Source organism: Cajanus cajan, chromosome 11 (assembly GCF_000230855.2).
Source record: "Cajanus cajan strain Asha chromosome 11, NIPB_CcT2T_4, whole genome shotgun sequence".
NCBI lineage: Eukaryota > Viridiplantae > Streptophyta > Magnoliopsida > Fabales > Fabaceae > Cajanus > Cajanus cajan.
In genome coordinates this window covers 43,787,595-43,848,542 of record NC_138527.1, presented here as the reverse complement: position 1 = coordinate 43,848,542, position 60,948 = coordinate 43,787,595, and the positions used below count along the sequence as shown (strand labels likewise).

The 60,948-nt window shown below is 32.4% G+C and overlaps 7 protein-coding genes across 18 annotated transcripts; 5 read left to right on the top strand and 2 right to left on the bottom strand.

Moving 5' to 3' along the window:
- The first annotated feature begins 3,179 nt into the window (after positions 1-3,179).
- Positions 3,180-4,107, top strand: LOC109789996 (protein LURP-one-related 17). Its single transcript, XM_020349080.3, has 2 exons — positions 3,180-3,532; positions 3,661-4,107. The coding sequence occupies exons 1-2, from the start codon at positions 3,272-3,274 to the stop codon at positions 4,042-4,044; spliced, it is 645 nt and encodes a 214-aa protein (XP_020204669.1). The 5' UTR covers positions 3,180-3,271; the 3' UTR covers positions 4,045-4,107.
- A 166-nt stretch (positions 4,108-4,273) lies between these two features.
- On the bottom strand, positions 4,274-14,070 carry LOC109792135 (uncharacterized). 4 transcript variants are annotated; one of them, XM_083067224.1, is made up of 7 exons: positions 13,770-14,070; positions 12,950-13,255; positions 12,697-12,852; positions 11,814-12,154; positions 11,041-11,548; positions 10,507-10,629; positions 4,274-9,823 (listed from the first exon to the last, which is right to left on the bottom strand). In XM_083067224.1, exons 2-7 carry the CDS (start codon positions 13,224-13,226, stop codon positions 7,476-7,478), a joined length of 3,753 nt encoding a protein of 1,250 aa, XP_082923350.1. In that variant the 5' UTR covers positions 13,227-13,255; positions 13,770-14,070; the 3' UTR covers positions 4,274-7,475. The 4 variants fall into 4 exon arrangements, with proteins under 4 accessions (XP_082923350.1, XP_082923349.1, XP_082923351.1 ...); XM_083067223.1 differs by lacking the exon at positions 13,770-14,070 and adding an exon at positions 13,352-13,746; XM_083067225.1 differs by lacking the exons at positions 12,950-13,255; positions 13,770-14,070 and adding an exon at positions 12,261-12,330 and having other exon boundaries at positions 12,697-12,851.
- LOC145953562 (uncharacterized) lies at positions 5,179-7,456 on the top strand. The gene is made up of 2 exons (XM_083067539.1): positions 5,179-7,359; positions 7,433-7,456. The coding sequence occupies exons 1-2, from the start codon at positions 5,179-5,181 to the stop codon at positions 7,454-7,456; spliced, it is 2,205 nt and encodes a 734-aa protein (XP_082923665.1).
- Positions 14,071-19,602: 5,532 nt separating the features above from the next.
- LOC109800146 (uncharacterized) lies at positions 19,603-32,670 on the top strand. Of its 3 annotated transcripts, none has more exons than XM_020360873.3 (16): positions 19,603-19,833; positions 20,423-20,495; positions 20,620-20,685; positions 21,132-21,197; positions 21,281-21,363; positions 21,573-21,624; positions 21,702-21,767; positions 22,553-22,620; positions 22,703-22,751; positions 22,849-22,933; positions 23,032-23,133; positions 23,292-23,343; positions 25,044-25,095; positions 29,161-29,277; positions 29,540-30,355; positions 31,461-32,670. In XM_020360873.3, exons 1-16 carry the CDS (start codon positions 19,670-19,672, stop codon positions 32,271-32,273), a joined length of 2,724 nt encoding a protein of 907 aa, XP_020216462.2. In that variant the 5' UTR covers positions 19,603-19,669; the 3' UTR covers positions 32,274-32,670. The 3 variants fall into 3 exon arrangements, with proteins under 3 accessions (XP_020216462.2, XP_020216461.2, XP_082922205.1); XM_020360872.3 differs by having other exon boundaries at positions 31,416-32,670; XM_083066079.1 differs by lacking the exon at positions 19,603-19,833 and adding an exon at positions 19,977-19,995 and having other exon boundaries at positions 31,416-32,670.
- A 2,579-nt stretch (positions 32,671-35,249) lies between these two features.
- Positions 35,250-39,232, bottom strand: LOC109801179 (protein SGT1 homolog A). The gene is made up of 9 exons (XM_020362185.3): positions 38,878-39,232; positions 38,674-38,798; positions 38,166-38,337; positions 37,538-37,634; positions 37,371-37,436; positions 36,613-36,748; positions 36,402-36,484; positions 35,701-35,805; positions 35,250-35,600 (listed from the first exon to the last, which is right to left on the bottom strand). Exons 1-9 carry the CDS (start codon positions 39,105-39,107, stop codon positions 35,496-35,498), a joined length of 1,119 nt encoding a protein of 372 aa, XP_020217774.1. The 5' UTR covers positions 39,108-39,232; the 3' UTR covers positions 35,250-35,495.
- A 12,757-nt stretch (positions 39,233-51,989) lies between these two features.
- LOC109800611 (endoglucanase) lies at positions 51,990-55,802 on the top strand. Its single transcript, XM_020361396.3, has 8 exons — positions 51,990-52,372; positions 52,497-52,709; positions 53,265-53,465; positions 53,642-53,719; positions 53,825-53,977; positions 54,114-54,222; positions 54,393-54,559; positions 55,204-55,802. Exons 1-8 carry the CDS (start codon positions 52,157-52,159, stop codon positions 55,519-55,521), a joined length of 1,455 nt encoding a protein of 484 aa, XP_020216985.2. The 5' UTR covers positions 51,990-52,156; the 3' UTR covers positions 55,522-55,802.
- A 213-nt stretch (positions 55,803-56,015) lies between these two features.
- Positions 56,016-60,059, top strand: SPO11-2 (sporulation 11-2). Of its 7 annotated transcripts, none has more exons than XM_029271926.2 (11): positions 56,016-57,047; positions 57,124-57,207; positions 57,386-57,515; positions 57,596-57,733; positions 57,811-57,899; positions 58,059-58,187; positions 58,343-58,437; positions 58,614-58,676; positions 58,810-58,886; positions 58,998-59,104; positions 59,463-60,059. In XM_029271926.2, exons 1-11 carry the CDS (start codon positions 56,967-56,969, stop codon positions 59,595-59,597), a joined length of 1,128 nt encoding a protein of 375 aa, XP_029127759.1. In that variant the 5' UTR covers positions 56,016-56,966; the 3' UTR covers positions 59,598-60,059. The 7 variants fall into 7 exon arrangements, with proteins under 7 accessions (XP_029127759.1, XP_020216133.1, XP_029127760.1 ...); XM_020360544.3 differs by having other exon boundaries at positions 58,977-59,104; positions 59,463-60,057; XM_029271927.2 differs by lacking the exon at positions 59,463-60,059 and adding an exon at positions 59,216-59,447 and having other exon boundaries at positions 58,977-59,104.
- The last annotated feature ends 889 nt before the right edge of the window (positions 60,060-60,948 follow it).

The following is a 60,948-nucleotide window of genomic DNA, read 5'->3' as shown; positions in this document are numbered from 1 at the left end:
ATTGAGATCGCAGGAGGGATGATTTTGCGAAGGTATGCATGTGCAGTGATAGAGAAGTAATAGATATTTGATTTGGTAGAGTGAAATCTGGAAGTATCTAATCCTTTTGGGGTAGAGTAGAGAGACTAGGCATAAAAGTGTAATGCACCAAATTAATAGAAAGCAAGCGTAACCAAATGCGGCACGGGTCGGTTGGAAAGCTTTGGCTCTTGTTCTATTTAACCACAAATTAAAAGAGGAAAGACGTGTTTGAAGAAACCTTCCACAAGACAAGTCCACACATGGCATGGCTGTTCATGATGTGTGCTACAGAACATTAGATTTCCTATCCCCATCACATCACTTCTTCTCTATATTTAATCACAACAACAAACTATTATTCTATATTTCTTACTTCTTACATTATATATTTTATTACCATGGATACTCATGTTGGCCACCACCCTTAGCTTCCATGCTACTGGCTTCCAATGTCAAGGAAATCTTATACCATCTTTTTATCTGCTTCCCACTACAAGAAGATATATACAATCTCATCACAGCTATTCCACTTCAACTATTAAATAAATAAATAAAAACCGGTTGATTAATTTAATCAAAAAACTTAGCAATTGTTCCATTTTAATTTGGTGTATATCTATAATATGTCAATAAGAAAATGGTATTTTTTATTATTATTTTTATTTGACTCCCCTTTAAACGTATCTTTACCTCTCCCCGTGACGCGTGTCATAACATAATTAACCCAAAAGTTTATTTTTCAATTACATTTTTTTTTATTATTTAACTTCCTCTTTCTATCTCTTTTTTCATGTTTTATTTTAAAGAAAATATAGAAAGACACAAAAATCTTCTCTTTTCCATAGTCATTATTAATTTTATTGGTTTAATACCATGATTAATTTCTTTAGTTTACACATAGTATAAGATTTTCAATTAATGTAAGACAAAATTAGAATAGACATATGGTTTTAATTAAGTAAGTGAAAGTTCCTTAATAAAAAGTAAATGAATGTTCCTAGTGAAACTAAATTTGTTTATTTTTTTTTAAATAAATAAGCTAGCTTAATTAACTTAAAAAATTGGTGTAAAAAAACTTAAAAAAATCAAAATCATACACACCTAAAACTAACAAAAGTTAAAAGGTATAATTAAACATAATATTATTTATCAATGAGGTCCCCTCATTGTTTTTGGTCAAACCTATTGGTGCGATGCTCTTAAGTATTTGAATTGCAGCACACACCGTATGACCACATATGCAAGTTTCAGCTGTTTGACCAATTGAAAGACTACACCATTGGCTCAGCTGGTACTGGTAGCCCATTTCTACTTTCTCAACTGTTTTTACCCATTTCATTATTCTCCCTCTTTATTCGGCGATTGTTATAAAACTAACCCGCATTTAATATATTTGTTAAATTTGTGTAATTATTTAAAATATAAGAAACATTAGTGTTTGTATTTATAATATAATTATTATTATAGTATTTTCATTATTATTTATAAATACTTTTTTTTATATAAATGAATATTATATATAAATTATAATATAATTAAAATTCATGATAAATATATTTGAGTATATAAATTATATATTGAATTTACTCCTCAGTAGTCAGTCCTCCCTCTAGAATGTGGATTATTACTTCTTGTTCGTATTTCCTTCTCTTTCTCAATAAAGAATTTCTACCTATGCACGTAACTAGGAAATACGAATAATTGGGCCACGTGTCACCTTTCCAACACCACTTGAAGAATTTCAACGTCAATACTTTTCTTCTTCGATCTCGAAATATCTCTTCAATCCGTCTTAGCAAAACTAAATATTGATACTAGATACGCACATGTAGCTGATGAAAACGAAAGAGAAGACTGCTTTTTAAAGAAATCTCACACGTTAAAAAGGACTATTTTTTTTAAGCAATAAATGATATACATATATATAACACTACCAAATAAACAAACTGCATGAAGATGCCATTAATTCCCATTTCAAGAAGATTAACGTTTTTGTACTTTACATTATTTTTAAATATATGCAGCCACACATAATATTAATTTTTAAAAATTAAATAAAATCTGTTAATTTTATTCTATAGTATAACCTTGTGAACTATACCGATCATCTTCAATGAACTAATAACAAATATCGGATAAGTTAGACAAGTCACAGAATGTTAGTAATAGTATAAAGCCCCAAAAAGAAAGAACTAATAATAGTCTGGCTTTAAAATGACATGTCAACATCCTGGACCTATACAATAACACGTGTTCCTCCCAGAAAGAGTCTGTATGCTTATAAGGGTGGGTATTGTCTACATGTCATATTGTCACCCATGTTGGTAGCAGCAGAATTGGAAAAGGAAAACCAACAAAACCATTTTTTATTTTCTTTTTAACGTCGTCCTTGTTACCACGAATAATAATAATAATAATAATAATAATAATAATAATAATAATAATAATAATAATAATAATAATAATAATAATAATAATAATAATAATAATAATAGTAATAATAATAATAATAATGTACTTACACGAATCAGGTTGGATCCCTAACTCGGATAAGTCGTCTTCCTTGTTCGATTCAGTCAAGGTCAGATGAGATCGGTCACTGGGGTGAATTCCTTCTCTCCGGTCTTCCTGCCCAAGCGTCTCGGATGTACCTTCAAAAAGGACCCTGAAGATCAAGTTAGTTATCTCTCATATCTCATGTATTGCATATATTATTACCTGTGGCCGTTCTTGAGTAACCGTGTAACTGTTGTTTAGTTAGTTTTTGAGGGTTATCGGCGGTTGAGTCATATTCAATGTCATTGATATGCTGAGGTGTATTACCAATCTTTCTTCTCCGATGTCACACCTCAGCATTTCATATATTTACTTTAATTTGACTAAATGGTCATCTCGGTCAAAGTTGTCTAATGAACTCGGTTGAGCTCGGCCTTAAGCCAGGTTTATACAAAAAATAATAATAATAATAATAATAATAATTTAAAGAGAGCAAATATGTTGTATCATTATTTTTTTTATAATAGGAAAATGATTATAATAAATTGTACAAATTTTGTTTAACACCATCTCATGCATTATTTATTAATGATAAAAAAGAGATAGATATTGTAGATGTTATTTGTCGTACAATTGGTTCCACGAGTATCATTTGCTTATAAATATGTCCCTTGGCCACGTTCAAACTTAAGGCAGAGAATCTAGCAAGGTAGAAAGTAAGAGAGTGTGGATTTGAAAGAAGAGAGATAAGATCATGAAGGTGTTTCCTAGGCTAAAATCCGTGTCAAGAGCAGTGCACGAGGAACAAGAACGTGAGCATGATGATGAGGTAAAAAGCTTGTGCACATCCCTAACAGTTTGGAGAAAATCCTTGGTCATGAGTTGCAAAGGGTTCACGGTGATTGATTCTTATGGGAATCTTGTGTATCGTGTCGACAATTATATAGGTCGACCCAACGAAGTCACTCTCATGGATGCTTCAGGAAAATCTATTCTCACCATGTGCCGCCGCAGGGTATCTCTTAATTATTCTTTATGTCATATTTTAATTATCACTCCTTCACTTTCTCTTATTTCTTTTCATTTCTTTATATATAACGAAAAGTAATAGTTTAATTATACTTTTTCTTCTTTATTTTGCAGAAGCTTGGATTGTTAGATAGTTGGTTTGTGTATGAAGGGGAAGTGGGGAACCAGCGTAGAAGTAAGTTAGAGAGTCCAATTTGTTGTGTACGGAAGCATGTGAATATTTTACATGGCAACACCAACGTTAAGGCCTACGTGTACCGCGGAGCCTCACTTTCAGATAAGCGTTGTGCTGCGTTTACTATAGAGGGTTCCTACGCACATCGTACGTGTAAGGTGTTGGATGAGTGCAGAAGAGTGGTGGCTGAAATTAGGAGGAAGGAAGCTAACACCAAAAACGTCTCTTTTGGGATTGAGATTTTTCAGTTAATTGTGCACCCAGGCTTTGATTCTGCCTTTGCCATGGCACTCGTCTTACTACTCGATCAAATGTTTTCGTGACCCTTGTACTTTTCTACTTCGTCTATTTTAATATTTTCAGATGAGACAATACATTTTAGGCCATCGTGGTTATGAGAGAGATAACAGACTACTTTATTGGTTTATTGGTGGATTTTACCAAAGTTTAATTTCTCAAATTATATCTTTCGCATTGATAGTATTTCAACTCGTTTTTACTGAATTCCACTTTTCATCTAGAATGAAATTCAGTGTGTCTTTCTCAAATAAATAAATAAATAAAATGAAATGAAATTCATTATTTTCCTGTGCTTTAATAAGCTCAATAGTCAATAGCAAACACTTCAAATTACCAGACTACATGTTTGTGGCAAACTACAGCGGGAAAATGTTTTTAACGACCCATGCATTATCCATGAATTGAAAAATTTAGGTCACATCCATCAGATCAATACATAAGCACCAAATTAATGAATTGAAAAGTTTAGGTCACATCCATCATATCAAGGACGGAGCCAAGGGGGGACCTACGGGTGCCACGGCCCCCCCAACAATTTTAATTTTTTTTTATATACATATATATTACTATATGGCACCCCCTATTTTTAATATAAACTCATATGTATAATTAAATGAATAACCCAAATTTATTTTTTTATTCAACTTTTGGACTTCTGGTACGGCCTGCTATGTGGTATCACTTTGGAATTTTTTTTTTTTTTAAAAATGTAGCGCCTCATTTGATCATTCCAATTCTTGCCTTCTCAATTCTCAAGTAACACTGGCAATAGGAATAGGATTGGGTAGTGACTATTGACTAGTTAGCATCACAATTCACAGCTTGCACCACGTCAATCAATAATCATCAATTCGTCATTGATTCTTATTTCATAACAACACCTGCACCGCATCATTGGTTCTTCAATCTCTCCTTGGCTCCTTGCGTCTTCAATCTCTCTTTTTATTTTAGTTCTTCAAAAGGTAAATTAACACTTCTTTTTTGTTACTAATATTTTAATGAATGTTTTCTTTTAATTGTTTTAATATTTTCCCCTTTGCTATTATGCTGAAAACCTTTTTCCCCTCAATTTAATTAGAATTTGTTAAGAGTGTTACTGTGTTAGTGTTGTTGCCTATTTCGTATGATTTTTATAGTTTTAAATTCTTTTAGGTTCAATGAAGATGAGGAAGACAACTATTGAATCATTTTTCAAAAGAAAAGAGAGAGATGATGAAGAAACACTGTCTAATACACCAATTTCAAATTTAGATACAAATGTTGATGATGTTGCTGAAGTTGATGAGCAACAGCCACCTCCTCCCAAAGCTTTGAGGACTGAACAAGAAACAATTGAGAGTGGTACCTTGATTCGCGATCCTGGAAAACGTTTACAAATTTGGAACTATCCTATTAATCAACAAGATGATATTCGTAGGGCGTATGTGAAGTTTGGACCATATCAATTTTTAATGGATTTGTATCCACTTTCAGGTCTTGAAGATCATCCTCGCCGATTTCAAGCTCATTGGTTTAGAATGTTTTCTTGGTTAGAATATTCACCGGAAAAAGATGCTGCCTATTGTTTTCCATGTTTTTTATTTTCTAAAAAACCAAGTCCATTCACTTCGGCAGGATTTAGAAATTGGAAGAAAGTGAATAATGGAAAAGATTGTGCATTTTTATCTCACATGGGGAAAAATATTAATTCTGTTCACAATGCTGCTCTTAGATGTTTAGAAGATTTCAAGAATCAATCATGCCACATTGATAAAGTGTTGAACAAGCAAACTTCACAGCAAATTCTAAGCAATCGGTTGCGTCTTAAAGTATCCATCGATGTGGTTAAATGGTTGACATTTCAAGCTTGTGCTTTTAGAGGACGTGATGAGAGTTTGTGGTCAACAAATCGAGGTAACTTTCTTGAAATGATTAAACTCTTAGCTTCTTATAATAACGAAGTAGATCAAGTTGTCTTGGAGAATGCTCCTCAAAATGCAAAATACACTTCACCTACTATTCAAAAAGAAATTTTAAATGTTTTTGCTAGAAGGGTGCAAAATGAAATTCGAGAAGAGATTGGTGATGCAAAATTTTGTTTGATTATTGATGAAGCTCGAGATGAATCTAAGAGAGAACAAATGGCTATTGTTATTAGATTTGTTGATAAGAATGGATTTGTTAAAGAGCGCTTCTTGGATTTAGTACATGTGAAAGATACTACATCATCCACTCTTAAGCAAGAAATCTGTTTAGTATTGTCTAATCATAATCTCAACATTGAAAATATTAGAGGCCAAGGATATGATGGAGCTAGTAATATGCGTGGAGAGTGGAATGGTTTGCAAGCTCTTATTCTTCAAGAATGTCCTTATGCATATTATGTACATTGTTTGGCTCATCAGTTACAATTAGCTCTTGTTGCTGCATCTAAAGATTCAAGTGATGTTCATGCTTTTTTTCAAAACTTGAGTAGGATTGTTAATGTTGTGTGTTCTTCTTGCAAACGCAATGATGAGTTACATGATGCTTATGAGACTGAAATTGCACGTTTGGTTGCAAATGATGAGATTGAAACTGGGAGGGGAGCTAATCAAATTGGCACACTACAAAGACCTGGAGATACTAGATGGAGTTCTCATTTCAATTCAATATGTAGCCTTCTACGCATGTTTAATGCAACTACTTCAGTTCTTGAAGATTTGGTGGTTAATGGAACTGGCTCTCAACGAGGTGATGCTACTTATGCTTTCAGAGTATTGATGTCTTTTGAATTTGTTTTCATTTTACATGTTATGAAAGAAATTATGGGAATCACAGACAAGCTTTGTCAAGCTTTGCAGCAAAAGAATCAAGACATTGTGAATGCTATGTGTTTGGTTTCTAGCACAAAGTCACTAATTCAAAAGTTAAGGGATTTTGGTTGGGATTCTCTTTTAGAAAATGTTAACTCTTTTTGCAATAGCCGAGGTGTACCAATTCCTGATATGAGTGCTACTTACTCTGACATAATTCGAACTCGGCTTAAAAAGGATTCTGTGACAGTTGAGCATCATTATCGTGTAGATATATTTACTGCAGCGATAGATTATCAATTGAAAGAATTGAATAGTAGATTCAGCGAGCAATCAACTGAACTTCTTATGTTGAGTGTAGCTTTGGATCCTAAAGATGCATTCAAATCATTTAATGCTTGTGATATTTGTAGTCTAGCTAAGAAATTTTACTCTTCAGATTTTTCTGACCAAGAAATGATTCATATGGAATATGAATTGCAACATTATGAGTTTGATGTGCCAAAGGATCCCAAATTTCATAATTTGTCAACTCTTGGTGAATTATGTCAAAAACTAGTAGAGGTTGGCAAATCAAATGTTTATCCTTTAATTGATCGATTGATACGACTTGTTCTTACTCTGCCCGTGTCAACAGCAACTACAGAACGTGCTTCTTTAATGAGAAATATTCTTTATTTTTAGTAGAAAAATTCTAAAAAACACTCAACCTTGTTGCGCAAACTTGTTTTTATAATCTTCATAGCTGAAAAAGCACGTTCTGTAGTTGCTGTTGACACGGGCAGAGTAAGAACAAGTCGTATCAATCGATCAATTAAAGGATAAACATTTGATTTGCCAACCTCTACTAGTTTTTGACATAATTCACCAAGAGTTGACAAATTATGAAATTTGGGATCCTTTGGCACATCAAACTCATAATGTTGCAATTCATATTCCATATGAATCATTTCTTGGTCAGAAAAATCTGAAGAGTAAAATTTCTTAGCTAGACTACAAATATCACAAGCATTAAATGATTTGAATGCATCTTTAGGATCCAAAGCTACACTCAACATAAGAAGTTCAGTTGATTGCTCGCTGAATCTACTATTCAATTCTTTCAATTGATAATCTATCGCTGCAGTAAATATATCTACACGATAATGATGCTCAACTGTCACAGAATCCTTTTTAAGCCGAGTTCGAATTATGTCAGAGTAAGTAGCACTCATATCAGGAATTGGTACACCTCGGCTATTGCAAAAAGAGTTAACATTTTCTAAAAGAGAATCCCAACCAAAATCCCTTAACTTTTGAATTAGTGACTTTGTGCTAGAAACCAAACACATAGCATTCACAATGTCTTGATTCTTTTGCTGCAAAGCTTGACAAAGCTTGTCTGTGATTCCCATAATTTCTTTCATAACATGTAAAATGAAAACAAATTCAAAAGACATCAATACTCTGAAAGCATAAGTAGCATCACCTCGTTGAGAGCCAGTTCCATTAACCACCAAATCTTCAAGAACTGAAGTAGTTGCATTAAACATGCGTAGAAGGCTACATATTGAATTGAAATGAGAACTCCATCTAGTATCTCCAGGTCTTTGTAGTGTGCCAATTTGATTAGCTCCCCTCCCAGTTTCAATCTCATCATTTGCAACCAAACGTGCAATTTCAGTCTCATAAGCATCATGTAACTCATCATTGCGTTTGCAAGAAGAACACACAACATTAACAATCCTACTCAAGTTTTGAAAAAAAGCATGAACATCACTTGAATCTTTAGATGCAGCAACAAGAGCTAATTGTAACTGATGAGCCAAACAATGTACATAATATGCATAAGGACATTCTTGAAGAATAAGAGCTTGCAAACCATTCCACTCTCCACGCATATTACTAGCTCCATCATATCCTTGGCCTCTAATATTTTCAATGTTGAGATTATGATTAGACAATACTAAACAGATTTCTTGCTTAAGAGTGGATGATGTAGTATCTTTCACATGTACTAAATCCAAGAAGCGCTCTTTAACAAATCCATTCTTATCAACAAATCTAATAACAATAGCCATTTGTTCTCTCTTAGATTCATCTCGAGCTTCATCAATAATCAAACAAAATTTTGCATCACCAATCTCTTCTCGAATTTCATTTTGCACCCTTCTAGCAAAAACATTTAAAATTTCTTTTTGAATAGTAGGTGAAGTGTATTTTGCATTTTGAGGAGCATTCTCCAAGACAACTTGATCTACTTCGTTATTATAAGAAGCTAAGAGTTTAATCATTTCAAGAAAGTTACCTCGATTTGTTGACCACAAACTCTCATCACGTCCTCTAAAAGCACAAGCTTGAAATGTCAACCATTTAACCACATCGATGGATACTTTAAGACGCAACCGATTGCTTAGAATTTGCTGTGAAGTTTGCTTGTTCAACACTTTATCAATGTGGCATGATTGATTCTTGAAATCTTCTAAACATCTAAGAGCAGCATTGTGAACAGAATTAATATTTTTCCCCATGTGAGATAAAAATGCACAATCTTTTCCATTATTCACTTTCTTCCAATTTCTAAATCCTGCCGAAGTGAATGGACTTGGTTTTTTAGAAAATAAAAAACATGGAAAACAATAGGCAGCATCTTTTTCCGGTGAATATTCTAACCAAGAAAACATTCTAAACCAATGAGCTTGAAATCGGCGAGGATGATCTTCAAGACCTGAAAGTGGATACAAATCCATTAAAAATTGATATGGTCCAAACTTCACATACGCCCTACGAATATCATCTTGTTGATTAATAGGATAGTTCCAAATTTGTAAACGTTTTCCAGGATCGCGAATCAAGGTACCACTCTCAATTGTTTCTTGTTCAGTCCTCAAAGCTTTGGGAGGAGGTGGCTGTTGCTCATCAACTTCAGCAACATCATCAACATTTGTATCTAAATTTGAAATTGGTGTATTAGACAGTGTTTCTTCATCATCTCTCTCTTTTCTTTTGAAAAATGATTCAATAGTTGTCTTCCTCATCTTCATTGAACCTAAAAGAATTTAAAACTATAAAAATCATACGAAATAGGCAACAACACTAACACAGTAACACTCTTAACAAATTCTAATTAAATTGAGGGGAAAAGGGTTTTCAGCATAATAGCAAAGGGGAAAATATTAAAACAATTAAAAGAAAACATTCATTAAAATATTAGTAACAAAAAAGAAGTGTTAATTTACCTTTTGAAGAACTAAAATAAAAAGAGAGATTGAAGACGCAAGGAGCCAAGGAGAGATTGAAGAACCAATGATGCGGTGCAGGTGTTGTTATGAAATAAGAATCAATGACGAATTGATGATTATTGATTGACGTGGTGCAAGCTGTGAATTGTGATGCTAACTAGTCAATAGTCACTACCCAATCCTATTCCTATTGCCAGTGTTACTTGAGAATTGAGAAGGCAAGAATTGGAATGATCAAATGAGGCGCTACATTTTTTTAATAAAAAAAAAATTCCAAAGTGATACCACATAGCAGGCCGTACCAGAAGTCCAAAAGTTGAATAAAAAAATAAATTTGGGTTATTCATTTAATTATACATATGAGTTTATATTAAAAATAGGGGGTGCCATATAGTAATATATATGTATATAAAAAAAAATTAAAATTGTTGGGGGGGCCGTGGCACCCGTAGGTCCCCCCTTGGCTCCGTCCTTGGCTTTAAGTTTTTACCTTTCATGGCCTTATGTGAAGTCTTCTGCAACCTTATAGTTCCATATGAATTCCATCTTGGTGAGTAACTTGCAATTTCATACAGGGTCTGTGCAGCTTCTAATAACCTTGGACAGTGCGCACCTGCCACAGACTAAAATATTAAGCAGGGGCAAAGACAGAGACACCTAACACCACTTGCAACTTCAGCAAATTATTTATGTAAAAATGTTAAACAGGTCAGGCCTAAAATCTGAGTCCTCACTGTTCACGGTCGCTAGATTATAAGATTTAAAATACAATTTGTGACAAACATAGTTCATGATGGAAATAACGTGAAGGGAAATTTTGACTGATTTTTCCTGAAGGTGCACGTTGCCCAACCAAGGAAAAGATCGTACAAAAGAAGGAAAACTGTATAGAGATATAGTTAGACACGTGTGCACATATGCAAATGATTTGTTTTACTGAATAACATCATATAGTGATGGAGAGGGAAAATAAGTTAGATATATACAGGAACAGAAATTCAGGTAGCTGAAGAAAAAATTGTACCTGCAGTAGCCTTGGAATCTTTAGAATGTGTTTCAGGAGATGAGGAATTCCACTGACAGAGAGAAACGTTAGCAAATGAAGATGGGCAAACTTTATTGTTTGAACTACCAGTTGAAGGAACAAGGCTCTGATCATAACTGAATGAATCAAGGTTTGTGAAACAACCACGACCAATATCAGTAGAGCTAGAAATTACACCTATCCTTGCCCATTTACCTTGGCATGTGCTTCTATTTGTTGATAACTTAACAGTGTCTGAATTAATTCTAGAATGGGTTCCAAAAGCATGTGACCATGGAAAGGCTGGCAAGCTAGGTTGACGAGATACCTGCTTGCCTGGAAGTAGATTCTTACTATTCTTTGCAGGAACACCAAGCTTGGACACGTCAAGAAGCAAAGATTCCAAGTCCTGGGATGGAGGGAGTGCAATCCGTTCCAAGACATTCTTAGGTTGATATAATGGAAAGTCTAGTGGACTAGAGGGACATTCGTTTTCAGCACAAAGATCCTGGATGTCAAGTGCTACAGAGTATAAATCACATTACCATTATATATATAGTTGTACATTTACTATCACTGAAGGTAAATTTGCGTTGGAACTAAAGAACAAGCACAAGCAAAAGGTTATCTTAGTGACCAAAGAATTTGAGCGCTCCAGTGCAGCTTTTATGCTGCACATGAGGTGGTTCATCATGATTTGAATACCACAGTGCTGTTGAGCTAAAACTTTTTACAAACATGAATCTATTTAATATTAACTATGAAATACTAACCTTGTGACATGCAGACATATCTGATGTGAAAGACTGCTCTTTATCCCCATTGCTAATACTTTCTACAACACAAACTGAACTCATTTGACTAGTGGATATTTTCTTGTAAAAGGAGCTATCAATCTCCGCCATATTTTGGGATTGGACAGACTTTGGGAGCTGCAGGAGAGAGCAAGCCTTTCTAACTGAATTAAAAAAAAATCCACTGGTATTTGACGTCAACTTCCTTTTATCTTTGCTCAAACTGGGGCAGTCAAAAGTGTCTCTAAGCAGTTCATCCAATGATGGCACATCCATAAGCTTTGTGACATCTTGAATATCGTGCTTCAGACCATAGTTAACTGACAACAATATCCAAAACTTCCAGTTGAGAAGTATGTAATCTCCATTCAGTACTGGCAACTACAAATCATAAAAACCACAAAGCATTCTGGTGGAAAAGCTTACAACAACAACAAGCATGACAACTTGATAAGTGATAGCAGACACGTGTTAGATCAGTTTGAAGCTGACAAGTCTAGAAGCAAAATAGATCAGTTTTTGGCTTCAATAGTATTACCATCACAACACTAAGAGCAAAGCCCCAGACATGTTACGTACTTAATTAGTTCTTCATAGAGAATATGCAAGCATGTCAGTATTTAGCACAATAGTTAACTAGGCGGCTACAGATGGGCTTTCTTTCCCCAATGTATTAAATAGAATGGTTGGAATTTCCATATAACTTAATGACACCGATACCTATATCAAATTCCTAACATGATACAAGAGCCGATGACCCTCAGTCCCTCAGCAATATGCATACAGTGAATCATTCAAACACAATGAACTATGGGAGATATATCATTTTCAGAAGAGTACAACAGGCCTAATAATTACATACCAAATAAATTGTTCCCTTCATAAGCAGAACCAAAGATTGAGGCACCCAATTTCAAACAACGTGAATCATATTTAGCCATAGAAGAAGGCACTTTAAAGTTCCTTTTCTCTCCGCGCTTGGTAGAATGACACTTTTGCCTCGGAAATTGACTTTTCTCTATACCAAAAGAAAATCAAGGAAAAAGGGCTATGAGCATATTATTATAAAGAAAATTACACATGTTTTTCGGGGAAGAAAATACTAGGAGAAATACTCTTTATGTGGTGCGATCCAAGCTTTTCAGAAATACCCTTTGACTCGTCTAGTTCATTTAGGCTTGTGGAATGTTCTGATTCAGACATCCTTGATCTCTTTGAACATGAACCACCTGTTCGACTTACCTTTTCTCTTCTCCGTTCTAGTGGGATACACATACCTTCTTCCAGTTCAGGACAAGTTTTGTCCTTTCCACCAGGCACATTGTCGGATAAGTCCTTACCCTGAGTCTCCAGAAATTCATTCCCGGAGGAAAATTCAACTTCATATTTCATATTTGCAACATCTGGTACAACAAAGTTACCTGGATAAAATCATGTAACAATTAATGACTGTAAAAGCAAAACACCGAACACCATGACAAGAATTGAAGTGTTGAGACTGAAAATAATAACTTCACCCAAAAAGGCAACAACTGAAGCGATGTGGCATACTGACATGCATAAAATGGGTAGTTAGAGAAGGCAACCACTTCAGTGCTCATAAACCTATTGAGGTGGTTAAGTATTAAGCCCATACTTACAATTAACAGTTACTAACACTTAACACACAGAGTAATGGTTATTTAAGGGAAAAGTGGTGGCTATGTGGTAGGATTAAGCCTCATTAAGTGCCATGGAACCACTCAAAGAGTGAGAACCCCTAAAATGTGTGTATGGCATACCTATCCCTATTGCCTAGCTACACTAATTCATTGAATGTTTTTTTTCAAAAGCATGGAGAAGCAGGCAAATCATGTTACCAGAATAATTTGAAGAGTACGAGATAAGTAAAAATTCAAAAAAATAAATAAAAAGGAATAATCCATGAGTACTTGCCATTTTCGGTGAAACTGTGAGAAAACCCTCTGATCCCATGAGTTAGCTACATTCAAGTCTTGGTTGCTGTGTATATATAGTTTTCGGAAATGTGGCTGGTTGGTTCCGGCGGGGAATATTCCGGTGCCCCGCACACGCTCTTATCGTTTCTGGGCTTTCTGTCTTTTCATATTTCCTTGACGGGGCGTTATCCGTTAGCAGAGGACTCGTCAAAAAAGTGAGCTTCGTTTTCGTTACCGTACGATACAACTTTGCGGTCTGTTTGTTTTATTTTGCCAAACGTAGTGTAAAACCATTCCCTTCGTGAAAAACACGTTTAATTCTCAATGATACCTTACCGAGTATGAATATTTGTTTTGTTTTGGAGTTATTTTTTTCGTAGAGTTCTGCTTTAGAATTACGATGGAGAGTAAAGTTTTTTTTCTTTTCAAGTAAGTTTTATTTTATGTTTTCCTAAAAAAAAAAAATCATCTTAGTCAAATTAATTTATAAATTGATTAAAAGAGTTTGTAAGTATTTCAAATATCTTGTCAAACATATTTTCAGGTGTGTGTATATAATTATATATGGTTTAATAATGAAAAATTAGATAATACATATCATGACTTATGTTCACATTTTATTATTATTTTTTATTAATTAATTTTTATATATTAAATACGAATCATAATAATATTTTTATGAGTTTTTCTTACAAAAAAAAATTTAACAAATTTTTTTAACTTTTGATTTAATTTAAATTTTATTTATCATAATTATTTATAAATTAAAATTTATTTTTTTAAAAATAAATTATTAATAAATAAGATAATAATGTGTTATAATGTAAATTATTTGTTATAAATCTAAAAATATAATTTATATGTTTAAATTTATGTATTTATAAAAGTTTTAAATTTTTAAACATAATATTTATTTATACATTATTTATTATAAATTTTAATTATATGTAATAAATATTTAGTATGTATATTGTCCAAATTAAAATCTTAGTTAAATAATTATAGGTGTATGAATTTTAGGCATTTGTTTAGATATCAGTTTTGGTTAAAATATTTTATAATTTTTTATATTCAATGACCGAATCCAACCCAATTCTAATTTGTTTGGATTGTTGATTGGATTAATTATATTCATAAATTATTAAATCTAAATCAATTAAACTCAAATTATTTTAGATGGGTTAAATTATGGACCAGCAAAAGGCGGATTAGATTGATTTTATTTGTGTCATGATCCCACTCAAAAATTGATCAAACCATTTTTTAAAACTGAATATGATCAAGATCCAATATATAAAAGACAAGACCGGGTCAATTTGATATTTTAAAATAATATATTAATATTAATATTATGGATAGTTAAATTATAGAATAAAATAAGTATATAAAACAAATTAAGACAGATTTGTACAACATTTTAAAATAAATAACATAATTATAAATATGATATTATATTATACAAAATATTATCTATTAAATAAAATAATTTCAATATTAATATATAATTATTTAAAATAATATAAAACATTAAATCAAGTTAATATGATCTTAAGGATAATCCAAGTCTATTATTTTTAATAAAAAAATTAAGTCAAAATTTTAATTTTGAACTTGTCCAATCTTTTTTTGGGTTGGGTCACGTTGAATCTTACTTGTCCCTAGGTTAAAAAAATAGGTTTGATAGAATTTAATCCAAATTGAACTTGCATAACTCTACTTGGGTTGGTCTGACGAGAGATTCAACATGAATATTATAATTCAATTATATTATTAATTTTTTTTTATAGGCAAAAAAAATTTATTAAAAAGGAGTACAAGAGATATTCTAGCCCATAAGCAACTACAAAGGTCAAAGAATACTTGTAGCAACTAAAAAATACAGTGTCTATTTTACAGCCACAGTAATAGAAGATACGATATCTAAAAAGCAAATACTAAGTGATTTACCACAAATTTCACAAAAGGACAGTGTTTGAAATACCCTTAATGATGACAGTATATGATCTCCCACAAGTATAATATTGCTCGTAGCTTAGGCAAAATCAGCTAAAGAATCTCATATGTCCATAAAATTTAGACAGACAGCCGGGGAACCAACCCAAGATGAGTAGGGGTATTGGAAAGAAAGGTCCTTAGCCTTAAGCCACTTCCAAGAACGCAATTGAATCAACTTCAATAAGTTAGAATGTAGTATGACCTTATCAGAGAAGATAGCCTCATTCCTAGCAATCCAAAGAGACCATAAAACAGTCATCCACACCGTTGACCATCTTAACCGATCCACACTAGAGCAAATAGGTAAACCCACAAACTGTGCTAAGTGAAGGTGGCAAGAATTATGGAGCACACTTTATACCAAACCAATTTAAACACAACATCCATATGCAATAAGCAAAAGGGCATTCAAAAAATAAATGGGACACTGTCTCTAGTTCATGGCCACACCAAATACAGAATCCATCTCCAGCTTATAGAATCCCTCTTTTAATTAAGTTTTGTTTTGTTGGTAATTTATTAAGCATAGATCGCCAAGCAAAGCCAGACACTTTTGAAGGAAGAAACTTGGACCATAGGTAATTATATAGAGGAAATTCACCGAATATGTCCTTATTCACAATGACATTGTAAGCTGACCTCACAGAATATTGACCATCTTTTGAAGCTGACCAGACCCAATGATCATTGACTCCCTGTTGCAGGTGCAAGAAATCAATGTCAACTTGCAATTGTTGTAATAGTTCACCTTCCCATTGAAACAGGTTTCGCCTCCAGGACCAGTTCCACACTTCGTCCCCATCTACTGTTACCCTCAAATCAGCAATGGTGGCATCTTTATTAGTCGCAATAGAGAATAGCCTTTCATATTTTACACAAAAAGCTGTTGGGCAACACCAAGCCTCTTGCCAGAAAAATGTATCTGTCCCATCCCTTACAACCTTATTACACCTATTAGCAAACCAATCATCTGTAATTAACTCTCCCTTGTCAATTCTCCATAAATCAACCCACCAATTAGAACCCTTACCCACCTCATCTCTCTCTCTCACATGTATATTCCCATATAAAGAAGCTAACACCCTATTCCACAACCTCCCCTTATCTATTAAAAGCCTCCACCTCCATTTCCCTGCCAATGCAAGATTAAAACCCCTTAAATCTTTGACGCCTAATCCCCCATGCCTTATGTCCCTACACACATCATCCCAAGCAACCCAAGCAATTTTACTATGATCTTCATCTCCACCCCAAAGAAATCTCCTAAATAAAGATTATAGTATAGTAATAATACCTGTCGGAACCTTGAAGAAGGAGAGATAGTAGATCGGGATGGAATGCAGAACGAATTTCAAGAGAACACTTCTGCCACCAAATGATAAATTTTTGCCTTTCCACTTAGACAATCTCTTTTGTACCTTACTAATTACTGGATCCCACATCTTTAGCAATCTTGGATTTGCACCAATCGGTAGACCCAAGTATGAAGAGAACCCACTGTACAATTTAAGAAAAGAGTCATTCCATCTAACAACTCTCTATCCACATTGATTCCATATAGTTTACTCTTATGGAAATTGACTTTAAGCCCTGCAACCACCTTAAACAACTGAAAAATAGCCTTAATAGCCCAAATATTTTGCAATGAAGCCTCTCCAATGACTAAAGTGTCATCAGCATACTGCAAGTGAGAAACGAGCACTGCCTCTTGACCAGCCTCATAGCCAACAAACACTTGGAACTCAACTGCCTTAGCCATCAAAGCATGGAATCCCTCAGCAACAATAAGGAACAAAAAAGGTGCAAGAGGATCTCCTTGTCTCAACCCCCTCCCAACTCCAAACTCGCTAGAAGGGCTACCATTCAACAGGACGGAGACTCTAGCAGTACTCAAACATTCTTGTATCCACATTCTCCACTTAGAAGGAAACCCCATCCTCTCCATAACGAACTGCAAGAACCCCCAATTAATTGAGTCATAAGCCTTTTCAAAATCCACTTTAAAAAGCAAATTACTTGTATGCTCTCTTTTGATCTCCTCAACAACTTCATTAGCAATCAAAATCCCATCCAAAATGGATCTTCCTTTTAAAAAAGCTGATTGACAATCTGAAATGACGCTACTAATCACCTTACGCAACCTATTGGCCAACACCTTTGCCACAACCTTATAAATGCAACCTATTAAAGAAATTGGTCTGTACTCTTCCACTTTCTGCGGGCTATCAGTTTTTGGGACAAGCACAAGGAACAAGCTATTTGACCCCTTCACCAATTTGCCATATATATAGAATTCATGCACCATAGCTAAAAATCAGTTTTGAGAATATCCCAAAAATCTTTAATAAAGTTAAAATTATACCCATTTGGTCCTGGACTTTTTGCACCTTCACAATCCCATACAGCTTCCTTCACCTCCTCCTCAGAGAAAGGCAAAATCAGCATAGTAGCATCTGTCTCTGATAATTGCTGGAAGTGAACCCCTTCAATACCTGGTCTGTTATGCATCTTCTCCTCAAAATGTTGTTCAAAATAACTCTGAACCCCCTCTTTCATTGTAACTGGCTCACGATACCACACATTATTTATCAGTAAAGCTCTAATCTCATTTTTCAATCTTCTCTTGTTGATATAACCATGAAAAAAACTGGTATTAGCATCCCCCTCTCTCAACCACTTAAGCCGTGACTTCTGGCAGAGCAAACTATCTTTCATGGACATAAGATGGCAAAATTGTGCACGCCATTCTGCCCTTTGAACAACCTCTTCCTCTAATAAGCCAGACTCTTCAGCCTTAAGGTCTAGCAAATCACCATTGTTCATAGCCTCTGCAATTTGATGATCCAAATGCCCAAAGGACACCTTATTCCATTCCCGAAGAAAAGCCTTCAAAGATTTGAGCTTTTCTTTCAAGACAAATGCTGCTCGACTTTCAACCTGTAGATTCTTCCATTTTTCCTTTACAAAACCTTCAAAAGTAGGGTTGAAACGCCAACAATCGAGGACCTTAAAAGGTTTTGGTCCCCAATCAATAACCTCGGACTTTAATAACACAGCACAATGATCAGATATGCCTCTTGGCAACCCCCATTGCGAAAATAAGTTTAAATTAGAGCAAGGTACAATTTCATGTAAGCTCAAAGCCAAATTATCAACCTCTTTAAGGATTTTGGTGGATTTACAGATTGTGTATCTCATTCTTAACGCAAGCCCACTTAAAAAGATATAAAAGTCTGCATAAAAAAAATATAAAACATGTAAAATAATTTGGATTATATCTTAACTAGTAAGAGTAAAGGAGTTTAACTAGCTGTGCCACCTTTGCAAAGTATTGGAAAAAATGATTAAATCCATTTATAATTTTTATAATTTTGTGAATATGTAATTTTGATTCCTAAAATTGTTATTACAAATTTAATCATCTAATTTATAAAATTAACCAATATTAATCAATCATTAATATACTATCCCAAATTAAATAAAAAATACTCACATAAAACATAAGTGACATTACTAATCAGTTAGTTAGCCACACTAACTACTACATAAATATTAATTTTTATTTCAATTAAAACTACAGTATATTAAAATATTTTTATTTTAAGTTTTAATACCGTTATTTCTTTACATGATACATTACTTATGTGTTACTCACGTTTTACTTTATTTTTTTAAATTTTAAATAACATACTGATGTTAGACCGCTTAATTTTAAAATCTACCAAAGTTTGGGACAAAAATTTCAGATTTTAAAAAAGAGAAAAAGTGGATTTAAAAACAAAACTCTAATTTTTTTGCTTTAGATGTATGACCCGACCCGTTTAAATCTGCCAAAATTGAAACGTTTCTCATGGCTAAGGAATTGACGTGGAGTAACTTTTGTCCCTCTTCGCGAGAGTGGAAATGAACACTTCGTCGGCGTTGCCTCTGCTACCAGATACGTCGCCGTCTACGGTGAACATGTATAGAATCAGCAAAGTTGCGGACCGGTTGGCTTGGCTTGCTCAAACTGGCAGCCGAGGCGACCACCCTTACGAATTTTATAATCTCTGTCTCTCCCTCTCTCGGTATTTCCTTTTTTTTTTTTTTTTTTTTTAATTTTATCTGCTTCTTCTACTTTTTGTGACAGATTCCAAATGTGCTTCTGTTTTAGCTGCAATCGGATCGTGCTTCACTGTTCTTAGGTCTTAAACAGAAGATTTTATAGTATTGCATGTCGTGAACTAGTGGTGAAAATTTACACTCGAAATCAGCCGTGTTCTTTACTTTTGTTTTTTTTGTCTTGGGCCGGCTTAGATAAATTTCCGTAGAAAAATTATGAAAGAAAAATGAAACAAGCTTCTCTATAAACTAAAAATTATAGCAAGTTATAAATAAGTTTTGGGGGAATTTACTACGAAGACATTACTCATTAGCTTATACATAAATTAATTTTTAGCTTAAGGACAAACTTATTTAATTTTTTATTCAAACTTTTCTCCTTAAGGAGAAATTTATCCAATGAGACCCATTGTAATACCTAATTTGTCATAACGTTTAAAAAACGATATGGGGACGTTGTCGTATGGATGTTATGCTTGTGTCTTGTTGACTTAACGATGGTATAACAAATGTGATGTGTTTATTTATTAGTAATTTACTTTTGACATTCTACAGAGGCATTGATTATGCAGTTGCCAATGGCGAAAATCCGGCCAAAGCTCATGATCTGCCTCTACTGGTGAAACAGGTTACTTCCATTGCTGCCTCTTCTTCACCACTTTTTTAAACGGGATCAGGAGGAAATTTCATCATTTTTTTTAATTGTTGTGCTCATATGTTTGAGGCTTTTATTTTTCCCCCTTTCCGTGCAGATTTGTAAGCTAAAGAATGATGAATTATCACAAGCAGCTATGATGGTGTTGATGATATCTGTAAAGGCAGGTTCATTTTTCCATGTTGCTGCTCATTGCTATCAGTAACTTGTTGAATATTCATCAGCTATGACTTATGAAATCTCTGTTTTTGAGTTTTGGGAAGAAGACCACTTTATCGGTCTCAAGGAACATACCTGGTGTTGAATACATGACAATTTGGTGAAAGTTTTCAGGCATTGTAACCCATTGCATGATGCTCTTGCATTTTGACAAGAATAATTGTGTTTAAGCTATCAAATCATGAACTTTAAGCAGATACCTGAGTCTGAATACATTTTAGTTCTTCAAGAATTTTGATTCTTATATATCATGTATCACTATGATCAAAATGAGTTTCATACCAGCTTTTCTTTGCTTATCTATAATGTGTTTCTCTAAAAACATTCTGAAGTTATGCAGCATGACTTTTCTTAAGTTTTGGATTTCCAACTGACTTTTCACTATTGTAGAGTGCTTGTGAAATTGGATGGTTCCAAACAAAAGAGTCAGAAGAACTTGTTACTATTGCTGATGAGGTTTGCTTATATGTTATGTTTTCTTTTTTGCTATGTGCCGTGTTCTAGTTGTCATGATTTTTACAATCATCTTTCTACTGTAGATAGGAAAGGTCTACAGCAGCTCGGGGATTTTAAATGCTGGACCTAGTTCTTGCAGTTCTGCGATACCAACAATAATGGAGAAGTATGGTTCCATGAACTTATACATATCTTCACTTGCGTCATTTCTTTTTATTTTTTAAATAAACAACAATATTTTGTATCAACTACCACAGTAGACATGAATTGTAATCAGGAAAAATGAAAGGAACCATAAGAAATAATGCGTTTGAATTCATCACTTTGTTCAATATGAAATATTTATAATTTGTGTATATGTGGATTTTCATGCAGGTTCTATCCAAAGATAAAATTAGGTCCAATACTTACGTCAATTGATGCCAAGGTTGTTCCTTATGATTTGTGAATTCAGGTCTTATTTCATGTTGAGAGCATATTAATATTATTTTACCTGCAATGCAGCCAGGATATGGAGCTTTTGCTGTTGACTTCCATATTACGAAGAATAAAGTTCTAAAAGATAAAATTGTAAGAATTGCTTGAATTGACTTGTTTTGTTAAACATGATTCATGTGACAAAGTCCTAAACTTGCTGTTCACCTAAACAGTCTGGATACACACACACAAACAAATGAATTTTCAATGTTGATTTTTAATATTCTTTTTAACTCTAGTGTGGCTTTATTTCGAGTATCACAACTTCTCAAAACTTGGAGCAAAGATGAACTTGAGGATCCTCTACTTTTGGGATATAGTATTTCATGGTTCATTTATACAAAAGCCTGGTGTTGCATGCCTTAATTTAAATGTTTCTATACTTATAATTATAATTTGGCATCTGTATTGTTTCCTTTGTACTTTTGCTTATAATAATTTCCTCTGTATTGGGAAATTTGGGAATGACTGACATCCATTCACCAGCTTTATGGGTAGTGCCTATGTAAATAAGTAATTTAGGATTGAATAGCTGTTCTCTTTCTTATACATATCCAGGTAGTATCTGTAATTATTAGAATATAATGTATTGCGCCCATATTTCCTATTTTGATTTGTAGGATTGACCTATGCATTCATGTTAGAGTTTGTACCTTTTGGGAATCGTTGAATAGTATTTATAAACATCTTTCATTCTCTCATATTTCAAGATGTTGCTAGCTTCGTTATTTGATCCAAGTTTGAGCATATTTTAGTTTCTTTTGTACCTTCAATTACAATCCATTTTCATTTTGGTATCAATGATAGTATATAATTGATATTTTTATTTTGTTTATGATTTTATACATGTAAGTTATATAGCATATTTCTATTTGCAGTATTTATTGGTGGCACAAACAGATAACATTGAGACATCTACATGCCTCATAAGTCCTCAGCAAGTGAAGTATGGTTTCTTTTAACCTTTTTAAATGTGTGGAAGGGTTCTAATTTGATACTGACTGACCTTTTTATTGCTTATCTTGTAGTTTTCTCCTCAATGGAAAAGCGGTAACCAATAGAACTAATGTTCAAATGGTCTGTTGTATATTTTCTCATACATTCTAAAACATTTAATTTAGACTTTTTTCTAGGGTGTGACATCAACCTTTATCTATATCATTTTATTACTCAGGATCCTGGACCACAGATGCCAACTAATGTGACTGGTATGCTTAAATTTGGGACAAATCTTCTTCAAGCTGTGGGCCAGTTCAATAGTAAGCATTTAAAACTAGTGTTCTTTCCTGTTGTCCTAGTAGCTTTCAATAAAAGCAATTATGTATCTTACTCTGTTGTAACCATTATCATTGTGAAGGTCATTATATTGTACTTGTTGCCTATTTGAGTGTTGCATCTTTGCCTGAGGATCCAGTTCTTCAAGATTATTTGCAGCCTACTGTTACCTCTGTTGATTCAGGTATAATTTGGATATTTAGGTGAACTGCATGCTAAAAAAAGCTCTACATCTTATTCTTATTAGTCCACCATTGACAATTATTTCTTATCCTTTTGCCATTTGGACCATTCATTCTTATTATTCTGCATCTTTCTCTCTTTATATCGATGTATGTATAGATTCAGATATTATCGAGGGGGCTTCGCAAATTTCACTTAATTGTCCAATAAGGTATGTTGTATCTATTCCCAACATCCTTTCTTTTCCTACTATAAACCTCACTAATGTGCCTATCAACTGACCTTAAATGTGAAGAAAATGGGAGTTAGTCATTTGTGCTCTTTTCCTTTGTATCTGTTCACAATTAAATTGATGATCTAATAATGTTTTGTTAATCTAATTTCTTTTGGCTATATTTGTGACTCTTGGAATTTTAGTTGGAACTATTTTATGTGTTCATTATAGAAAGTCAAGAGGTAACCAGTCGTCTTGTTAGTTGATTTCTAGTATTAATTATATAGTTTATTCAGTCAGTACTCAGTGCTATTTTTTTAATTTCACTTTAGTGGAACTTGTGCCCTATTTCCTCTTCTGGTTGATGTTCAGCTTTCTTCATCCTTTCCCTGTTGGGATATATATTGGAGTATAGTTTTACTCTTATATGTACAGCAGTAGTGTTGGATCTTGCATTTTTCTGTTGTATTAGTGCTGTTAGTCATATTTATTATTTTCTGTTATAGGCCCAATAGCTGTTATATTAGAAGTTGTTGTCTCTATATAAACTACATGTACTCTCTCTATTCAATGAGTTGAATACATATTTTACATTTTGGAATTATTCTCTCTCAACTTCTCTCTATATCTATATCATGGTATCAGAGCTCATCAATCCTTTCTTTCTTTCTTTCTTGATCCTCTCAAATCTCAATGCCTCCCTCATGGCTGATTCTTCTCCACCACCACCATCTCCTCCATCAATCATTACTGTTCATCCAAAGAACCTGTCTCCATCTCTCAGCTTCTCCCACACCATATCAGAAAAATTGGACACCAAGAACTACCTTCTTTGGTTCCTGCAGGTTGAACCAGTGATCAAGGGATACAGACTTCATCACTTTTTGGTCAACGCACAAATTCCTCCAAAGTTTCTTTCTGATCCTGATCGTGATGTTGTACAAGTTTTTGAACCTTACCTTGCCTGGAAACAACAAGATCAATGATTATTTATGTGGCTGTCTCGTCCAAAGTACTTAATTGAATGTCTATGATATTAATAAATCTAAAATATTAAATATGTTTTATTCTGAAGTTTTTCTTTTTATACCGATTTTAATTTTCCTAAATGATGTTTGCTATCAAATAACCATCGTAAAGAATATTATATTTCTATTTATTAATCCAGAACCCAGCAGTCCGCTTCTTAATGTTTTCTTGTCCCAAAACCTCAATACTTATCTCAGATTTTATTTTAATGTATTACTTTCTAACTTTGATCTTGTATTTGGCCACTGCATTGTTGAATGATTGATAATTGGTTTTGCCTGATACGATTCTCCCTGCTAGATAATTTTTTAGTTCATGTACTTTCACATATGCTTTCTGAGCAACAATTTAGTTGGACTTTTAAGTTGTTAATTAAAGTTTTAGACAATTCTAGTATTTTTAACATTGATTTTTAGCATAAAGCCATTAGCTATCATCTTTTGAAGTTTTTTTTTAGTTTTGCATGTATGATTTCTTCTGTTATATTTATTCTGTGGCTCATTGCCTTTATATTGGAATGCTATACTCTTTTGAAATTATGTTAAGATCATTTGTCCAATTATCTCCAAAAGTACATTGGGTTTTCACTTTTTTATGATAATCCTTCTCTTTTCTTAACGTTGTTTTTAATAAAAGTTGATGGTCTAATGTTTTATTTGTACCAACAGCTTTACACGTATCAAGACTCCTGTTAAAGGGCGTTCATGCAAACATTTCCAGGTGACTATTCTTGCATTGGCATCACCTAATGTGGAGAATGCTGGGGGAGGGTTTTCTAATTAATTATACTCTGTTTCTTACCCCAAGTATTAAAATTGGTTTAGAAGTCTATTGTATGCAGTAAAGAATATTGTCACTGCAACTTATGCCATTTTCTGGTATTTGGTCTATACAAAAGTACTAAATTTTGGTTAAATGTGATAGGCCAAGTTCTGATAGGCCTATGAAGGTTTATGTCGGAAAAATAAGTCTGCTATAATTTATGTATGAGATTTTTTTTTTAATTTTTTATGTGGCAGTAGACAGTTATTTTGTACAAGTATCAGTTATTGTTAGTCAGTTATTTATTAGAGAATTCTGGTTCTGCCCAAAATAACAATCATTAGTAATATATAATATTTGTGTGTGCAATCTCGAGTCCAACAAATTTGGTCCAACCTGTTGGACAAGGATGGACACAAGAGTGGAAGGATATTCACACAGATTGTAGAGATCCAATTCTCACCGTGAGGAACAAATGGAAAAAATTGGGAAGTGTCTTACAAGATATTCACACAGATTGTAGAGAATTGAGAGAAAAGCTTGACAATTTGGGTTTCATTATACCATTATTGAAGGATTTGGCTTAAGCAAAAAGAGATAGACAATGGTGGTAGGAAGTTCAAACCATGTTAGAACTACTCAACCACATGATCATATGTGCACTATGTGTTCTTTTTTCCAACTTTGAAGATAGGAGTTTAGTGGAGTCTTAAAAGGCTCTTCAGAAAGTTGAATTGCCCCACGTTGATGGAAGTGATCCTATCTGGTGGATTGCTAAGGCTGAGAAGTTTTTTGAGATTCAGAATACTAAACTAGAAGTGAAGTTTTTTGACATCTGTATGGAAGGAGTTGTTGCTCATTAATTAGGTATTTAAAGAAGAGACAGCATATGACTTGGCAAGGTTTTAATGACGAAGCATTGAAGAAATTTTCTATTGGTAGAACCTAAAATCCTTATGAACAACTAGCAGGATTAAGGCAGGCAGGTTGGGTGGGGGAATTTGTGCAACAATTTGAAATGTTATTGGCACAAATAGGTGAAGTACCAGAGGAGTCAGCTTTGAGATATTTTATGAATGGTTTGAATGATGTGATTAGAAAGGTGGGGACTCATGACCCTCAAACTATAACCAGAGCAATTTTTGGTTAGGAGAGCTGAGAATGAAATTTATGGAGAAACCACGGGTTCTGTTCTAGAGAACAATTCAAAGGGGCTTGTTTTTGGATTGGTGAGATGTGCAGGCAAAGGGACAGTTTTAGAACAGTTGAAAAGGCCAAGTTTTAGGTGTGAAAGTATGGGATTTGGCTGATCAGCAATTTCTAGGAATAACCCAATCAGTTTGGGTGTTAACCATAGTCAGGATTCACAACCCAGTCATCTAAAATGGATGCAATTTCTTTATTCCTGGTTTGAGCTTGGTGGATTGCAATGCATCAAATTCATAACACCTACCATAGAGTATGTCAGGAGAAGAGAAGAGGAGTGATTTTGTTGTCTATATGGCTAGAGAATATAGAGTTCACAGGAATTGTGTGTTTGATACCACATTGACAAATTTATTTATAATCAAAGAATAACAATAATTAAGGGGGAAAATCCCTACAAATCAGCTATACAAAATAATATCAAGTTTCACTATTTACAATAATTAAAGTGTGATCTTTTACACTCCCCCTTAAGCTAGAACATATGTCATATGCATCAAACTCATAAATATAATCAACGCAAGACCCTTGAGAGAGTTAGTGAACATAGCTTTTTAGTTGGTCATAAGAACTGACGATGGCAGTGGTGATTTCTCTTGAGAGTACTTCCTCTTTCACAAAATGACGATTTACCTTTGTGTTTTGTCTTGCTCATGGAAGACCGGATTAGATGCAATGTGAAGAGCAGGTTGATTTCGCAAATGAGCTTAGTATTCTGAGTGACTCCAAACTATAATTGTTGGAGAAGTTCCTTAAGCCATGTAATTTCACATCCAGCCGTTGCCAAGGCTTGATATTTGGCTTCAACACTAAATCTAGCAACTGTATTATGCTTCTTGATTCTTCATGAGATCAAATTTTCTCCAATAAGAACACAATTGTTACAAGCCGATGGTGACTCTGTCTAATATGCATCTAAGTAACAAACAATTTTGACATTGCATTTGTCTTTATATAAGAGTTCATGACCTAGCGCATTCTTGATATAAATGTGAAGGTATATGCATTAGAAAATCCCAATGGCTATCACAAGGGGGATTGAGAAATTGTCTTACCACGCTTACTATAATTGTGATGATTGGCCCGATGAGAGTGAGGTAATTGAGTCATACCAACAAGGATGCAATATCTTCCCAAGTCTCTAGTGGCTCCCCATGACCTAGAAGAAGCTTAATGTTCGGGTCCATAAGAGTGTCACTCGGGTGGCAATCAAGCATACCAGTCTTGGTGAGAATATCTAGAGCATATTTTCTTTTGGAAATGGCAATGCTAGAGGTGGATTGGACAACCTTAATGCCTAAAAAATATTTGAGCAAGCCAAATATTTTGTTTGAAATTGACTCTAAAGGTGAGATTTGAGTTGGCAAATACCATCAAAGTCATCACCAGTGATGTTAATGTCATCAGCATAGACCAACAAATGAATGCACAAACTAGATAGAGTGAAGGGAAAAAAATAGAGTGATCAGTCACACGAGTCATACCAAACTAAAGTAAGGCAAAGCTAAACCCAATTAAACTAGGCATGTAGACTCGAGGAGACAGACAAGGTGAAATCCACCATAAATAGTAAAATTGGGGGGTTGATCCATGTATACCTCTTCTTGCAACTCACCATTTAGGGAGACATTTGTAATTTCTAGTAGGTGAAGTGTCAATGGTGAATGATAGCCATTGCAAGAAAGTGAGAAACAGACAAACAAACATGATATTGGCCTTACGAGAAAAGTTGTACACATAGTCGAGACTAAATATTTAAGTATAGCCCCCAACCACCAAGTGAGCTTTGAATCGACCAATATTGTCATCTAGTCCAACCTTCACTATATAAACCCAATGACAATGGACAATAGTCTTCTCAGGAGGCAAGGGAACTAGCTCCTATGTTCCATTTGCCTGTTGCCAATGGGATCAGTCATGTTTCACTTGTAAACTTGGGAATAGACATTGAATCTGAAAAAGAAATAAAAGAGAAATATGAAGGAGATAATTGGTCACGATGAAGGGTACAAGTATATAAACGGTGAGGATTGTGAGAGGGTCAAATACCTTTGCATAGGGCAATGGGAAGCTCAAGTGCATGAGACATTGGTGGAGGGACGAGTGGAGTAGGAGACATTGGTTGGAGGTGGGCGCCAGCGAAAGGAAGCTGGGATGGTTGCTAAACAGTGGTAGTCAGCGTCACATGGTGTTGTTTTTATGTTTCTTTGCTTGATGGACCAACCACAAAACCTGAGGAAGTTCTCAAATCTAGGAGTATTATCTAAAATGATCAGCAAGTTCCACATGTTCTTATTAAGTAGGCATCTCAACCAATAGCTGAGGCAACTGAAAGGATAAGGATACCGTGTCCAGGGACAGTTTCCATAATTTAACCTTGAGGACAAGGTTGCTTCTATACTGGGAGGCATTGATAGGCCAAATTCTGATAGGTCTCTGAAGGTTTATGTCAGAAAAATTAAAGGCAGTTATTTATGTATGAGGCAGTTATGTTTTCATATGGGGTAGTAGGCAGTTATTTCTACGTGTATTGGTTGTATGTTTGAGAGAGAAGAACTCTCTGTTAGGACTTAGGCCTGTGTTTGTGGAACTGTCTTCGACCCAAATTTGTTATCAAGAAAACTATACTATTTGTGTGTGCAATCTTGAGTCTAACTAAATGTATGTAGAATAATACCTTCTCATGGTAAAGCAAAAATTTTATGATGTGTTTATTTGCTTTAGATCTGTGTGGTGTGGGTGTATGTATATGTTCATATACTCTCCATTTGTTTCTTCCCTTCCACCTGACATATTTCTGTTATCTTGTATCTGTAGTGTTTTGACTTTGACAACTTCATTAGTATGAATTCAAAAAGGCCATCCTGGCGCTGCCCTCATTGCAATCAGTATGTCTGTTATGCAGATATTCGTCTTGACCGAGTCATGGTTGAGGCAAGTTGATTTACTTTATTAATCCTTCAATTGAGTTACCTGTTGTTTAACCTCTGACACCTAGAGTAGGTTTGGTGGTTGGTATCACCTTTAGATTGGGAGTGAAAATTTTGGTTTACAGTTTTTTATATTCATCTCTTACCACCACCACTCTTCCAAATTTTAAGGGTACACCAATTTGACCCTGGGGATTAATGAAAGGTTGAAAAGGAAAGGAAATTAAAAATAAACCTCTAATTTTTTTTTTCCTTTTTAAATAAAGATCCTGAAAAATGTTGGTGAAAACATTACGGAAGTGATTGTCCTTGCTGATGGATCATGGAAGGCAGTCTTGGAAAAGGATCGTGATGTGGATAAGATGCAGAACAAGGCCCCCAATTGTGAAAAGGAACAAACTGAGCCGCAAGAATCTACTTGCTCTCCTAGTACTGTTGACCTCACCAAAGATGATGATTGTTTGGAGATAATGGACTCTTGTGAAATTGCAGATAGAAAACCTTTCCAGGCATCTGTTCATAGTCAGTTTGTTACCCCAAATTCAACTTCCTTGGGTATGAACTCTACTGGTATTAATCAAAATGTTGCCGCCCAAATAGAAGATGACTTTTGGTCTGGAATTTATGTTACCGGTGGTTCTGAGCTACCTGTTCTTCCTGATACTGTTTCTCCTGCATTTAATCAGGAACCTGCAGGTCGTGACAATAACCCTGTTGTTAACTCTGCCATGCACAATTCATTTTCGGCAACAAACAATTTGCAGATGCAGTTGAATCACATGAATTCGGTTAATGAGTATGGGAGGTCATCTTCAATGCCAAGAATTAATAGGACTCCGGTAGCTGTTCAGGCCCTCCCTGTCCAATCTCAGGCATTGGGGCCACAGCAAAATTCAATAACTAATTTGAATAATTCCGCTGCTACTCCTCATATTAATTTGTCTAACCCAGCCTCTGTAGATGCTATCAGTGCCATACTGAGTGATACGGAAAGACAGCAACATTTTTCTCGATCCCCAAGGAATCTGCCTCAGGTCTCGGGAGTAAATTCAACTGCATTTCAGCATCATTCTGCAACACAGGTTTGTTCTGTTTGTACTATATTATTACTCTATTTTTTAGCGGGTGTTTTGGGGATGCTTAGTGTATTTAATCTGTACCTTAGTGACAACTTGGTGTTCTATCTTGTTCCGTAATTTTGTTTGTTGAATCTGTTGATATATTGTGGTACCTTTAACGGAAAACATGACAGCTGAAACACTCAATCGTGAAAAAAAAAATGTGCCCAACTTAATTTGTTTAAAATTTTTTTTTAGTATTAACAACAATAGTTATGTTGTGAAATGAGACTCGTGAATGAACTGGCAATCTCTTTTATCAAAATTTCTTAAAAAAATCAATTTGCGACCTTGAGGTTTCACTTTATAAGTGATTAGATGTTCCTCTTACAGCTTAAAATAAGTGTAAATAATCTTGTAATCATATACCATTGAAAAATCATGAATAGTTTAGTCTGTCTTGCTTTTGGATTAATGGGGTTAATTTTTTATTTTTTATTTCCAAAAACAAAAGTCAGCGGGGAGTAAGAAAATTGGTTCCATGAAAGAATGATATAATGATACTATCTCAGTTTCTATATAAGAAACAAATATAGTATTATTTTGATTCTATTAATGAGTCATCCACTTTTTTTTATATAATAAAAGTGGGTTTATTTTCTGGGCTTTTAAGTTAGACTCATTTGTTGAAAAAATATTTCTTGATTAGAGTAGCGTTATTAAATATAACTACTACTTGCACCATTTAACTCATTTTTGGAATAAAATTTCAAATTATAACATTATTAATTAAAAGTAAATAATTTAACTACTTTCATTAGTATTAATAAATTATGTATTTGTTTCTTATATATAAGAATGGAAGTAGTATTAATTTATCTTCAGAGGGAAACCTTTACAGATTTGAGTATAACCTATTATACTTTATATCATTTGTTATTCTTCATATCTTATGCTGTAATACTCATTGATGTCTATTATTAATTTATTTCACTATAAAGTTGAAAATAATTTTAAGAACCTTAGTTTTATGTGTTAATTTGTGTCTACTGCTCTTGTACTTAACTTTTATTTTTCATATCAGAATCGGGTACCACTAGTTAATACATCAGCATCAACTCTATTGCAGAACCCATACAGAGGTAGGTCGTTTTCTGAATTTAAAAATCCACATCTGCAGCAAGCTCTGAATCCTCGGCCGCCTCAACAGCAAGCTCTGAATCCTCGGCCGCCTCAACAGCAAAGTCTGAATTCCCGGCCACCCCAACAGCAAGCTCTGAATCCTCGGCCGCCTCAACAGCAAGCTCTGAATCCTCGGCCACCTCAACAGCAAAGTCTGAATTCCCGGCCACCCCAACAGCAAAGTCTGAACTCTCGGCCACCCCCACCAACGAGATCATCTAATGATAGCCAATGGTCCCACATTCAGCAAGGTGTCTCACAATCTGGGATTTTTCAGAGTGCCATAGCTGCTGCACCAGGTGCCAGACAAGGTGGTTCCCAAGGTAGGAGTGTTCCTACAGCTGGAACTAGGTCTATGGTTTCTAACCAGCCAGCCAGACCATCGCCAGCAGTTTCAGCTCAAAATCAAAGTACCGTCACAAGCACATCTTTTGCAACTGACAGTTTCCAGAAGTTGACAGGAGAGCAAAGAGGAAATCCACCACAGGCCGTTTCTAGGCCTGATGAATTATTCAGTATGCAAGCAGAACAAAATTGGGTTCCCACTGGACGAATGCGTGGAAGTCTAGATTTAAGTCAGCATTATGATGATTCAATTACGCAGCGAATAATTGCACCAACACAACAACAACAACAAAATCAAAGTTCAAGGCAACATGTTCCACAACCTGTCCGACGGATCAGTGGGCCGTCCCAACTGGATGTGCTTACTGCAAACAATAGAAATGCAAATGCTCATAATCGTTCTTCCAGTAGGTAACACTTCTGCAAGGCTTCACTTGCACATGTTTGGAAGACTTCAGAGAGCTGCACTTCAACTTCATCTGTTGTAAATAAAGTTGATGAAGTCAAGTTAAAAGAAAGGCAAGGAAGAAAGAATTCAAACAAAGCATGACTTTCGGTACGATATCTGATTTGGGGGAGGACACCCATTTTATGCACGCGGCCTGTGTTGAGCGGGATAAATCACATTACAAATTGAGACTTTGATTAGGAACCAAGTTATCTTGTAGCAATATATGGGAAGTTACTATTTTGACTAACAAGACAGATATTCAAGGTTTGCTTTTTCTGTTCCATAAATATTATTTCAGACAACTTATTCTTATTTTCATACTTTCGTAATGTGTGAATGATAAATTTTAAAATTTTTGGAATTTGAAATCTTTGAAATTTGGAGAGGAGAGATGGAGCGAGAAGAGAAAAAAAAAAAAGTGAGATAAAAGTGTAAATGGGAGAGGTCAACTTAGTGTAGTATGACTCTTAAGTTTAAATTATATTGTTGTTATTGTAATTTTTATTAATAAAAAAATGAGGATAACAATTGAGATTCAAGTAAAATTAGAGTGATGCATAACGAATGATTTTATTCATTATAAGAAAATAAAAATTACATGTACAATAACAAATCTTAAATGTATTAAAATGTTAATTTTTGTTTCAATTATTGAAATTACTTATTTAAGTTATTTTACCTTTATTTTAGAGGATTCAAATCATTCTTTCTCATTTATAGTTGGTCAGTCCCTCATACATGTATGTCCATGCAACCTTTGTGATAACAAAAAATGACAATCATTTGTTTCCTTAATTTCCGGTAGTTTGTTTTGAACTTATGTTACATGTAGAGATGATTATTATAACTGGTCATAAAAAAACAATTATAACTATAATTAATTAATTTTATAATAATTGAATAATTTTAAAAAGTTATAAAAAAAATATTATATGATTTGCATATTAAACGTATTGTGTTTTTCTGTATTTTTTAAAAAATAAATAAAAGTGATTGGTTAATAATAAGAGAGTTAACAATTTTTAGATAGTTGCGGTTATAAAGAGTTTTTGAAAAAATAGGAAAGAAACAGTAATTTAAGAAAAAATTTTAAGGACAAAATTGTTCAAAAATAATGTGGACAATGAGATAATTTTCTTTATGAATTGTATAGATAAGTTATTTTATAACTAAATCATAACTGGTTTTTACTTCTTATTATGAATTTTAAATTTGAAAATATGGTTATATATTAAAAACCGGTTATTTAACTAACAAACTTAATTTTGAAAATTGAAAAAAAAAAGTTTTAACTTTTAAAATCAATGCATAACATAAATTTTTATTTTATGTAACTAAAATTTAAATTTTTTTAGTAAAACTAGAATTTAAATGAGTAAATTTTTTCTGGGAAGTGGAACGGGCTCCACTTCCCAGATTCGCGCAAATTGGGCCACAAACTAAAATAAATAAAAAAAATTGAAATTACTCAGAATTCGATTTTCCAGGAACCGAATTCTGAGCACAAAAAAAAAATTTGAAGTTCAGAATTCGATTCCCCAGAAACCGAATTCTGAGTGTGTACAGTAAATAGTGTTAGATGTGTAAATAAAGTTGAACAGATGCCTTTTTGGTAATTTTTTTAAAAAAATTCTATAACCATAAAAAATTCATCATTTGTCATTTGTTACTGTAGTTATCATATCATATTAATGATTTAAATAAAATCAATATAAATAATGAATTTGCATCTTGCATATGCTTGCTAAGATTGTCAATGATAAATCAACATGTTAATTAATAACATATATTTTTATATTTAACAATTGACTTTTAATTATAATGGAAGATTTTGCAATTAGGTGTAAATAATTTAAATTTGACTTGAAAAATAGGTGCTTTATATCTTCACTTATTCAATATCAAAAAGAAAAAATAATTTATTTTAAAACACCTGATCAATATTGTAAAAAATAAATTGATAAACACCAATGATACTAAGTTTATTAAGACAAACGGATAAAATCCCCTAACTCGTAATATATATTTTATTATGAGTTAATCACCTATACACTACGAGTTTAACAATAACATGACACAATTAAAAGATCTAATTAGTTGTCAGTGTAAAAAAACTTTACACTGACAATGTATAGGTGAACTTTTATTATATCAGGAAAACAACCCTGTAATAATACATTGTGAGATAATACTAATATTTTAAATTCTTTGGAGGTAAAAACATGAATATATATTTATAATATATATATATATATATATATATATATATATATATATATATATATATATATATATATAAACTATTTATAACTTGATATAACATATTTTGCCTTCATGCTAAAACTAATTTTACTTTTATTGAACATTTTGTAAACCACGAGTTATTTCATATTTAAAAATCATGATTCGTTAAATTATAAATCTTGAAAAGTCAATTATTCACAATCATAAAAATCTATTTGATTTAACAAATAATTCTGAAAATGTTTTCAAACATTATTTAAGAATAAATTTTTTATTAAATAAACAAATAAAATAACATAACATTTTTACTATATTAAAATTTTATTTTTTAGCTCAAGAAAGTTAATTTTTGAATCTTCCATTAAAATATTTTCATGAGAAGTTTATAAATAAAAAAAACCATGATAAAAAAATGTTTTCTACAAAATTTTTTTTAATAGCAAACTAAACACAAGGAACTAACATCTTTGACATTAAATTTCTGAAAAAATAAAAACTTTTCAAGCTCCACACACCCCCTAAGATATAAGAATTACATCCTAATCTGTCACTTCAAAAGGGCATATCATGATACACTGCCCGCTATTCAAATAACACGGTCCATGGGTATAGATGGCTGCATATATGGAACATTTTTGTATATGCTGATCTTCATACTCGATATTTCCAAAATGTAATTCACCAAAAATAAATAAATAAAAACTAAAAACATCCGACTTTCACCATGTTTACCATTAATTATATCAACATATACCAACAAAATAAAATCCACTTCCACAGCAAATGTAAATTAGGTCATTCTCCCAATAAAATAATTTCTCTAGCACGAATAAAAATATTAATAACAAGAATAAGAGATTACAGAATTTCTTTTCCTTTTTGCATTATTTGGGAGGGGACGAAACTTGGAACTGTCACAAGCATCACAGCATAAATGAATCACTACTCCCATTTTTTCAACTCCATACCATCTGGAGGACTACCCTCCACCTTCTTTGATCCCACTTCCTTCCAATCAGTTGATAGCACTGTTCCATTTGACTCCAACTACAAAATTCAAGAAAGGAAAAGGGGAAAAATTTTATTTGTTTCAAAAACTAAGCACAATATTCTCATGAATTAAGCAAGCACAACATGAATATCTTACAAAAGACTTGCTCATTGCTCTCCTCATGTCCTCATCTGCATTTTGGTAAATATCACGGAACAATTTATTCAAACCAGCATCACCGTCAAGCTTTTCTTCTTTCTCCTGAAAGGCAGACCACCATTACGTCAATATAATTTAAACGGTTTCATGTTCCACAAGACGGAGGTAGTAAGGTACAGATTCTGTTTGACCTTGATGTATACTCTTCTAATTTATCATTATAAATAAACAAATATTAAGTAGCTTTACAATTCAGGTCCTCCAGTTTAACCAAAAGTTAGAATTTGGTCCGCGTCCGATTTAAGTCCTAAAGTTTTCAAATTAATAGAAACACTACCCCCATCCATCAGCATGCCAATGATTTGGACTCTTATTGCTGGTAAGGAATTGAGACACACCATCTCGGCGTCATAAAGGTAATGCACAACAATCAAAATTAAAAATACAATCATATTAGCGAAGACATTCCCACAATTACCACTTTTGCTGACAACTATTTTTGTTAATATACAGAGTGATGACGAACAAGCACCCAAAGAAAGTTAATTTTTGCATGTTAAAAATTAAAAAATAATTCTAAAATTAATATTTTTCTAAAACCATGGGCAACATCGTAAAATTGAAACTACAGGATAAAAAGGAGCTTCAATGAAATTAAGCCTAAATTATCCCAAAAAAGGGGGGGATAGCTGGCAAACCTCTTTCTTCACTTGAGCTTCCAACTTATCCCAATCTCTTGTCCTTGGTTTTGATGATGGGTATGCAGGCCTTTCAGATTGAACTGCTTAGATACGCATTGGGAGTAAGGTCATCATCAGGAAAGTAATAGAATCAAGTTACATTCTCATTTATTCAAATAAAAATACAAGGATCAGCAAAGGTTTTACAAAAGGATAAGTTACACCTCACCTATAGGCTTATTTATTTTTGTGGGGAGAATATCCTTGCTATATTCCAGAGATGCCCAATTAATATCTTCAGCTTTCGCAAGTCGGATTTCAATTTTGGTTGACAACACCTCAACTCTGCAGTTATTGGGTATTATCTGTTTTGCTCATGCAGAAGGAAAAAGGTTAAGTTACTAAGAAATCAATAATGAATTTGGATATTGAAGTTAAGTTACCATATGCAAATGCCCAAAGCAATACATTAAAATCAAGCAGTTGCTTCCTAATTAACAATCACTCCCAGAGTCACAGACACTAACATTAAAATAACACCAGCCCTCATTCTGATATTTTAAAGTAATGTATGAATATACAGAAAATAAAGGAATTCATTTAAAAAAAAAAAAAAGAGAGCAAATTGAATGCCTTGCTAGTATCACAAAGATAATTCTATTGGATAAAATTCTTGTTCGATCATGTTACATAGTTATCAGTTAATTGAGTTTGAATGTTCAAAATAAAAGAATTCATTTCATTTAACGAACAAATTCTTGTATGAAGCTTGTTAAGAAGAATATTAATTTACGAATTCAATTATATAAACCAATGTCACTATATTAAGAGATTTTTAAACCAATTTACTCCAAATGTCTACATGACAGTGAAATAAGCACACAACCTCAATGTAGATAAAGTAGCATATTTTTGTCACGGAAGTGTCAGAAAATGGAATCTTTTGTATGAGATTTTCAAGAGGATAGCATGACACCAAGCAGTTACCTTCCCAAACAATCGAGGTTGAAAATGATAGGCATCTTGGCCAGGAACATCAATAGTAACACTAAGCTGTAATGTTAAAGTAGCTCAAGTTATCTGAAGAGTTATATATGTAAAACTTGAAAAAATCAATCAAGGGTAAAAACAAAGCATCCATTATATAAACCTACAATCTGTTCACCGAAGTCAACAACCACATCTTTTGCTGATATTCCTTTTGCAAATATTGTCACAACCACTTCTTCTGGCTTCTGGTAGTATTCATGTCTGGTTAAGCACAATCAACAGGTAACTAGATAGTTGAGGAAGCATTTTAAACATACAAAGAAATATGCATAAATACAAGAGAGACAGACATAGCAAAAAAAACACAAAATTCAATTCACATTTTTGACATTGTCACGTGACATATCAACAGAATATCCCAAAGACTACTAGACCTTTGTGCATGTTTGATAAGCACTTTTTTATGGAGGAAATAATTATAAGAAAACTATCCCAGGAAGATTTTAATTAAAAGATTTATTTTTATGGTCCCACAATACACTTAATCAAAGCATGAACCTAGTGATATGATTATTGAAACATAAATTATCATTCAATATGTTCTTGTTTCCTATCAATCATCTCCAGGGGAGTTGTAAGGATTTTTTTTTTCAATATGGAAGAAAAAATGAGAAGACTGAAACAAGTAATACTTTTTTCCACAGAATGTAAAGTTGTGATGCCAGTTACACTTTTCCATACAGAATCTAATAAGTCAAGAAATAACTGGATTAAAGAAAGACCAGTGAAAACCTGTATTTTGGTCTGTTTAGTGCAACTTCATTGATTTGGGATACCAAACTGTCTGCTTCAACTTCTTTAGCCACCCCATCATTTGTATTGCTCAAATGGGAAACATTACCAGACGGTACAGATGTTACAGACCCATTTGATGATAAGGTGCTGGAAAGACCACTTGATTCCTCTGGTAAATCAAGAGACATGATACAAGAAAGCATGAGAAGCATAATTTTTCAGTTAGAAAAAGTTGCTAACAGCAACCACTAGCAATATCATAGTGTATAAGCAAATTAGTACCACTCACTCATTATGCCAGCCATACAATACATAATATGTGAATTTCTCACTTGACTATCTAATATCTTCTTATTGTTTTTGTCGATTGACATATTTATGGCAACATCCTAAAATTGATAACTAATTACAAGAAAAAAGATTATTGCTACTGCAGTTTAACCGACTCATTCAACGTGAAATGCAGTTGAAGCATAAATAAAAGGAGAAGGTGTGGGGACCTGACCTGCAATACAGCGATCGCATTCTTGAATGAGGTTGGCGAATCTGGAATCGTCTTGGGCAAAAGCGGCACCGCATTGAAGCGCAACCTTGGCAGTGTGGTACTCTTCGAGTTTCATACAAGCGGTGCTGCAAATAGCGTAATGAATAATGAGAATCTTGAATTGAATTGAATTGAATTGAAAGAGAGAAAGAAGAGAGAACAAACCCCTTGCGAAGATAGGCCTTGGACAAGGAAGGGTTTAAGTGGATGGCTTTGTTGGCATCGGAAATGGCTTCGGTGAAAGCGTTGAGCTTGATATGGGCTTGGGCCCTGTCGGCGAATAGATGGGCGTCGTTGGGGTCCAATTCAATGGCTTGAGAGTAGAGATCAACGGCGAGAGCGAAGTCGTCGTCGAAGAATGCTTCTTTGGCTTTCTTCTCGAGTTCCTTCGCCATTTCGTTGACGTGCTTCCACAATATTCTTCTCAAATAAATCCGCAGCAGGGTTTGTGTTCTAGACCCTTCTCTTCTTCTCTTAATTCCTTTCCTCCGCAATCCGCAATCCCCAAACTTATTTCTATCCAACCGCACTTTTGCCTTCTCTTCTTTATACCTTTTCACCACACTCTCTTAACACACTTTTTACTTTATATATTCTATTTACCACCAAACCTCTCTTAAATTTAACATTATTATGATCTAATATTTCACATAATTTGTTGTATTTTCATTTATTGTGTATTTAAATTAGAATTTTAAAATTTTATTGACCAATTATAATTAAAACATGTTAAATTTAATTACTTAGATAAATATCTTAATAGATAGTTAGATTTGGGTTAGTAAGAAATTGGTTTAATTTTTTTTTTTTTTATACCTTAATTATTTTCTTCTTCTCTTGCTATTGCAAAATCGCAGTTCGTATATTTACTAAAGTGTGTAGAATTTTTGTTTTTTCTTTCTATCATCTTCTAAGCCCAAAACGCACACCCCAGCCCAAATCTGCATTGCACCACCAACAGAAATGTATGCTCCTTATATGTATATATTTCCTCTCAGCCCATGTAACATCTAGCCCGTAGTGAGTTTTAAATACTGTATTGAATAGTTGGAGATACTGTTTTGTCACCTATAATTACCTCTGTTTATTTGAGTCGAGGGTGATGATATATACATCACATATTTTTCATAAATACACCTCTAATCTTTTTTTTTAAATAAAATTCTTAAAATATTCATCTAACTAAATATGATTATGTTGATTGAAATGTTAATTTTAGCATTACGGAAAGTATTTTCTAGAATAGTAAAATTATTGTTCCGAAAAGTATTTTCTGGAAGTGTGTTTCTTATATAATTCTGGAAAGTTCTTTTCAAACATTAAATTTAGTATTCCGAAAAATATTTTTTGAAATTATGTAACAAACACACTTCCGAAAAATACTTTCCAAAATAAAAAATTTACTATTCCTAAATGTACTTTTCAGAACAAAAGCTTTATTATTCTGGAAAGCAATTTTCGGAACAAATAGTGAGAATAAATACTTATAGGAAAAAATGTATATGATTTGACACTTTTTCCTTCGACACTAAACCCGTTTACAGCTTATAACAAAATCAAAAAGGAAAGAGGATAATGCAAAAATTAAAAAGGGAAGAAGGGGAAGTAAGGAGGTGCAGAGAAAAAAGTAAAAAAGAAGAAACGAGGTGTACAAAGAATAAAAAAGAACGGTGGCAAGAGTAGTGTGAATCTGAAAATTTATTAATTAAAAAAATATTAAAGATAATTTAAGAATTTAATATTTTTAAAAAAAAGGGAGTGTATTTATAAAAAAATGGAAGTGTGTATATTTGCCTTGAGTGGATCGTTGAGTCCGTTGGTAAAACCCACAAATGGAGTCAAGAAGTGATACTTTTCGGCCCGATCTTTTTGGTCTGATAATTTAAGTGGGTCGGGTGAAACTTGTCCAATGAATTTTAAGTTGACCTAAACTAATATCTATATCAATAAATAAAAAAATACTAAAATTTTTAACTATTTTTTCGTCAAACATTGTTATCATGATTATTTTACCTTTGAAAACTTCTAATCATTTATTTGTACTGTTCAATTTTTTTTTCTTCCAAGTTATCATCCTCATATGTTATTCAAATCTAATGTATCTGTTGATCTACTATACACGATCCTACTTTTTCTTTTTAATTTTTTTTATCCATAATACGGTTTATAAAATATATAATTAAGAGTTAATCTATGCCGGAAAGATGTGATTTTTACTAACAAAATATTACTTTTTATTTTAATGTGAAAGTATTATATTTTTTTCATTTCATCCTTTTCTCTTTCATTCTTTATTTATATTTTAAAAAAATTATAAAGATGCAAAATACATTTTTTTCATTAGTATAATGTAATAAAAGTAAGTAATATATAACTATACAATAATAATAATTTTAAATAATTATTAGAAAATAGACAATGAGACTTATGTTGACATTGTGATTTACAGTTTATTTTAGTTTATCATAAAATAAAATAATTCTTTATAGAAAATATAAATATTATATAACCATATATGAGATTTTATTTTACTTTTATATTAGCACATAGTTCTTTCTTAACCGACTATTTAAAATAAAAAAATAAAAAAAAACAATTGACAGTTTTTAATAAAAGAACAACATAATTAAATAGTTATTATTATAGATTGTCCAAATTTAAATGAAAAAATAGTAAATCGGAGAGTTAATATAAAAAAGATTTTTTAGTGATTAGGAACTCTACACTACAATCATCATTGTATAAATGGTAATAATTTGTGTTCTTTAATTAAGTTATTTAAGATTCAATTCTGCATCTTAAGTATAAAATAGACGATATTAAAAGAAAAAGTCATTTTGTACATTTATAATTTTCAATGAAAAATAACCACTACTTCAATATTTTACATCAATACTATAATAAAAATAAATAAAATATCACCACACTACGTTAGATAACATACTACTTCCATATTTTACATCAATACTATAATTAAAATAAATAAATAAATAAAATATCACCACACTACGTTAGATGACATATAACTAGATTTAATTAGGAGGTGGCATTAGGTCTGCATATTTACTTGTGTGTCCCTATAGGAGTAACTAACTAACTTTTGAGCGTTAGTGTCGCATCTTTTTATATAATCTACAATTTTACTATATATGATGTGCTATTTACTGGCCTAAGAATTAATGTCAAATTAATAACATGCCGCATAACTTTTTTACCGCGAGAAAATAGTGCTCATTTTTTATTTTACAAATTTTACAAGTCAAGAATCAAGATGATGTCTTTATCATAACTATTATTTTAATTTATGTAATATATAAACATACTTATTACATATAATTAAAATAAATACACTACAACAAAATTCATTTTTACCGACAATTATTTACCGACAATAAATTAATTGTTTTTGTTTTATTATTTAATAAAAGTATTAGTGACTAATATATAATGATCACTAAAAATATATTTATATTACACAAAAATTTATTATTAGCGACAATTATTTATTAAGAAAAACCTTAGCCTTAGCCCCACATCGACTAGAAATAAGATAATTAAAGAGTATATAAATGAATAATAACTCTCACCTTACAAGTTTGTTATGTAGGATTGAGTTAGACCTATAACTTATTATTTTAAATTAGTATGAGATTACTCACTATTATCAAACTCAATAATCTTTAAACTTAAGGGGGTCGACTATTGATCTTAAAGTCCCACATCAACTAGAAATAAGGTAATTAAAAAGAATATATAAGTAGAAAGACAACTTTCATCTTACAAGTCTCACATCAACTAGAGATAAAGTAATTATTTATTTGTACTCATCTTAAAGTCTCACATCGACTAGAAAGTAAAAAATGACACAAAAAGATATACTTTTTTCGACCATTATAAGGGTTTTTAGTTTTTACCAGCATTTTTAATAATTGTCGCTAAATGTTTTAGCGACACTACATACAATGGCTAATGTGAAAATGCCGGTAAAAGATTTTGTAACAATTTTTATTGCCACTAAAAATCATATTAAATGTCACTAAAAGTCTATTTTGTTGTAGTGATAATATATGAAATATAAATAAATATTATATTTAAATATGTAGATTATATATCAATTATATATATATATATATATATATATATATATATATATATATATATATATATATGTTACACCAAGGTATAAATATTCAACCTCAAGTATCAACATATGATATAAGGCACAACTTAATCATCATATAACATGTCATAAATTCCACAACATTATACATATTCAACTTGTAACAACACATATTTATAAGGTAATCCAAGCTCGACACCATTCTTCCTGTGCTTGACGTGAAATGAGGCAAAAAGTCTCTAAATCACTCATGCCCGATGCAGATAAGGTAGAAAGCCCCTGTTATTCTCATACTTGGCATGACCAAAACCCACGCCCAACTTCATTTTAGGTATAGAGTCTTTGCCTAACTCATATCCAACGTCACCATACTACACCCGACGTCATCTAGGAAGAGAGTGTTATGGCTTGGCCATGTTGTGTAACGACCCGGCTGGTCACTACACACGGCACTGCACACAAGAAACACCGCACAGAAGAGAACAAATGTATACATATAGAGTCTAGAATATACATATACATGATCCAGTCTGAACAGAGTTAAAGTGTACAAAAGAAATTACAATCAAATGTTACTATCACAAGTAACTACACAGCAAAAAGATATCACAACAGAAATTAGCTCCACGGGTCCACCGGAGACTCACCACCAGACACCCACCTATCCCTGCTCTGCTCCCATACATTGTATGATCATTGCAGTCCAACATCATGGAGACAACAAAAGGGTAAACTAGTGTAATTAAAATTCAACATACAAATATATATCAATATAAATAAACAACAGATACAGTTATCAGCACACTTGTACAACTTATACCACTCAACAATATCAGCACCGCAATGCGGCAACAACAGCACCGCCTTAGCGGTTAGAATCAGCACCACATATGTGGCTAACAACAGCACCGACTTAGCGGCTATAATATCCCACAACTCAGCACAACCCAGCACAGCAATTCAACACAATTATTATTTTTCACAATTCAGCCCAACAGTCTATAATTCTGCTATACTATAAAATTTCACTTATTAATCCAATGATTTCAGCTCAACAATACACCTCTAATACAACTAACATATTTATCTCCTAGTCATCACAACATATTCATCAAATACAACATGGTTCAGCATATAACATCATTGATTTACGATCTCGGCACAATTCAACAGCCAACATCATATAGGTCATCATCTCCTTGCGCGCCCGGCGCACTCGAGGTCGCGCCCAGTGCGGCTTAACCCGAGAGCACCAGGACCAGCGCGCCCAGCGCAGGAGTACTCGCGCCCAGTGAGACTCAACCCGAGAGCACCAAGGCTCTCCCGCGCCTGGCGCAATTCCAAATTGCGCCCAGCGCCTGCCTGGTAGAGACTCAAGGAGTCTCGTGCGCTCAGCGGGGCCTAACCCGCGCCCAGCGTGGGGAAGGCAGAGACCTACCAAGGTCTCGCGCCCAGCGCAATTCGCATTGCGCCCGGCGTGCTCTTGGCAGAGACTCCCAAGGAGCCTCCACGCCCAGCGAGTCCAAAAGTGCGCCTAGCGCGGCACCAAGTATCCCAAAACATGTTACTCTTGATATCGCGCCCAGCGCAGCTCGAGTCACGCCCGGCGCGGGCCAACCAGAGACTCCCATTTGCAAGCTCGCCCAGCGCACACAGCCTTGCGCCCGGCGGGCTTGCCTAAACAGAGTCTCCTGGTGGTCGCGCGCCCGGCGCGAAGAACGGCACCCAGCGCGAATTCATCAGTAACTCTCTCCAAGTTCGAAAATTGTTCAAAACCTGCAAATCTTAACAGCAAACAAGCATGCAATCCAGCCAAAATGCCACATTCTCATCAAACATCAAGAAAAATACTTCATTTTTCACATGCAACCACAATCCAAGAATTTCCTCAAAATTTCTCAAAATTTCTCAAAATCCTGAAAACCCCAAAAACTTAAACTTTAGAAGTTCTCAGCCAAAATCATCAGTTCTCAACCATTTAAATGAGTCCCTAGACCCATCTTTAACCAAAACACAGCAGAAATCTAACTTCCCTTACCTTAGTTCGAAGATCCGAGCTTCGGGAAGGAAAATGAAGAAGGGGGAAGCTTGATCGGAGAAGATGGACAAGCTTGAACAGTAAGGGAGAAGAAGAGCTCCGTGAACTCTCCTAGGAAATCCTGAACCTACTCTTCACCACCACCTTGAGACAGCGAAAATGGAAGAATGAGGCCCAAGACTCAAGTGGGAGCAAGGAGAAAATGAGAGTTAGACGGTAAGAGAGTTGGGGAAGAAAGGGTTCCGTACGGGGGGTCTCACATGTTGGGTGTCACTTAACCTTGAGTTTCTTGTCATCAAGTTAAAAACATTTCTCTCTCATTGTGTCTGGTGTCATTACGTTTGGCAAGTCAGATACTTTTCTCTAACTCATACCCGACAGCACTGATCTTATGTCTAGTGTAAGTGAGGAATAGAACCTCTAACGTGTGTCACACTTGGTGCCTTAAAGTTGTGCTCGATGCCTTGAATGTGCCTAGCATAAGTGAGACCTAAAACCTATAACGTGTGTCACACTCAACGCCTTGAAGTTGTGCTCGACGCCTTGAAACTATGCTAAACACCTTGAAGTTGCATTTGACACAATATGAATTCTACACTTAATAAATTCACATTTCTAGCTTAATCCACCTAAAAACTAGAAAATCCCAACATGCAATACAAGAAAACCCATCTATACATCATTCCTAACTCAACTTCATTCAAAATAACAACATGCAACCACATTTAGATAGAATCATCAAGTTCTTCTCTTCAAAAACTAAGAACCCAAAAGCTTAACAACCAAATTCAATTTCATGCAATTTATCAACATAATGCAATCATTCAACAACCATTTCATATACAACAACTCAAAGATCAACAAGGAACTAGGTTATAGATTCTCCCACCTCAAAGTCTCAAAATTTGAGAGAGAATAGGAAAAAGAAAAACAAAACCTAATTAGCTCTACAATGAAATGACCACAATGGTAAATCCTTAGTTGAGGCTTCAAATTACCACTTTGTTACTAATCAAAATGAGCTTCTACTACTCTCAGAAAGCTAGGAAAGAAGAAGAAGAAGAAAACCAGAATATCTCTCTAGTGTTTATCTTTATAAGATTCTTAAGAAATAAATTTATAAAAGCTTAACTCTTAAAGTAAACTTTATATATCTTTTTCTTAAGGTTAAACTAGACCTCTAACTAGAAAAAAAAGGCTCAAAATTATCTAAGCTCACAAGAATTCCTTAAATCCTCATAATCTTTCAACAATTCACAACACTAAACCACCACAACACAATAATTAATAAAATCCAAAACAACTAATAAAAATGTATAGTATTACATTAATTTTTGCCTGTCAACTTCCAATTTTAGTTTATTTTCATGTGTCAAACTCTATTGAATTATTTCTTTAAAAAATAGTTTTTTTTATAAAAACAAACTTTTTATTTTAATATATTTTTTATCCGTATAAAACTTATTTTAATCTTTGACATTCGTATATTGATATTATCTAAATATTTCTACATTTTTCGATAAAGGTTTATTTTTTTTTTAAAGAAAATCTTAAATTAATAGCACATCATATAATTGCATATTCATTACTGTACACAAAGTTGCGACACCCAACAACACTTAATAGTTAGGTAGTTAATCGTATAGAGGAGCTAGGAAGTAAATACGCATCCGGCAGACCTAATACTAGCTACCATTAAATATAATTTTCTGTCGTCTAGTGCTCCTAAATTCCAAATCACTCCAACACCTTTTTTATAGTATGCATCAAAATTTGAGTAGGTGATACATTGAAAAGTGAACACAAATCATTAATAATATAGATACTAAAATTTAATAGATTTGCCTCTTACCTTTCATACTTATCACATAAGTGACACCACTTTAATTCATGAGAAACCTATAGTATGAACTCTATTTTTCTATACTTCGCTTTCTCGTGTATATGTTGATTTGAGTGCCAAAAATTATACAAATATGCAAAAGATTATTAGAGATTGTCAAATATGTTGCGAGTAGTTTGCTGAACATATTTGCATATGTATGTTAGCTAGTATTTTTTGTCTTTCCCTTTTTTTTCTCTCTCAATTAATTTATGTCGGAGTGTAAATGTGAATATCAACTCTCACACAAAGGATATAAATAAACAAGTTGATATAAATAAACAAGTTGAGCAACATTTGAAAGTAAATACTAAACATATATCTAATTTTTCTTTCATTTAATTTTTATCTCTTTTTATTTTTTATCATATCTAAATATATTTTTATTTTCTATATTTCCCTCCTTTTATTCATACACAAAAAATGGGACAATACTGCTATTTAGTACAACTTTCATATATATATATATATATATATAATTGATGTATATAGTCTTTAGACTTATATATAAACAAAATAATCCAATTCACACAAATTAAAAAAAGATAGTTAAGTGCATCGATTTCATATATAATATACTTTATATTTCTTAAAATATTCTTGATTATATTTATTATAAATAGTATTCTTATTTATCATTTTATTTGGAGTAGTTTTAGATTAAAAATATTAAATACGGTTGATTTTGTTAAATTTACTTGTATTTCAGTTAAAAAAATTTAAATATTTTTTTGTTATATATAAGTGCGGAGTGAGTATCACACTTTCATGTGATGTTACGAAATTCTATTCGTGCTAAATAGCTCCTTTTAAAAATGGGGTGCAAGAGTATCGTTACTCAAATCAGAAAGAAAAGAAATTAAAACAATTTATCCTTATCTATCGCCGGAATATGTGGGAAAGAAGGACATCAATGAATCGTTCTTCCAAAAATTGCAGCAAAATTTCTCTGAGGATGGCATGTGATCCAATATGGACATTAATTATTCAGGAACAGCATCCATGTGGGTGGGAATAGTAATCACCGAAACAGGCAGGGTTAATCAAGTTAAGAGTCAAAGAGAAACGATCATTGATCTACTTTACTGTGTTTTTAAATTTAGAAATTTAAAATTTTTAAAATTTAAATTATTTTGATTTTGATTTTTATTATTTTTAAATATTTTGTTTAGATAAGTTAATTTTAAATTTGGATAAACATATATATATATATATATATATGTATATATATTAAATTTTTTAGATAAAACTTTATAAAACTAAATATATATTACTTAATTTTTAAATATTTAATAATTTAAAAAATAATTTTAAATATTTAATAATTTAAAAATTATTAATATTTTTTATATCGATCAAAGAAAGAGATAAGACTTAAGAAATAAAAAGAGAAAGAAGAATTTCAAATTCTTATTTAAAGAAAAACTTGAAATCTACAATTTTAAAGAATCTCATAAATGTTTAAATTTTAAAATTTTTGTAAATTCTTTATCTAAAGATTCTAAACAAAATATTTAACTTCAAAGCATTAGACATTCTTAAAAAAAATTACCCCATTAAAATCTTTCATCCAAACATACTTTTAAAAATTAAAAGGATAGACTGATATGAAAATAAGAGATACAAAGAAGAAAAGTAAAAACAGGAAAAAAATAACAAGAAGTAGCTGAGAGAATAGAAAAAAAAGATTACAAAGCGTTTGTTTCATATATTTTTTCTCTCCTATTTTTGACAATTTAAGGATGAGAATATTGATTCTCATATTTTTTTTTTAACAAACTTAGAATGTCATACAATAATTTTTTTTTAATATCTTATATTTTCAAGAAGGTTAAATTTTCGTAATTAAGAGAATTTTATTTTTATTAAAAAAATAATGTGAAAGTGGTATTCTCATGAGAATATATAAATTTATTATTATTTTTTTTATGAGAGTTATTTTTTAAATTGTTATAACTTCTATTTTTATTTAAATTATTTTAAAATTTTAAAATATTGTTAAAAATATTAAATGAACCAAAATTTTTTAAAAAATATTTACGGGAATAACAAGTGAAAATGAGGGAGAAGAGGTTAAATATTTATGGGAAAAGAAAAACCTCAAACAAGTAGGTCCCACGGTATTTGAGGTCCTTACACTCATAGTTTTTGTCCAGTTATTTCATACCCATACGCAAACATATACCCTCATAAGTCATATCTGATGTATTTTTTTTCCCAGGAAAATTAGGTCATCATCGTATTAAAACGTGAAAAGTGCAAATATCTAAAAAAGAAAAGTTTCATAATTGTAGTTGTAGGTTTCATATTTGGACTTGGATCCTCTTCTATTAATTGCACAATTAAAAAGGATAAAAAATCCTAGGAGATAGTTTTAGAACTGTTTTCATATTATTTTTTTCTTAAATATATTTTAAATCTCTTCAAATATCGTACTTTCTTGATTTAATTCCTATAAAATCTCTTGTAATTTTTAAATTGTTGATAATTTGTAATGTTTTTTAAGTCCTTATCACTAACTTTACTATTTTAGTTAATTTAGTGCTAAAATTAGTAACAAAATATATAATATTAATTAAAATAATTAACAGAAAATAATTTAAATTAAGATAACTAAATTATTTTTACATGCTTAATTAAATTAAGTAATTTGTTTATTGTTTTATATAAATCAAATAATTATATATAATTTCTTTTATAATGTATTTTTAAAATTTTAAAATGTTATGAACTGTGATTTTTATTACATTTAATTTTATTCTTTTTTTGTCAGTATTTAATTTTTTATTACATTTAATTTCTTTTATTACTTTTCATTTTCTTCATGTTTTAATATTGGATTTTTTTTTAAATATTATAATTTACCTAAAGGTTTATAACATATTTCTAAATTTCATTTTTAAAATTTTGATTAATTTTAATACATTTCTTTTTTATATATTACAAGTAATAATTTTGTTTTCAAAGATAAAAGTAAAATATTAAAAATAAATTATAAGTGTTTAAGTAAAATAGATATTTTTTTTTCTCTAAGAATACAATATTAAAAGTAAATTAGCCGATTAAAAAGTAAGAAAAATATTTAAAAAAAAATAGCATGCATAATATATTAAAAAATAAAAAATAAAAAATAACATCGGATGCAAGTTTTGTGGCATCAAATATGAGTCAGACTAAGACTCTTTGTTTGGATAATGTCAGACGTAAGTTTAGCTATGCTGGCCATGATTGACATAGAGCCTCTTTGTCTCATATACACTATAAACACAAGTGGATTGGTGCCAAGTGTGGATGAGTTAGAGGCTCTCTGTCTCAATGGCGTCAGACATTTGGAGAATGGTGTCAAACGTGGTTTGCTGAATGAGAAATTATTGTTTTAGTTGCCTAAGTGCTAAAAGTATGTTAAATATGCTGGTTACCCACATGATATATGATGTTGTATGATTATAATCCATTATAATTGATTTATGATGATTTATAATGACGTTTAAGTTGCTTAAGTTGTTTATGAATGAAAGTTGACTAAGTTGTGAGTTGTAAGTTGATTAAAGATGTTAAGTTGTATAGACATGTGATGCATGTTTAAGTTGAGATAAATAAAAATTAGATGGGAGTAAAATTGTTTTAAAAATTAAAATATTTTACTGTATGAATATAAGTTATGGTGTTCTCAGAGCTTGAAGGTGAAAACCCTTAAGTGAGTAAGTTGCCTCCTAAATGAAAAGTTATTTTTTAGTTGTCACCTCTAGATTTTGTGTGGAATCGTATGTGGGTCAGGTCAAATCTTACGTATTATAAATGGCCAAAATGAAGTAAGGTATGAATTTGAGGAGTAAAATCCATAAATGGTTACTGGAAAGATGTGTCATATTTGAAGGATAAGTGGACTAATTTGATATAAAACTTAGTTATGCGTGTTAAGGTCATGGTAGGCCTACACCCAAGTTATTTTACATTGACAGTAGTATTAGATTTTCCTAATTTAGGTAATGAGACTTGAGAAATCAAATAATTTGTTAAACAAGTGCTTAGAGAGGCCTGAAGTTGCCTATACTTAACATTATGGTTTGGTAGGGTCTAGCTACTTAAACTGCTCACCTCAGTTGTAAAAGATCTCCATAAGTTGATATGCTTAATGATATATTAATATTTGTTTAAAGTTGTTAAGTTGTGTATGAAGTTACTTGTGTAGTGAAAGTTGCAAGTTGTGAATGATGTTTGAAGTTGATGTTAGGCTTTGAGTTACCTTGTTGATATAAGTTGTTTATATTGTTATAAGTTGTGATTTTCACTATATGTTGTTATATTGTTTCTTTCACAACTTTACCCTTTCCTTTCCTTATTGTTAGGTTGCAATAATCATACTTAAGAGTAGAGAAAAATTAGGTTGGATGGATGACTTGGTGGAGGGTCATGTTGGAGATAACATGATTTTGTGATATTATTCTGATATAGTATCTTTAGACACTTAACCGATGATAAAGTTTATGTTTTCGGTATTTTGTATATTTTTATATGTATATTATATATGTACATAGTTTATATATAACCCATAAGGAGTTTTATGTTTTTCATATTTTTTCACCTTATATCTATTGTATGGATATTCAAATTTTGTTATATGAAAATCTTAGTATAATTGACTATTTAATATTTTTTGATGTATAGTAACCTATCAAATCTTTACATAAAAGAGTCCTATTTTTTTAATACTCATTTTTCTTAAGTTACCAACATTGATCAGTTTCTATTTTTATTATTTATTTATTTTTTTACCTTAATCTCCCCCACATATAACACTTGAGGAAAGAGAAAATATTTTTTAAAGTGGTGTTTGAGTGTTTATTTTATATAGGTTTCTAAAAAAACATTTTTGAAGCATAAATGAACACGTATCTATATGTGTCTGTATAATGGAGCAACTTAGAATGTGAAACGTCAACGGCAATCCCATTTGTTGAGTAAAGAAACAGATCCATACATGCTGCGTTGCTGCCTAACCTTTTCCTTATCTAATATACTATTTACATACCAAAATCTATCGCGTCATTTCCTGTATGAAAATTCATAATCTTAGGTAACCCAAAATAGAAATCTTGATAATTAATCATGCATGTGAAGAAGAAGGCATTACAAACACGGAAAACAACGTTCAGACTTCAGAGGGAATGGGTACAGAATATATATATATCTCTTGTCCATAACACTTACACCACTTATCTCCGTGACTCATTAGCTAGTCTGTCTTTAATTCTCATATGCATATATATAGGGATTACTATACGTCACGTTATCTCCCATTCCACCACCACTTCATTATGCACCAGTTAGGTATTAATTAACGGGCATTCTTCTCTATATATACTTGCAAGTTTAGCTGAATCGTGCAGAGTTAAGAGTCACCATGGGGTACAATTTTGTGTTCATTGGTGTGTTATTTTGTTGTGCCATGGTTAGTCACAATGGTCTAGCGGCGACGGAAGCCAATAATTATGACTATGCAGATGCTGTTGGCAAAGCCATCTTGTTTTTTGAAGGACAACGCTCAGGGAAGTTGCCCACCAGCCAAAGAGTGAAGTGGAGGGGAGACTCGGCTCTATCAGATGGCAAACTTCAAAATGTATATATGACATATATAATTAATCCTACATTGTCATAAACTAATAATCCACATGCAATGCTATGGTTATATACAAGTGTTTCATGTATACATTTCTTAATTAATCATATATTATTTTTGGCAGGTGAATTTGATTGGTGGATACTACGATGCTGGTGACAACGTGAAGTTTGGATGGCCTATGGCATTTACAACCACCTTGTTGAGTTGGTCTGCTGATGAGTATAAGAGTGAGATATCTTCGGTCAACCAACTTGGCTACCTCCACAGTGCTATCCGTTGGGGTGCAGACTTCATATTAAGAGCCCACACTTCCCCAACTACCCTCTATACACAGGTTTGTTTCTATATGTTAACGAGGATAATGATTTTATATTTTGGCCATTGACATAAACTGACAAAAAAGATTAATCTGCGTTCGAAACTAAAAAAATAATGGTTTGTTTAGATAAGTTATGCAATACAACAGCAAATTGAAACCATTTTATAATAATAAAAAAAATGATACCAAGGCTTTTTATACCTTGAAAGGAATGCATGGGGGATATCTTGGCTTTCCTTTGATAGGCAAGCACGACAATTTAATCACTGAATGCCATTATAGCCGGGCCATCAACTCACAACCTAAACAAGTAAATAATTAATTGAAAAGAGAAAGGTGCATCAATAATAAGAAGTATGCATAAAAATTCTATGTATCTTAAAAAATTTAGAGTTTTGATATAAGAAACTCTCTCTTCTTTACTCTTTTAATGTGCTACAACTCATTTATTTGTTAATTGTCTCAAGGATGAACTAAAATCCTTAAATATTTTTGACACCATGTCAACTCTATTAATTGTGTTGTTCACATTTAAATGGTACATATATGTGTTGCTATATATGGTGATAGGTTGGAGATGGAAACTCCGATCACCAATGTTGGGAGCGACCGGAAGACATGGATACACCAAGAACGGTCACCAAGATAGATGCTAATTCCCCAGGAACTGAAGCTGCAGCCGAGTCTGCTGCTGCTCTTTCTGCTGCTTCTGTTGTCTTCAAGAAAATAGATGCCAATTATTCCTCCACGCTGCTAAGCCAGTCAAAATCAGTAAGCAATTTAAGTAGCATATATTTTCATTCATGTATCATCATAAGCAATTGTCCGGCGCCTCTATATATATGAGAACAAAATATTAGAGATATAAAAATATGTTTACGTGCTTCCACCTAACAAATTAATTAGTATTTTAATAATAACCTATATATATTAACGATGTTTTTCAGCTGTTTGAATTTGCGGACAAGCACAGAGGTACTTACTCGGGTTCTTGCCCGTTCTATTGCTCGTACTCAGGTTACCAGGTAAAAGATGCTGCTCCTGGCATGTTAACATTTAAACACCAAATAAATTTTCATAGAACGTTAATTATTTCATTAATGTCGTGATTCGTATTCTGTACAAAATAGGATGAATTGCTATGGGCTGCTTCTTGGCTATATAAGGCGAGTGGAGAAAGCAAGTACTTGAGCTACATCACTGGCAACCAAGGTTGGAGTCATGCGGTGTCTGAATTCAGCTGGGATAACAAATTTGTTGGGGCTCAGACATTACTAACGGAGGTCCATTATATATACATTTAATAATTTGACAGTAAACTAGCTATAATGTGACAAATTGGTATATATTATTTTATTTATCCTTGGATTGAAGGAAATATATATTAAAATTCTACCCCTTTTTATTTATTTTCTCCAGGAATTCTATGGTGGGAAGAAAGACTTGGCGAAGATTAAGAGTGACGCAGAATCATTTATATGTGCAGTGATGCCAGGAAGTAGCTCTGTACAGATTAGAACAACTCCTGGTATATATGTATACGTTATTCACTAATAATTTTATTATTTTTACTCATAACTAGTGATGTTATTATTGATGGAAAAGATACATCAGGCAAATAGGTGTCTTGTATATTTCATTCAACAGACGGAATGAGCTGAAGTAACGAATTATGTATATTGTTCACCGGTACTGCAGGTGGGCTTCTGTTTACTAGGGATAGTAGTAATTTGCAATATGCCACGAGCTCAACCATGGTGCTATTCATTTTCTCCAAAATTCTAAACAGAAATCATATTAATGGAATCCAGTGTGGCTCCGCGCATTTCACCCCCTCCCAAATTAGAGCCTTTGCCAAAACACAGGTATACACCGATCCGTCTTATAATTAAGTGCATACAATAAATAGAAGAAAAATATCAAGAACACATTCTCGACTTTGTCACATTCTTTTCAACACATTTTTTTTAATTCGTTAAAATTTATTAAAAAAAATACTAAAAGACTTGAATACATGTTATATAAAAATTAATTAGAATCATATGAATATTTAATAGTCTACAACTATCTAATATTTGTTTCCTAAACTATAGCACCTAATATTTTCTTTTGGTATTTAATAAATTTATCATAACTTAGTAGTTTTTAATAATTTTAACTAATAAAACAGAACATTTATCTTGCATTTTTTTTATATTTTACTATTTTAATAAAATTAACATTAAATAAAAATTCAAAAATCAACGTCAATTCTTTATTTTAATAAAATAAACATTAAATATAAATTTAAAATTATTTTTCATATGTTTTAAGAAAATTATTTTTTTTTAAAATTACTAATATTAATACATATTTATAAATATTCATAAATATTTATAAATATTTATGAATATTTGATGGCATGCCTCTATCTAGAATTGACCCAAAAAAATTTATATATAATAGTACGTAGTACCTAACAGAACTTCATACATATATTGGATGTTACTGGATAATGTGTGGCTGGCAGGTGGACTACATACTAGGAAACAATCCGACGAAGATGTCGTACATGGTGGGATTTGGCAGTAAATATCCAAAGCAATTGCATCACAGAGGCTCATCCATTCCTTCAATCCAAGTTCACTCAGCGAAGGTGGGTTGCAATGACGGTCTCTCAGACTATTACAATTCTGGTAATCCAAATCCCAATACTCATGTGGGTGCCATTGTTGGAGGCCCTGATTCAAATGACAAATTCAATGATGCAAGATCTGACTTTTCTCATAGCGAGCCTACAACATATATGAATGCTGCTTTCGTGGGCTCAGTGTCTGCTTTGCTTTAGCCAAACAGTTTCCACAAATCACTGGTGCGGAGACAAATTAAGTGAATTAATGTGTAATCTCCGATTAGGCGACTATGTGCCAGATAGATTAAACAGATGTTAGTTATTTTCCCTGCCATATCCATGTTAAGAAAAATTAAAGTAAAAAAAGCCATTACAAGTGAACTAGCTAGTACAAATTTAAATAATTGGCAAGGAATTTTAGGTTCAAACTATGTATTGTATTATCGTCATTAATGTTATGGAATAGAGCTCCACTATAATATACCGTTACAACAAAATCATGCGTGGTTTTTCTGTTTTAACAAGTACCAATTAAGTTCTTGTATGTTGTTTACTTGCAGAAAAGCAAAATTGATTTGTATTTTGTAAGCAATACAGTGGCGCGTTTATATTATCATCGTCGTTCATTTTGTTGTAATCACCATCACTTGATTCAATTCTGTTTTATGTTGTCATTATTATTGTGATTACCAATTCACTTAATTTTCACCATCTACCAGAGTCATTGGTATTATCCTAGTTACCACCAAGTTGTTTTACTATCACCAGATTAAGAATCCTAAATGAAAAAGTAATAAGTGATTTATACAATGAGAATTTCGATTTTGGAATAAAAAATTTTGAAAGCAAAATCACATAAAAAAAATGGAATTAAAATTATAAAATCAACTTTTGATTTTTAAAATTTTCAAAACTTAAAACTTACACATACTTTTTATGAAACATTGACACATTTACAGAATGTCGTGTCAGTATGTTTAATATATTTTTAACATGACATTTATCGGATGCATTATGATATACGTATGATATATTTACATTATGTTACAATTAATTTGTTTTTTAGTTTGAATACTTCTTTAATACAACTTTAACATCTTTCTAACACAATTTGGACATAAACAAAGAGAGTGAATCAATTTCTGTTCTTAACTAAACACTTATATAATACTCATATTATTAAAATAATTAAAAAGTTAACTTATTTATATTGTAAGATTCATAATTTTTTTAAATCTATGATGAGATTTATTTTTTATAAGAATTACTTGATATTTTAATACTTATAAGATATGGTTCATTTTTTAAGAATCGTTATTTTATAAAAATTGTAAAATTTATATATATATATTTATTGTATGGTATTTTACTTTTTAGACATTAACAATATTAATGTGAGATTGGGTAGATCATAGAACACCTTAAGTAAGTTCTAAAATGATTAAATTAGTTAACAAGTATTTTAATAAAACTAATTAAACGTAAAAAAATACCCATATAATATTAAAGAAAATTGCTAGTAATAAAATATATTCCACTGGAACGACTGTCGTTTGAATGTGTAGTTAAACGACACGAAATTGTGTTTGGCACAAGGCCCTCTTATTCGGGCATTGCGCGCCAATTATAGTCATCGAATTCTAGATATTTCACTCTCTCCGATGGAAGATCTTCAGAATTCAACGCTAAAGTTCTTCTCCGATCAAGAGCTTTGTTATGCTGATATCGTCCCTCCTGCTCAGGTTATAATGCTAGTCCATCATCCATCCTCTTTCTTTCTGTATTTTGATCGTTCCAGTTCCGTTTTGATGCGTGCAGGTCCGAGCGAGAATTGAAGTGTCCGTCCTCAATTTTCTCAAAATATTAAACGCATCCAACCCTGCCATCTCAGATTTGCCTCTGGTACAATTTCCATTTTAATCATAAGCTATAATCTACCCGTTGCAGCTGAATAACTTATAATCACTTGTTTAATTTGTTCTAGTACCGCGTTATCTTATTCTTATAGCTGGTTTTTCTAGCAGAAAACAAATATGAATGCGTTTCTAATTTTAGCTTAATAAACCTAAGAAACGATCAGATTCAGAGAAAAATGAGTAACAGTCGAGTGAATCATGGCCTGTTAACTGAGCTATCACGTGTTTTTCTCTCCCATTCCGTATCTACAAGGTCTCTGATGAGACCTAATGCAGCAAAGGCCTTCGTTAGGGGTACAAACTACAAATTCAGTGTTTCATTTTTCTTTACTTTTTCTTTTCTTTTCAATAAATTCTACGTTTCATACTTGTAGTGTGGAAGGTGATGGAAATGTGCTATCAGATATTGCTTCAGGAAAAGCGTGTCACACAGAGGGAGCTCTTCTACAAGATGTTGTGTGATTCGCCATACCTGTTTCCTTCTCAAACCCATGTCAATAGGACCATCCAAGGTTATCACTACTCTGTTGTTTGCTTCGAGTTTAATGACTTGGCGTTTTGATTGGGAATTTCAATCTATACCAAACAGATCTTGTAGCATTGCTTCGGTGCAGCCGTTACAGTCTTGGAATCATGGCATCTAGTCGAGGACTCGTTGCTGGGCGTCTGATTTTGCAGGTAAATCATGAACGAACCCTTCATTCGAGGATTTTGCAATTTCGCGGAGTTCAGATAGATGCTTTAGACTTTAGTATATTTTACTTGAAGCGGATTGTCTCACTGTTTGACGAAATATTGCAAATATAAACATTAATGACTTAGATTTTTCTTGTGTAGGAACCGGGCAAAGAGGCTGTCGATTGCTCTTTATGTGGTTCTTCTGGATTTGCAATTTCTGGTGACTTGAATTTGTTAGACAATTTGGTTCTAAATTCTGATGCTCGGTACGTTATGATTGTGGAAAAGGTGAGTTTGATAGAGGTTTCTTGGTTTATTCGAATTCCCAATTTCACTTACCTATTATATTATGCTATTTTGAAAAGGTAGAAACGTTTCATAATTTCCCAAGGAAGAAAAAATGAAGAATACGTTTTGATACAGTAACAATTGGTTTTCTTTAGCATGCAATATTTCAGCGGCTTACTGAGGACCGGTTTTTTCATCAAATTCCAAGCATTCTTATCACGGCTAAGGGTTACCCAGATATGGCCACAAGGTACTCTGTACACCAGTTTACAGGATAGAGAATTCAATAACTTTAGAGCTTTTACGGGATGATTACAGAAGTTTTTTATTCATACGTGACACATGACACTACCATATAATGTATTGTAGTAATCTTAATCCACTGATCCGAGTGGTTTAGTGTCTAAAATTCTTTTTTAAATGCAGATTTCTTTTATATCGAATCAGTCGAGCTTTTCCAGACTTGCCAATTTTAGCTTTGGTGGATTGGTATTATTGCTTGCCTTTGTTCTGAAATATATAACTTTTCACTGTAATATTTAGAAGAGACATTCTGCTTCTTCCTCTTTTGATAATAAATGTAACGATATGAATCTCCTTGCCCGCGTTTAAACTTTTAAAGGAATCCAGCTGGGTTAGCTATTCTATGCACCTTCAAGTTTGGAAGCGTAGGAATGGGCCTGGAGGCATACAGATACGGTAATTTTATAGTCTCAGTATACCACAAAACATGGAAGCTCTAATGTGTTGGAAACAAACTTGAAAAATGTTTTCATATGCATTATCTAGCTTGCAATGTCAAATGGCTAGGACTGCGGGGACATGATCTACCTTTGCTGCCAGACCAATCTTTCGTTCCATTGAAGCCAAAGGATCTGCAAATTGCTCAAAGCTTGATGTCCTCGGGAATGTTACAGGTAAGCTATCTAGAACCGCTAAATTAGCCCCCACGGTATTGCTTGTTTATCTTGGGAGTCCTGATTAGTTACACACTTGCACATGTTTATTCTGCTTCATTTCTTGTACAGAACATTTTGGCATACATAGTTATTGTGATTCATACCATTCGGTAGATTCCAAATTTTCAAATGAATCCTACATTCTTAGATGCCCAAGCAGGAAACTTTGTGCACAATAGTTGTACATGAATATAGGCCGCGCGTAAGAACTATTATGTTAAAACAAGGTGCACCGTACACCTTCCATCCTAAGGCTTACAAAAGAATATTCTCTACAACTAAAGTTGTTTTCCATTAACAAAATGGTGGTTAACAGGATAATTACAAGGAAGAAGTGGCTTTAATGGTCCAGAGCGGAAGGAGAGCTGAAATCGAGGCCCTTTACTTTCATGGATATGATTATCTGGGGAAGTACATAGCTAAAAGAATTGTACAGTCCGATTATGTATAATTCATAATCGATATATGTTTAAAACCGTAAAATTCTAAAGCTAAAACAAATAGGGAGACTTTTCTGGATAACCAACATATACGAAGATTTTGCACAAGTAAAATGCATATGAAATATTAGAGTAATCTATTCGGTCATTGCATGTCTAGAAAGTGATTATTTAAGGGGGAAATTCAAAAAGCTTTTTTTCTTCTTCTTGAAATATTAACAAATACTTTCTCCATTCTAAAATATCTATCAATTTTGAATGCTTTACAAAGACTAAGAAAATATAATAAATAGATGAGAAAAAATAATAATTTTATAAAAGTAATCTTATTTAATTTTATAAAAAGTAATAAATAGATGAGAGAACTTTAACATTAAAGGTAATAGTTTAAGTCGACCCAATAACGATTGAGCCTTAAAGTAAAATTTGAGAGAAAATTTTATATTTAAAATAAAAAGAGCAATATATTTAATTTTTTTACTAATATTTGTGACCGTTTTAGCTTTATAAAATCCAATAACAAATTATTTTTAAGTGTAGACTCTAAAGCTTTAAATTTATAAGTTTTAACTTATAGATCAATCATAACTAATACTATTTTGAAAACTTTAAATGATAAATGTTTTGGGAAAATTTTTTTCCCTTTGTGACAATTATTTTTGGAGGAGGAACAGTGATTTTTTAACTTATATTTTAAACTAAATCAAGTACACATTAAATGAATAACATTTTTTTATACAAAATCAAGTACACATTAAATGAATAACATGTTTAAAACAAAATCGAATACTCATTAAATGAATGCATATTTAGAAAGCGATTATTTAGGAAAAATGATTTTTTTTAATAAATAAAATATATTTTTATCTTTTTTTTTTTTAAATAAACTAAACTAGTTTAACCAATAAAGAGTTGGGTTTAACCAGAGATTAATCTTGCACAAAAAAAAAAAAAAGAATCTGCTCATAATTTTACATTTTGTGAATGATTGGTAAATGATAAATTTTTTTATATTTGAGAATTATGAATATTTGTTTCATTGATCATAAATATTTTTAAACTTTTTTAAAAATTAAGGATTTTTACTTCATTAAATAAATAAATAAAATTAATATGACATTTTTATCGTATTAAAATTTATTCTTAGTTTGATAAAGTTAGTTTCTTAACTCCTCCATAAAAATAGTTTTGTGAAAATTTATGCAAAAACCATTTTCGAAAAATAATATTAGCTAGAATTATTATTATTTTTAAAAAAATAATAAATTAAATGCACAAAATTAACATTTTTTATTTCAGGTTTTTAGAAAAGTAAAATTTTCACATATCAAATGTCTTCTTGACACTTAATAATGTCTAATA

Bases quoted from the DNA above. Each gene is read 5' to 3' on its own strand.
- LOC109801179 (XM_020362185.3), bottom strand. From the start codon at position 39,107: ATGGCGAAGGAACTCGAGAAGAAAGCCAAAGAAGCATTCTTCGACGAC. The intron at 38,799-38,877 runs GTTTGTTCTCTC...CGCTATTTGCAG, and splicing joins AAGGCCTATCTTCGCAAGGG to CACCGCTTGTATGAAACTCG. The intron at 36,749-37,370 runs GTAACTGCTTGG...TGAGCAAAACAG, and splicing joins AACCTCGATTGTTTGGGAAG to ATAATACCCAATAACTGCAG.
- LOC109792135 (XM_083067223.1), bottom strand. From the start codon at position 13,391: ATGTCAGTATGCCACATCGCTTCAGTTGTTGCCTTTTTGG. The intron at 12,853-12,949 runs GTATTTCTCCTA...CTTTTGGTATAG, and splicing joins TGGATCGCACCACATAAAGA to AGAAAAGTCAATTTCCGAGG. The intron at 12,155-12,696 runs GTATGTAATTAT...TATTGTTGTCAG, and splicing joins TGAAGGGAACAATTTATTTG to TTAACTATGGTCTGAAGCAC.
- LOC109800611 (XM_020361396.3), top strand. From the start codon at position 52,157: ATGGGGTACAATTTTGTGTTCATTGGTGTGTTATTTTGTTGTGCCATG. The intron at 52,373-52,496 runs GTATATATGACA...TATTTTTGGCAG, and splicing joins CAGATGGCAAACTTCAAAAT to GTGAATTTGATTGGTGGATA. The intron at 53,720-53,824 runs GTAAAAGATGCT...TGTACAAAATAG, and splicing joins GCTCGTACTCAGGTTACCAG to GATGAATTGCTATGGGCTGC.
- LOC109800146 (XM_020360872.3), top strand. From the start codon at position 19,670: ATGAACACTTCGTCGGCGTTGCCTCTGCTACCAGATACGTCGCCGTCT. The intron at 21,364-21,572 runs GTATGGTTCCAT...ATTTTCATGCAG, and splicing joins ATACCAACAATAATGGAGAA to GTTCTATCCAAAGATAAAAT. The intron at 22,621-22,702 runs GTATGGTTTCTT...CTTATCTTGTAG, and splicing joins ATAAGTCCTCAGCAAGTGAA to TTTTCTCCTCAATGGAAAAG.
- SPO11-2 (XM_020360544.3), top strand. From the start codon at position 56,967: ATGGAAGATCTTCAGAATTCAACGCTAAAGTTCTTCTCCGATCAAGAG. The intron at 57,516-57,595 runs GTACAAACTACA...TCATACTTGTAG, and splicing joins AGCAAAGGCCTTCGTTAGGG to TGTGGAAGGTGATGGAAATG. The intron at 58,438-58,613 runs GTACTCTGTACA...TTTTAAATGCAG, and splicing joins TACCCAGATATGGCCACAAG to ATTTCTTTTATATCGAATCA.
- LOC109789996 (XM_020349080.3), top strand. From the start codon at position 3,272: ATGAAGGTGTTTCCTAGGCTAAAATCCGTGTCAAGAGCAGTGCACGAG. The intron at 3,533-3,660 runs GTATCTCTTAAT...TTTATTTTGCAG, and splicing joins TCACCATGTGCCGCCGCAGG to AAGCTTGGATTGTTAGATAG.
- LOC145953562 (XM_083067539.1), top strand. From the start codon at position 5,179: ATGAAGATGAGGAAGACAACTATTGAATCATTTTTCAAAAGAAAAGAG. The intron at 7,360-7,432 runs GTTGGCAAATCA...CCGTGTCAACAG, and splicing joins TATGTCAAAAACTAGTAGAG to CAACTACAGAACGTGCTTCT.